Source organism: Tamandua tetradactyla, chromosome 22, assembly GCF_023851605.1.
Source record: "Tamandua tetradactyla isolate mTamTet1 chromosome 22, mTamTet1.pri, whole genome shotgun sequence".
Classification (NCBI taxonomy): Eukaryota; Metazoa; Chordata; class Mammalia; order Pilosa; family Myrmecophagidae; genus Tamandua; species Tamandua tetradactyla.
The window spans coordinates 10,422,111-10,483,058 of NC_135348.1; the positions used below are offsets into that span (position 1 = coordinate 10,422,111).

The following is a 60,948-nucleotide window of genomic DNA, read 5'->3' on the forward strand; positions in this document are numbered from 1 at the left end:
GAATGGATCTGGGGACCCACTGGACCCACTGTGAGATGAACCTGAACTAAAACTCCATTGATGACCTGATCATCACAAGACCTTACTCTGACTGGTGGACCACAGTGATGTTTTTGGTCTCCTGGAATTAACGTTTTCTCATATACATACACCCAAAATGTCTGACCATTTTCTTTTCCCAATGCACAGTCACCCAGTAAAAAGACTTTGAGAATCTTTGGGGAAAGCTGAAAGAAGAGCAACACTACAAACTTTTGTTAGTGTATTGCCATCCTTCATTTGAGAAGTTCTGAGCCAGTAAACTGTACTAATTTGCGGTCTTGAGGGAGGGGCATAATGCTCGGCTTCTGTGATTCAAATTACACTTTTTTTTAATCACTTGACCTAGAACTCTTCTTCTTATAAAGTTCAAGTAACAAATTAGTAGACTGTCTCTCTACTTCATTTCCAGGTACGTGAAGTTTCAAGTAGCCAATGCCATAGGTCTCTGTGAGTCAGATTATTCTGATTACTGCTTTGAGTCTGCTGTCCATTGTGGTAGCCGTGCCTACCTTGTCTTAAGTGCCATCACTTGGCTCATAACCAGCCTGGCATCTAAATATCCCCATTGTATTTAAGGATCCAAGTTCAATGTCAGCATTTCCCATGGTCATGTCTGAGCTAAAGAGAAGAATGATCACAGAGTTCTTCAGGGATGATTAACCTGTTCTCAAAAATGTATTCCTCACAATCTTGGTGAAATGTATGTACACTGGACACTCTTCGGGTAAGAGAGCCATTCTTATATGATAAATCCACTCACATACAAATCTCTCTAAGCCTTTGGATCCACTTATCTACATTATTCTAGGGTAGTTCTGGCATTTTAACTCCAGTTTAATGTAGGCCACCTTTTTTTTCATGCTGCTGCCAAATACCTGAACAATCTGTTCATTTCCTCTCTATCCCTTCAAGCTACATCATTAAATCTAGACTCTGTGCTTAGTGGGCCCATATAATAAACTCAGCTTCATCCTGCTTTATGTTCTCTCAACCATTATTCCAAATGCTTAATGTCCATTTCCCCACACATTCCCCTGATTTTTGTCTATATACATTGGGAAAATAATGCTGTTCTTTTGGAGTATAGCACAATTTCTCATGGGTGACACTTTTTTATTTCATCTTTTGAGGGCTTTTAGGAGTTCGATATGGGTATGGAAGAAAAAAGGGTGACAGGGCTGGGTCATGAGAGGAATTAGCAGTGTCTGGCAAGTCGACTACCTCAGAGTAGTCCATTATGGTTTCATCTGGTGAAACAATGTTTATCTCTTCAGATGGAATTTATGAGGGCTAGGTTTGCACAGGAGACAGTTACAAGTTTTTCATCAAGTGGAGGAAGGATGGCTGATTCTTCAAGACGTATTGGAGGTCATATTGCTTACTCATTATAACTTATTCTTCAAGACAGACCACTAAAGGTTTATCTGGCAAGGAAGGTTCAGCAAAATCCACAGTTTCAATGTCCCCACCATCATCATTATCAACCCATATGTCCCCATTCAACTTTCAGGATCCTGTTTATCATCAATCAATTCCCTCAGCACATTGGTTGGGAATTTAATTTATATTTTAATTCAACCACTCACTCAATAAGATTCTGAGTCTGATTTTCTGAAATCTCAAGTTTGTGGCTATAAGAAATAAGAGTTGTTTTCGTTTTTATTTCAGGGCACACATGCAAACTTCCATGTACTTCATTCAGTGTTTGAGATGAGAATCTGCAATGTTGAGCTCATCCCTATCTTTAACAAGTGTATCCCGCATATTTAAAAACAACAAAACAGAGTTATGCTTTTTAATTCCACAGCATTCTGTTAAGGGATCAAATAATCAAATACACTGTCACACAGAGCCTTGTCTCTTAGAAGTATTTAAAGACAGTATCCTGTGATGAAATTCTGAGTATCTCTATAGTCAATTCCTTCCACACACCATCAGTGCCATCTTTATCAATGGTAATGGAGTCATTGGTGCCTTTGAATCTAATCAGATCACAGACCCAAGTCCCGAAACCCTAGAACCAACTCAGAAATCTAATCCTTAAGATTCTGTTTCTTAGGAACCACTATTGTTACCAAACTATAGTTCTCCAGAGAAAAAGGATATCCATTTCTGTATCTATATGTAAATATTATGGTATTTATTATAGGAATTGGCTCATGCCACTGTGTGGATTGGCAAGTCCAAATTCTCTAGGGCAGGTCACAAATTGCAAACTCCAATGAAGGTTTTGATGAATTCCCCTGGGGAAATTAGTTGTTCTTTTATTCTGATTACTGAAATCATCAGTTTTCCCTTCAAGGCATTTAACTGACTGGATAAGACTTCCCTCATTTTAGTCTCCTTTGTTGATTGCAGCTGTAATCAGCCATAGATGAAATTAAATGAATAATGATTTAAATACATGAAATACCTTCCCAGTAACAATTAGACCAGTGTTTGCCTGACTGAGGAACTGAACCCCACAACCTAGCCAAGTTGACACATAAACTTAACCATCACAGAAGGATATGGGAGGATTAAGGGGTAAGATTTAGAATTAGAAAGGCTCTAGAAAAGAATATACCTTGTAAAGAAGGTATATAAGAGAATTCAAGCATTAACAGCACTATTTACCCACTAAAAATAAAAATACAACACTCGCACACACACAGTAAAACACACAGATACATACAATTACCAGATTACTGAGTTTACAGTTATCTTGGCATGAAAATAGCAATTTTCTCAGGCGATTATCCTATCCTCAAAGGTTTTGACATGGTTTTAGACATCAGCAATGCAAAAATCAATTATAAACTTATTTTTGTTCAGTGAGTCAGTGACTTATAGGAGATACCAAAGATTTGAGACAGGCCCTAGTTTTCTTTCTCTTGTTTATTTTATCTCATGTATGTGTATTGTTGTTCCAGTTGTTGGTTGTAATACTATAATTACCCAAAATGGAAGGATAGCTTTTCTTCTTTAGATATCAAGCCAAATTCTCTACCACAAAGGCTGCCACCCCTTCTGGATTCTGCATGTACATGCTGCTATAGTTTTTAAAATAGAATTTTTCTTGCCAGCATTTAAATATAAGATTTAACAACAACCACAAGAAACTGTCAGCACTGGAAACACATCTACCAGTGTGATGACAATAGATGGACACTAAACTGTAGAGTAGCTGCTGCCTTTGGTGAGATGTGTATACTCAGGTTGCCGGTCAATACCACTCTTTGTTTTCTTAATCAAGTCTGCTTCCTGTTACCCGTCTAGCTGCAGTAATTACTTGAACTTGTACTCCAGCGTTCTGACCTTGAGCAAGCCTGAGTAGCCAGCATAATAAGAAAGCCAAGAGAGAAAGTCAGTTCGGATGTAATCCTGCAAAGTGGAGAAAAGAAAGTTAAGATTCTGAATCTCCTTTGGAACTGTTCATAGAAGCCACTGTGTTAAATATTAGGGAGAGAGGTGATAGCTGAATTTGGGAGAAAAATTAGGGTTTGTGATATCACAACTGAGTCGCATTCATGCAGTGAAACAAATAATGTATTAAGAATCGACAAATTCCCTTAGGAAGTGCCATAGAGAAAGAAGAGAAGAGAGTCTGTGATTGACCTTTGGAAATCGTTATAACTAGATGTTGAGAGGGCAATGGGTCAAAGCAGGCAGAGAAAAATGATGATTTGATTTTCAAAAAAGAAGGAAAATGCATTAAAATTGTTTCTAGATACTGTTTGAGTTTGAGGGAAGCACTTTAATATACTTTAAATGATTTGCTATTTTTAAAAAAGTCAAACTGCCTTGTTAAATGTGTGATGGAAATAAACTGATTTCCTAAATGTGATGTTTTATAAACGTGAATTATTTCCTACTACAGGCTTTGAAACATATGTGCTGGTAGCTTAAGTACTAACTCGATAGAAATGTGGCTTATACAACTAATACTTTATCAGAAAAATTTTGGCATTTTCTTGGATTTCTAGGGAGGACCAGCACATAATTTTACAAGGTATCATAATATTTTCAATTGAATTATGCAATCAGAGAATGATAAATCTGGGAGAATTAGTCTAACCACATGTAAAAATAAAGTATTCATTTTACGTGTAATATTAATTCAATATGCATACTGAAAAAACACAAAATTTTGCATGCACTTTGAAATGCTTCTTTGGCCCTAACCCTAATCCTGATCACCTCCTCTTATCCAGAGGTAATGACTGTTCTCAGTTTGTTGTATATTTTTCTAGAACTTTTTTTTATCATTTACACATTTATAAATGTGATGTCAATATATATGCACTAAAACGGAACAATATTCAAAATATATTATTGAGTGAAAAAATAAAGTGCATACTATTGCATTCATTATATCATTTATATAAAAATGAATATATACATACAAAAGAACACTGCATATTTTCTACAAATCCCTTTTACTACTTCATCCTCTTTCTCATTTTCCCCCTTTTCCCCTCCTCCCTTTCTCTTCCTATTTTCTTCTCTTCTTTTTCCTCTTCCTCATGTCCACTTTTGTAGCGATAACCTGGAATCTGCATTGCAGGTTTAGATGTGTTTTCTGCATTCCTCACCCCAATTCTCAGTTGCTTAATAGATATCTTCATCCAATGCTCCACAGACATATTTACATGGAATTTCATAAAAGCTGAATTTATTATTTTCCCATATTTACCTTCTGCAACTCCCAGTTTCTCCATTTTGGTTAATAGTACAACAATCTACATGACCACTCCAAATGCCTAAACTCCTCAATTCTCAAATCCGGTCAGCTACTGTCTTATATCCCTAGCTCGCTTAACTTGACTACTTATTGAATCTGCTTCTTACTGTCTATTCCTATTGCCACATGCCGTATTTCAGACTTTTGCAATTTTCATTTGGGCTGTTTCAATAGCTTTGAACTATACTTTCTGCTTCTCTTCTAGTGGTTTCCAAACTTATTGGGCACAAGTATTACCTGGGGCAATGGTCAAACTACAGATGCCCTCTACATTTTTATTGCTAGGAAAAGTAAGGTTTGGGCAGGTAACTATCGTACTCAAAGGCACGGTATAGAGTTAATTCAAATGTTTTTCATTTTTCCAATTCAAAGTCTTTCCCCACCAATGCCACATCAGCACAATGGATTTATTAACTTAGCTTCCCATTCCATGGGGCACTGAATTTAGAATTATAGCTTTAAGTTTTTAAGCATTGCTCGCTTTGGGATTGCAAGAGTGTTAAATGAATTTGCAGACTGAGATTTCCAGGAATCTAAATGTCCAAATGCAATCTCTTCACTTACTATATGACTCACTGTTTTATTACATTTCTGTTATATAAATATCTTAACATTAAATCATGACAAGAATAACTTTATTTTATTTTAGCTAATCCATGAGGGAATTTATGATGAGGAATATGTCATTGCCAATATTGAAAGAAACTGATTATTGATGGGGGAAAATTCAGGGAAGATTACAAGGCTTGTAGGCTCTGTAAGGATTATGATGAAATGTGTGTGTTCAGAAGCAAGGAAGACATTTTCTAGTAGCTATACTTAGGTTAATAAAATAAATTCATTTCTCAGAGAAGACCACTTATTTAAAATGTTGTTATGCTTAGTCATAATTCTTATTTTTAAAAATTCCTCCTTTACAAATCCCTTCAGAGAGCATTAGGAATAAGGAATGTGATCTGATTACTTACGTTAATAAGGTTTTTTCCTTTATTCATCACCTTTTCCTTGTTTTTCCTTACACTTGCCTATTTAATCAAGTTATTTGACTGACACTATCACCTGCAGTTTAATGATACCTGAGGATCTTTAGAAATACATGGCCTTTGGTCTGATTAGACCCACTAAAGTTGACAATTAGGAGCCCAACACTGAGCAACTTGGGAGAAACATTGTGGGTTTAATTCCTCATGCATACTATCTTGGATTTTAAGTTTTGAGAGTTGATCATAATGTGTGGTTTTATGATCAGGAATATTAAATGGAAATCAAGGGAGGTTGAAACATGTGCTGCCGAGGACTTCCTTATTTTTAGGCCATGTTTTTAAGACAATGGCCCTAGAAGCAATAAAATAAAGTAAATTTGGATGCTTAAAAAGATGAGCTTTAGGTGTCTGGAATAAAATAATAATTTCCCTTTCCTCTTATCTATCCCAGGATACTGCTCCAGTCATTAATGCCACGCTTTTCAGTTATCAATATTTATTTCACTTTTGAAGCTGTGCATCAGAGTAAAATATGCTGTTATTTCTACCATCCTAGAAGAATGTTTTGGCTTCATTTTTACTCTTCAATTTCTGTCACATTGCCATTTCCCGTTACAGAAAAATTTTTGTAAGAGTTGCTTATCTTCTCCATCTCTACTTCTCCTTTTGTTTAAACCCACAATAATCCCCCTACCATTCCTCTGAAACAACTTTTGCCAAGGGTACCAATTCCCTTTTTATTATACTATCTAATGGTTAATTATTAGGCTTCATTCTACTCAGTGAGGTAGATTTCTCTCTCTCTTTCATCTATCTGTCTATTAGTCTATCAATCTATCCATCCATCTTCATTAATTTTCTAACAACAGCCCAACCTTCTGATTCTTTTCTTATTTTATACATCATTCTTTTATTTTTAGTCCTGTGTGTTCTTTGTCAATGTCCCTTAAATTTGAGCATTTACTTTCAGCCTCCTAAAATGCTCTTTAACAATCTGTTTTTCGGATGGTCTTATTTCTAGATTTCAACGATAGAAATTTATTTCATTTTTACATCTTATTGTATGTATGTTGAGGGAAGTGGGTGGTAATAAAAACATATGCTTCATTTACCATCTTAAACTTTAAGTCAGTCTGGTTAATTTATACATGCAAAATTTGCTAACAGTTCTAATGATTTTGTTTCATGTTTTTTTCCTAACAGCGTGTGAAAGACATTTGGTGTGTGGCTTCATATGCTGCATTGGTTTGATAAATTCATTATCACAGATATTTCAATCTGAATGTCTTCAATTTTCTGTCATGTAGCAACCCATGGATTCACTGAAATATTTAACGTACTCCTTATGGTTTTTCTGTCTATTTAAATACGACTTCTAAGATTAAATGTCAGATCATGGCAACTTTGAAAATCACTTCCCTTCCCAAAGTCTTGGACTCCAATGTCATACTATTTAACTGTGACCTTTTGACCTTCACATTATTTTCCTCTGTTGCTATTCTCTTATATGTATCACACTTGTTTTTCAGCATCTTTAATACTTCCCATATGCTTATCCAGTTTCTTTAAACACAGTCCACGCCATTACTCTCCATGTAATAGCGCCGCTGCTTATATATGGTTTAGATCCCATTGGGATCCCACTTCAATATACTCAAATGCATGGTCAATCTAAGCTTCCCAACAATTTCCTTATTGTCTTCTTACCTGATAGTTCTTAAGTTATTTGTGATATGATCTGGAAGAACAGACAGAAATGACACTGAAGACTTTTTAACTGAGAAACATGCCTGTCACGTTCAGTTCAGAGGTGTCGACTAGTATTATGTATGACGTCTTCTATTACTAAGAGACATTCTTCAATTTGAGGTTTACTTTCAAATATTTTTGAAAATACCTCACATCCCTCCTCTTTGAACTCTTACAATGAATAAAAATGTTTACATGTTTTAGCCTAATATTGCCCAGACGTATTTGATCAAGGAAGCCTTTTGTCATGAAACTTCCTGCCCATCTAGTGATTTACAGATCATATTTTTAGAAATACGTGAACTCAAAGTTTTTTCCAGTCACTTCACTGAAAGCTAGTTTTATCCTGGAATGAAGACACGCTACATGAAGTTATTTAATCATGCTATAGTTTAGAATTTAGTAAAATACGTCATTACTCTGATGTAGGTGAGGTGTTTAGAAAAGTTAATAATCTACAATAGTCAATGCACCACACAGTACGTACCTAAATTTATCACCAAGATAAAAATCTTTCTAGGCAGGCCCCAAAGCAAATAGATAGCTGGCAATGTTAAAATTACATCTATAATTAGAAGTACCTCAGAATGAATATGAGAACCTCATTGAGAAACTACCAGCTGCTAATGTTTAGATTATCACATATGAAGAGAAGAGCCATAAACAATAAATGCTTGCTAATCTGCCAATTCATTCATTCTTTCATTCATTCTCTTATTCGTCATTCTTAAACCTCTGTTAAGAGAGCTCTTATCATTGGAGCTTCCATTTAGAGAAGTAAAGAGAGGGAATGTTTTGCTTCAAAAATAAAAGCAGGAAATGGACATTTGCTTATGCTTACAAACTTTCTCAAGAGAAGGAAAAAAGCTGGGAAAGCATGTCAGTATAATTTTTATAATTGAAATTGTGGTAACTATGGTGAGTTTGCACAGTGCCATTTAGTATTTGGTAAATATAAAGCTGCTGTACTAACTTTGTGGTTTTAGAGAATTATTTTCAAAGAAAAATACTATGCTTTTGCTAAAAGTATTAAAATATTTGCTGAAAATATGTTAGCTAATGCATCGAATATATTTTTATTGAGTATGTACTATAAAACTTTGTTCTAACAATATAATACTGTGTGGAGGAAGACAGACCATATACCAAACTTGGGGGAAATGAGTCCTAAACAAATAAAATTGTAAATATAATATAATGTCATGTTTAAATAGGAAAGTTAAGTAAGGCATAGGATAGAGTGTCATAGAGCAACTATTTTATGTATTGTGGTCAAGAAGACTTTTCTAAAAGGGTGACATTTGGATGGGAACCTGACTCAAGTGAGAGACAGAACCATTTATATGTCTAGAGAAGCTGGTCCCAGGCAGAAGAGAATGTAGAGAACCGAAGCAGAAGCCTGCCCTACATGCTCAAGAAGCAGGTCAGAGCTTGAGGAGGAGAGAATAGAACCTGACTTCAAGGAATTAGAAGGGTTTGAACTCTTTTAAGGACTTCAGTTTTGGTTCAAGTGAGGTGATAGACATCTGCAGCTTTGACTAGAGAAATAATAAAATGTCATGATCTGGCATCCATCGGGGCGGGGGTGGTGGGTGCATGGTCTGGGAATCGAACCTGGGTCTCCTGCATGGAAGGCGGGCATTCTAACCACTGAACCGCCCATGCACGCCAATATCCATCTTTAAAGGGCCCCAGGCTGCAGTGTGGAGAATCAATAGAGGGAGACATTCGTAGAATCAGGAAAGGAGACGGTTAGAAAGTGATTGCCGTAATCCAAGTAATAGACAGGTGTTGGCTCAATTATGGTGGAGGAGGTTAGAAGTAAAGGATTTGGCATATGTCTTGAAGGTAACATTAAGAGGATTGTGCATGGGTTTGAGGTGTAGAGGGGTAAGAGAAAGAGAAAGATAAAGGTATTTTTAAGGTTTTTGAAATGAGCAACAGAGTAAATGATGCCACATTTGAGTTAAGGAATGCCAGAGGTAAGGCTAGTTTTTAAGAAATCGAGAGTACAGTTTTGGCCATAAGATTACAATCTGACATTCAAGTGGAGATTGTTTTATAAACGCTTATGGAGAAACCTTCAAACACATACAGCCCATCCACAGTATATAATATAATCAGTGGCTCACAACATCATCACATAGTTGTGTATTCATCATGATGATCATTTTTAGAACATTTGCATCACTCCAAAAAAAGAAATAAAAAGAAAAAAGCTCATAAATTCCTATATCCCATACCCCTCCCTCTCATTGATCACTAGTATTTCAATCGACCCAATATATATATATATATTTTGTTTTTGTCAGGTGGAGATTTGAACTGTCTGCTGGATATATGAATCTAGAGTTCAGGGGAAAGCCAGTATTGGAAATATTGTGGCAATCACCATTACATAGATGTTCGCATAAATAGTGGGGTGGAACATAAGCCCTACAGGGTCTTCTGTTTTGTTTTCACTATTTGCCAGGATAAAAAGGAGACAATTCCATAAAAATGAAAGTCAATAATCTGAAAATGGTTGTAATCAATTATTACAATTATAATGCTTTTATTACAATATTTTAGCCAAAAGGCATTTTTCACACATATTATCACATTTTATGCCTTTCCTTTAATACCTTACCATGCTTGAGATATATTATCATTCATATTTCACAGATGTATAAACTAACACCCAAGTTCAAACGGCAGAGGCATTCATTTTACACTGAACTTTGTGTTTCAATTTAAGAGATTTTACCATCATATACCCTCATGGTAATTATTAAATTATCGTTCTTTCCTTACCTCCCTCTTCCTTCCTTCCTTCCTGCTTTCCTTCATTCCTTCCTCCCTCCCCTCATTCCTTCTTCCCTGATTTTGTTGTGAATTGATTAATTGATCAGTTCTTTCATCCAATAATTATCAATGAATGAACTGACTACCTTTATTTACACTGAGGTTCATTGTCCCCAATTATTAACTCCAGTGGTGAAGACATTAAGACAAAGTCATTTTTTTTAGGTGTTGGCTGAAAAATCTGAGTGTTGTAGTTGTTTTAGTGTCTTACTATTGCATGTGCATGTGCTTTTAGACCCAAATCCTCTGTTACCAATTAGTGGTTTAGAATTTCAAACAAAATATGCTTAAAATTAAAATAACACAATGTGGGTAATTAAATAGATTAGTTGAGTTGTTTATCTACCATTTACGATAGCATTTACAATAGCAAATCTACCATCTGTAATAAATTTGGACGTCTTATCTAACAATACATATTATTAAATTATATTGGACATAAGTAAAGAAGAGATTTTTTTCCTTGATGAGAAGGTAATGCTTGAAATTACTTCTGATTTACTAGTAGATAGCTTTTTAAATAATATTTTGACCTAAAAATCAAAATACATTTGAAAAGTAAGAGGAAATAATGTTTGGTCCTCTTGGAAAACATTACATGTTATGAGTTATTTAAGATATATGAGTTATAAATTGCAAAATCGCAAAGCTAGTCTAGTATAGAGACAACTTTTGAAAATTAAATAATTTTAAATTTATAATAATAATTTGTGATTTGAATAGCATGAATGTCAAAAACTGAGGCTAAAGAATAGGGCATGTGTGAAAGTAAATCTTGTGTCAAAGTTGCAATGGCATAATGTGACAAATAAAAGTAAGATGTACTGCCAAACTGTTAAACCAAAGATATGATTGGTGTATAATCATCGTTACTGAAGAAAGAACAAAAAAGCTCTTATTACATTAACAACTTAATAGGAACTCAAGATAAAGAAATCACACTAACTTATGTTTTCTACAGTACCCCAAACATTTTAATTTGTCTTCTCTTTGGATTGCAACATTTTCAGTTTTGATAGCTATCTCTAAGTTAGTTTGTATTGCAAAAAACAGAGATTTGTGAAAGATTTTTATGTATTTTCCAAACATTTTAATTGCCAGTATTATCAGCCCACCTATCAAACAGATAACCTATTGAGCATGACTAAACATCAATTATACTGAAAGCTTTTAAATTTATTCAAGAAAAATGTGGAAATTTTGCTCATTTACACCTGGCTGAATTTTCGATTTATTGCCTAATATATTGTAAAATTGTGAAATCATATAGCTTGTCAGTAAGAGTGCTTTTATCTCTTAACCAAACCTAGACCTTTATGCTTGGCAAGTACATTTTATTTTAACTTCCAAGTTCAATCGTGGTAAATAAGTATTCCTAACCTGTCACTCCCAGCATAGTAATGTGGGCACTGCTTATCTATTTGCTGATAAGGATTGAATAAAATAAAATAAAATAAAATAAAATTCTCATACCAGTGAGAAACCTTAACATACCTTGTCCGTCTAAGGCAAAAATTGGTGCTAGGTATCGAAGTTTGATATTTGTGACACAAATAAAAATTCTCATATAGGCAGGACAAAAAAGGACTTACAGACTTTCTACAAGTATACTTTATTGCAAAAATAAAATAAGGAAAATGGTTATTTCTCTTTGGAGCACTCCTGTTTATTTACATGTTTACTATGAAAATATTTTTTCAAAAATAGACCTTTTCAACCTAATGGCATTCATTTGTATATGAATATACCACAGTTTCTATTTCACAACTTACAAATAGCCAATCTACAGAAAAAGTTATTAGATTACACACAATTTACTATTTCCTGCCTATATAAAAAATGGTGGGAAACAGAGTTTTAAGAAAGAAAAAGGATTAAGGCTCAGTAAATTCACACACACACACTTACACATGCACACACAGAGACTGCATACAAAATTACTTACACACCACTATTTGAAACAAATGTTCCATGTCTAGGCTGCATGTATATTGGACTTGGTTGTCAGCCTTACCCCAAAATTAGAGTTGTCACATTCACTCTACTCAAATGTGGTAAAGAAGTTCATGTAAATTTTTGTCTCTTGTTGAGGCAAAAAAGAAACATAAAACCTAAATAGTGATTTAGTTATGCCTAGGTTTGGATGTTTAAACTGAGACAGAGAATTCAAATGCTGTGTGCGTTCTCTGAGTGCAGGGGGATTTTTAAAAGCCCCATTTGAAAGTAAGACAGAATGGTGCGATAAATGAAATCAAGTCTTTTCTTACTTCCTGTTCTAAGATCTGTTTTCATCTATATAACTTGGGATTGCATACCGTAATTAGCAGTGGAGATTGTAGGCCTACTGTTGCCTTCAATGGGTGGAATTTGGTGGAAATGGTCCACCCCAGCAAGAGAATATTTTACCATTGGGGATTTTTAGAATTGCTGCCATATGGTGACACTATAAAGCAAAATGAAATTTAATTTGGCTGATTATTACTTTAAAATCCTGAACAGATTATGCACTCCCCTTATTACCTGCACCAAAGTCTCATCCATGATATATGAACTAATTATTATTGCTGTTGTTATTAAATGATGATGATGATGCAATTAGTAGTAATCATTGTAGGAAAGAGAGTAGCAGTAGAAGTAATAGCAGCAATAGCAGTGGTTGATATTTGTGTGTGGGGGGATGAAACAAAGAAATAATCAGTTAACTTTAACAACTAGTATTAAAGTTTGTAATCTTCTCTTTCCACTTCTTTTGAAATGAAGGAAGCCTTTGTTATTTGGGTAGCTTTAACAACAGGTTTCTAAGGATATTTATAGGTGCAACTGATAAGGGAGTAACTGATATGTGGGCTGATAAAACATAAAATGAGTTTTCTTTGAAAAAAAGAAAATACCATATTTACAAATCGAAATGCAAAGGAGGTGAGAGCAAGAGCCTGCTAGAACTGCATTTTAAAGAGTTATGGAAGGGGTTGTTTGGAGGGAATGAAGATATTTTTAAAGAACTTATGTCATGTAATCTCCCTTTGGTCATGTTCGAGGAACTTTAATAAAGATTTGAATTACTTTTTACCTTAGTTTCATTGCAAGGGTTTTTGTTTGTTTGTTTTTGTTTTTAATGTAACTGTGATGCTGAGACTGGTTTCCAGGCAAGAATAAGCTGAGTTTATATGGTGTTTTAGTTTGCTAGGCTGCTGAAAGCAGACACCATGCAATGGGTTGGCTTAACAATGGGAATTTATTAAATCCCAGTTTTAAAGCTGAGAAAAATGTCCTAACTGAGGCATCATCAAGGCGATGTTTTCTTCTCGATGACAGGTTACTGGTGATCCTTGACTCTTCTCCCACATGGCAAGGCACATGGCAGTGTCTGCTGGTTTCTCCCTCTCCTCTGGGTTTTGTTGTTTTCAGCTTCTGCCTTCCATGGCTTTCTCTTTCTCTCTATTTTCATTCTGTTTCTAAGACTCCAGTATGAGGATTAAGCCCCATCCTGAATGAGGTGGGTCACACCTTACCTGGGTGAGAAGTAGCCTCCTCAAAGGTCCTACTTATAATGGGTCCACAAATCACAGAAATGGATTCAGTATGAGAACATGCCTTTCTGGGGCACACACAGCTTCAAACTACCACACACGTTTTATGCATTACATATATATGATCTAGTTTCTTAGCATGTTCAAGCATATATCAAGAAATGACTTGGCTTAAACAATGGGAATTTATTACTCACAGTTTTGAGGTCAGGAAAATGTCCAAATGAGGCAGCATCAAGGCAATGCTTTCTCCCCAAGGCTTGTGGCATTTTAGGGCTGCCTGCCAGTGATCCCTGGTCCTTGGGTCCTGTGTCACTTGGCAATGCACAGAGCAACCTCTCCTGGCTCCTCCATTCTCTTCTGGGTTCCACTGAATTCTCCTTGCTCCTGTGACTTTCTCTCTCTCTGTTTGAATTTCATTCATCTGCTAAAGGCCTCCATATGAGATTGACACCTACCTGTCCTGACTGAGGTGGGCCACGACTTAACTGCAGAAATCTCATCAAAAGGTTCTACTTACAATGGGTCCATACCCACAGGAATGGGTGTGATTTAAGAACATGTTTTACTGGGGTACATAGAGTTTTCAACCATTGCAATGTATACGATACTATGCATTTTATAATTATTTTAATATTTATATTAATAAAATATACTAATAACATTTACTAGTTTCCTGTAGCTGCTGGAACAAATTGCCACAGATTTGGTGGCTTAAAACAATACAGATGTATTATATTATAGAAATGGAGGTCAAAAGGCTGAAACGGGTTTTATTATCTAAAATCAAGATGTAGGCAGAACTGTGTTCCTTCTGTAGGCTATAAGGAAAATCCATTTCACTGACTTTTTTTTAGCTGCCTGTCTACCTTGTCTTGTGACTGTCTGCATTCTTTGGCTTGTGGCCCATTCCTACAGCTTCAAAGAGCATGATTTCAAACTATTTTCTTAGGCATATTTCCCCTCCTTGACTTTGACTCTCTTGCCTCCCCTTTATAAAGACCGTTGTAATTAAACTAGATCTAACTGGTTAATCCAAGGTAAATCTCCCTGTGTCAATATCCTTAACTTAATCACATTTACTTAATATTATATTTATCTGTTTTATTGCTACCATCAGCTCTTTTAAGATGCCAATTCCATATACTATACTTGAATTTGTGTATGTGTTAAGTATTGTGTATTTTAAGTATATTCTTTGGAGTTACAAAATCAGCTTTTTCACCCAGGATATGTTTCTCCTATTATTTCTTTGCCTCTGCCTTCTATCCCCTCTATTTTTTTAATCTCCTTGAATTTTCATCAAGTTTAGATGGATCAGTTGTATCTGACATGCAAGCTTCATGTAGTGCTTTAATTCATTTAATGCCAGTTCATATAATATATAGTTCTTAAATAATTTCTTGAGTTTGTCTGTAGGCTGGATATCTTCCATCTACCTTCTAAGATCCATTTCCCACTTTACTCCATCTTCACTTTATTTGCGGAGGCTGAATTGCAGGAACTATATCCCTTATTTTCTCGTTGGCTTTGAAAGCAGATCTGAGGAAGAGAACTGCGTAGCTCAGGGCATATGTTGCTCTATCTCCATCTTTTCATGCTCACCCGAATTGGCTGTGTCCATCTAAAGAGTCTCATCTCATCCACTATGCAGTTTTCTCCCTTCAGGTTCAAGAAGTTGCCACCTCCATGTATCTCTTCAAGTTTAGTAGGGGAGTGATGGCTGATTGTAAGCCCCAGACTACTGGTCTTTCCTTTGGAGTTCCTCTATATGCATATTGTTTAAAATAACCCTTTGGAATATACACCCTCCTTGAATCATATTTAAGCACTATCTGTTTCTGCTTGGAACTTTTCATACTTTCTGTGCTGGTTTGAATCTGTTTTGTATGTCAGAAAAGCCTATGTTCTTTTAATCCAATCTTCTGGGGGCAAACCTATTATGGGTGGGAACTTTTGATTAGGTTGTTTCCATGGAGATGTGACCCAGAACATTCAAGGTGGATCTTAATCCTTTACTAGAGTCCTTTAAAAGAGCTCAAGGATAGGGAGAGTTTAGAAAAATGCCCGTGGAGAAGTTAAGAGAGAAAGAAATGCCCAGACACATTTTGGAGAAAGCCATTGAAACCAGAACCTTCTCCGTGTGACAGAGGAATTCTGGATGCCAGAAGCCTTTTCTCCAAGAAGGTATACTTCTCTTGATGCCTTAATTCAGACATTTTCATGGACTTAGAACTGTAAATTTGTAACCTAATAAATCCCCATTGAGAAGGTCAACCCATTTCTGGTATATTGCACTCTGGCTGCTTTAGCAAACCAAACCAGTTTCTAATTTGTTAGTATCAATTTTTGCAGTATCCAATTTGCTGATAATTGCTTATTCAACAGATTCAATCCATCAGTTTTCTATATCTTGTGAATGCTTAATCTTTCTTAAACATTAGATTTTTAAATCTCTACAATTGACCTCTTAAATAGGCAGATTTATTTTAAAAATAAAATTTCTTTTTTGCCATAGACATTGTTTGGACATCAGAAGAAATTATTCTTGAGAAGCAAAGTGTCTTTTCACATATCCAATGATTTTTTGTGTGTGTTCTTGTGTTCACAGTGAGAATTGTATGCTACAGTGTATGGCACCAAAACACTTTCCAAAGGTGTTGCCAGGATGTTTGTCCCCTCCAATTGTTCGATTGATCATATAGTTCCCCTATAAGAATCAAGTTGAAAGAACATGTTTTCTGAGGGTACATAGCTCTAAACTACCACAGATTACATAATTCTATCTAATCTTTGGCCTTAGGATTCTTCTGGACCCAATTGTGGAATATTTGTTAATTTCAACCTTTATGTTTAGTTGCTTATTATTAATCCCTAGTTTTATTGCATCATGTTCAGAAAATGTGATATTAATAATTTCTTTTGAAATGTGTCCAAGTGTAGCTGTTACATTGAATAAACAGATGTTCTATTTGATGTAAATAGAAATTTTAATTTTTATCTTCTGCTATCTGCTCAAACATCTACTTTTTCTTTTCCCTTGGATTAAATATATGATAAATTCCATGAAATTTCTGCTCATTTCCAGGAAATAAAATTTTCTATTGTCTTTGGTCTTCTCCTAACCTCAGTTCAGAAATTAAAATACCTAGCTCCTTGTAAGAGCCCAAATTCCAAACTGATTTAAAGATAAAGGTTTTCCCCTACCTGTCCATGTTATATATATATTATTTCCTTATCATTGAGCACAATCAAAATTATTGGAACAACTTAATGCATATGGTATGCTATTCAGAATTATAGGACTCTACTTATCATATCATCATCAACAATTATTTAAGCACTTCTAAATACATTCCAAGACTCCATTATGTCTTATGCCCAAACTCTTTAAATTATTTTCTTTGCTCATTGGAGATAAGAACTCTTGAAAAAACCAGGCAATATAAGTTATTCTTAAAACTATTTATCCCTTGGAATTACTGAAAAAATTAATTAAGAATATTATATATAGTCATGTGCGATTTATTATTTGCCTAGTGAATCCCTGGCTTTTTTTTTACACTTTGGCTCAGACTTCTTACATTTCACCACTGTCCTGATACCCTCCTTAATTTTTTGTTTTTATCTCTTCACATCTCTGTCTGGTCCTAGTTTCTCTTTGCTCCGTTATTTCACTCTTGAAAAAATTTAAAAGTAAATAGATAGAGGAAATGGTATAAAGATACTAATCATTACTAAGCTCCCTTTCCATTGGGGTTCATTGCACATATTTAAAACATATACCTAAATAAGACCTTATAAACAGTCCAGAGGGAAATATTTCTATAAAGAAGATTCAGAGAACTCACATAAAACTTGCACTACTACAGAATCACTTCTGACTTTATAGAGTGTGATTCTATTTACTTCACACAAGACTTCAAAACTGTTTTTATGTGGTTTGCCTATTGAGAGCCATGCAATATTTAATCAGCTTCTGTTTTCTGATCTTTTCCCTTCCTTTTTCCTGCAGCATCCCAGAGGTATGCGTGGCATGCTCCCATATCCTGTTATAGACATTAATATATTCACCCTTTTGCAAGCTGTCCTTTATGAATATTTCCACACCCAGTATTTCAGAGTTCTCTATTATGAAGTAACCTTGGCTACTGTAAATTTACGTTAGTTCAAATCGTATTTCTTTTCCAGACAAAGTGCGTGCATCTTATCTTCATCTTTCAAGGAAGTTGTCATATAACACGAATGGAAGCTGGCAACTTTATGTGAAACACATGGTGAGCTCTTAACATACACAAACTAATGACTGGAATGCAAAGCCATTCAAATAAGGGGGGAAATATGGTCTAGTGACTGGAGGAAACAAAACCAAGTAAGTCAGTGGGAACAAAGATACATGGGTTGAAGTCAAAAGGAGAGTTCTTCAAAACTTCAATAGATATCTGGTAAAGAATAATTCCTCTTTCCTTTCACCATTAACATAGCAAAAGTAAGAGCCTCTGAAAGCTGAAACCAAGAAATTTGAAAGTGAAAAGTGGACTGCAGGGTAAAAAGGTTGTACAAGGCCTTTAAAGATACTAAAACTTTTAAATAAAATATAAAGAGAACATACAAAAGGTACCACCCTTTTTACTTTTTCTCCTCAGAACAATAAGGCAGGAGAGATTAATGGTATAAAGGTAAATTTTGGAACCGATTATGATCATTGGAGATAAAATCATAATCTGTTGGAACTAAAGGAATTTAGAGATTATTTCAGTCAAAATTTCTACTTTTACAAAAGAGAATTTTGAGATACTTATTGTTGGCTTGTCTTAAAAATGCATTTGCCTTATAAAAACTCTTAATTCTAGGGGCAGGCCATGGTGGCTCAGCAGGCAAGAATGCTTGCCTGCCATGCCAGAAGACCCCGGTTCGATTCCCGGTGCCTGCCCATGTTAAAAAATAAATAAATAAATAAATAATAAAAAAAAATAAATAAAACTCTTAATTCTACTTATTTGCTCTCAATGTTTATTTATCCTCTGATACAAAAGTTTGACATATATTTTTTTTTCTAGAACATTTTAATTGTGACAACATAATAAAGGTCCCATAGAAAGCAAGGATTATTTTTTCAAAAAATCTTCTCCCCCAAATCTCTCAAAGTAAAATTTCCCAAATTGAGGAAAATTTAAAAATTTAGAAAAAACCTGTCATGGTTAGGGACACGTGTCAATTTGGCCAAGTTGTGGAAGCGGTTTATCTGATTGGGCAAGTACTGGCTTGTCTGTTGGCAATGAGGACATTTCATAGGATTAGGTCATGATCACGTCAGCTGCATCCACAGTTAATTCCATTTGTAATCAGCCAAAGGGGAGTGTCTTCTACAATTAGTGATGCTAAATCTAATCACGGGAAGCCTTTTAAGGAGGACTCAGAGGAGACAGGTCCCATTCCTGCTTCGGCTGGTGAGCTTCTCCTGTGGAGTTCATCCAGACCATCCATCGGAGTTGTCGGCTTTACAGTCTGCCCTGTGGATTTTGGACTCTGCGTTCCCATGGTCACGTGAGACACTTTTATAAATTTTATATTTGCAAGTGTTCCCTGTTGATTCTGTTTCTCTAGAGAACCCTAACTAATACAATATCTAATTATCCACTTTAATAAAGCTATAAATCTGTTTTTTTTACAGATGGTTTTATTCTGAAATAATTTTAAAACATATACTTTTCTGGTTCAAAATATAAAATTTTGAAAGGATAAAATATTTCTTTATTCAGACTTGTAATTTACTCTGCATTTAATATTATGAGCATTTTTCTATCCCTTTATTCAGTATATTTCAATAACTTCACAAACATTTTATTACGTGGATATATCATCATATATGTGCACATATGTGTTTCTTTCTATATAAATCGCTCTAACTACCAACATAATTTTGGTAATTTGATACAATTAATATAAATAATTGTTGTTGAACATTTTTAGAACATTTCATTCCTAAATTTTTAAAAAATTATTTCCTTTGGAGAAATTCCTAGAAGTGCCAAAAATACACCAATATTTTAAAAGCTAAATTGTTTTCCATAATCCTTTCACCAATATATACTGTCCCTGTATTTAATGAGAAATTTTGTTTACTTCAATTTCATATCTATAAACTATCTTATTTGACAATATCTAGTCAGAAAAGTCACTGATTAATTTAAAAATCCATTTAAAAGTGCATACATATGTATCATATAAATCTCATTTAAACCTTGTAATGTGTAGGTGCACATGAATTTGCTTATCTTTTGATTTGGAGCTGAGGATTTTCTTTGTGTTACTGGTTTGCTGTCACCTTACTTGCATAAATCTCACCCACCATGCATCATTGCGATTTTCAGTTTTTGCTTTTTTTTTAGAGTAAAACAAGAATAAAGGACACTTATGAAGCAATCTGAGTCCAAAATCCTTTGACCTCTAAAGAAAATTTTTACTCCCCTCTTTTATGTTTCATCCAAGTCTAATTTGACATTAGATATTGTTGGCAGTTTGCCTTCAATTTTTTCAAAGCCTAATACTTCACTTTTAGAGAATAACTTCTCTTCTTTTTTAACTTTAGTTCATTGGTTTGTGTATTTTTTTTTAGCTAAATTAGTTATATAACAATAAAAAGAGGAATTGGAAATAAAATTTTTTAGGAAAAAAAGAAGGAAAAAGACTGTCAGAGAAAAAAGACTCATTGACATTATTTCACTTTTTTTGTTCCTACATTCTTTTTAAGGTCATATTGATCCCATTTTAAAGACATAAAATCTTAAATTATGACAGTTCAAGTAACCTCACAAAATAAAGTATCTTAGAAAGTGTTTGAATTGAGATCAAGGTTAGATCTGTTTTATTCCAGATTATAACAAATGTGCATATGCTTTTCAATGATGCCACCGGGCTCATATATTTAAATCATTATCCATAGATTTTTGACACCATAAACTTTTCTTAGGTGCTTCAGACAACATCTATAGTCACACAGCATAGAAACCATCTGAAGTACACAATCACTGGTTCACAGTATCCTCATGCAATTGTACGTACAGTCCCATGATCAGATTTAGAGCATTTCCATTACTCCATAAATAAATAAAAATAAGAAAGAAAACCCTAAAAAACCTCCCATACTTCCTTTCCCCTCATATTATTGACCGATAATATTGGAGTGATACATTTGATATTGTTGATAAAAGAATATTAAAATGTTACTGTTAACTGTAGTCCATTGTTTGCAATAGGCACATTTTCCCCCATTTACCCCTCTATTATTAACTCCTTATAATAGTGTCATATATCTTCTCTAGTTCATAAAAGAACTTATAAATATTTGTACAGTTAATCACAGTCATAGTCCACCACAAGATTCACTGTTAGACATTCCCATGTTTTAACCTCCAACTTTCCTTCTAGTGCCACACATGACTCTAATCTTCCCCTTTCCACCACACTCACACACCATTCAGCACTGTTGATTATTCTCACTATAATGTGCTACCATCACCTCTGTCCATTTACAAACGTTTAAGTTCCCCCTGTTAAATATTCTATACATATTAAGCAGCCACTCCCAATCTTTAGCCTTATTTGTATTCTAATAAACTATATTCTATATACGTCTATAAGCTTACATATAATAATTATTTCATATCTGTGAGATCATAAAATATTTGTCTTGGGCGGGCCACGGTGGCTCAGCAGGCAAGAATGCTCGCCTGCCATGCCCGAGGACCCGGATTTGATTCCCGGTGCCTGCCCATGTAAAAAAATAAATAAATAAAAAATATTTGTCTTTTTGTGTCTGACATTTCACTTTTTTTGTGTCTGGCATTTTTTTTGTGTCTGACATTCATAAATATATATACCACATTTTCTTTATCCATGTATCTATGGACGGACACTTGGTTGTTTCCATCTTTTGGCAGTTGTGACTAATGCTGCTGTGAACATGTATGCAATTGGTTGTTTGCATCCCTGCTTTTGGATCTTCTTGGCATTTTCCTTGTAGTAGGATTGTCAACTTGTAAGGCAACTCTATACTTAACTTCTTGAGGAACCACCAAAGCATTCTCCACAGCAAAATGAACTATTTTACATTCCCACCAGCAGTGAATAAGTTTTTCAATTTCTCCATATTCTCTCCAACATTTGTAGTTTCTTGTTTGTTTAATAGCAGTCATCCTTATAAGTGTGAAATATCTTTATGTATGCTGGATATCAAACCCTTATCAGATACACGGTTTCCAACCATTTTTTCCCATTGTGTCAGATGCCTTTTCACCTTTTTGGCAAAGTCCTATGAAGCACAGAAGTATTAGATATTAGGGGTTCCCAGTTATCTATTTTTTTTTTCATTGCTTGTGCTTTGGCCGTAAAATTTAAAGTCTGCTGCCTACCACTAGATCTTGAAGATGTACCCTACATTTTCTTCAAGTAGTTTTATGGTACTGGTTCTTATATTTAAGTCTTTGATCTACTTTAAGTTTTTGAATAGCATGTGAGATAGGGGTCTGTTCTTTCCCAGTTGAATGTGGTTGTCAGTCTTATTAAAAATCAATTGACCAGTAGGTGGCCACAGTGGCTCAGCAGGCAGAGTTCTTGCTTGCCATGCTGGAGACCCGGGTTAGATTTCCAGTGCCTGCCCATGCAAAAAAAAAAAAAAGAAAAAAAAAATCAATTGACCATAGATCTTAGGGTCTATTTCTGAGCTCTCAATTCAATTCCATTGTTCATTATGTCTATCTTTATGCCAGTACCATGCTGTATCGACCACTGTGGTTTTATAATATGCTTTGACATCAGGAAGCACTTCTCCATTGCTGCAAAGTTGTCTGTTTGGAATTTTGACAGGTATTGCATTGAATCTGTAGATTAATTTGGGTAGAATTGATATTATAATAACATTTGGTCTTCCAATCCATGAACATGGTATGTCTTTCCACTTATTCAGGTGACTTCTTTAAGCAATGTTTTGTAGTTTTATGTGTACAAGTCCTTTACATCATCGGTTAGGTTTATTCCTAGATATTTGATTGTTTTAGGTGTTATTGTAAATGAAAATGTTTCTTGGTTACTTTCTTGGATAGCTCATTATTAGTGCATAGAATTTCCATTGTTTTTTTTCATGTCTATCTTATATCCCATGACTTTGCTGAATTCGTTTATTACTTCAAGTGGCTTTCCTGAATTTTTTAAATATAGGATCATGCCTTCAGCAAATGGCAACAGTTTTACTTCTTCCTCTCCAATCTGAATGCCTTTCATTTCTTTTTCTTGCCTATTTCTCTAGCTAGGACTTTTAGCACAATGTTGAATAACAGTGGTGACAATGAGCATCTTTATCGTGTACCCAATCTTGGAGGGAAAGCTTTAAGTCTCTCACCATTGAGTATGATGTTAGTTGTGAGTTTTTCATATATGTCCATTATCATGTTGAGGAAGTTTCCTTTGACTTCTACCTTTTGAAATGTTTTTATCATGAAAGGACACTGAATTTTGTCAAATGCTTTTTCTGCATCAGTTGAGATGATCTTGTAGCTTTTTTCCTTTTAATTTGTTACTAAGGTGTATTACATTAATTGCTTTTCTTTTATTGAACCACCCTTGCATACCTGGAATAAAACCCACTTAGTCATGTGTATAATTTTTGTAATATGCTGTTGGATTTTATTCGCAAGTATTTTGGTGAGGATTTTGCATCTATGTTCATAACAGAGATTGGTCTAAAACTTTCTTTTCTTATATCTTTATCCAGCTTTGGGATTAGGGTAATATTGGCTTCATAGAATGAGTTAGGATGTGTTCTCTCTTTTTCAATATTTTGGAAGATTTTGAGCAGGAATGGTATTAATTCTTCTTCAAATGCTCGATAAAACTTGCTTGTGAAACTGGCAAGTCCTGGACATTTCTTTATTGGTAGGTTTTTGAGGACTGACTTGATCTATTCCCTTGTGATTGGTTTGCTGAGGTCTTCTATTTCTTCCTGAGTCAGTGTAATTTGTTTGTGTGTTTGTAGGAAGCTGTCCATTTCATCTTAGTTGTCTAGCTTGTAGGCATACATTTGTTCATAGTAATTCCTCATGATCTTTTTATTTCTTTAGGATCTTAATAATGATCCCTTCCTCTTTCTGATTTCATTTATTTGCAGCTTCTCTCTTTTGTTTTTGTCAGTCTTAAGGTTGGTCAATTTTATTGATCTTCTCAAAGAACCAGTTTTTGGTTTTATTGAGTCTCCCTATTGTTTTTTCATTCTTCATTTCATTAATTTCTGCTCTAATCTTTGTATTTCTTTCCTTCTACTTGCTTTGGGATTAGTTTGCTGTTCTTTCTCCAGTTTCTCTAGTTGTTCAGTTAGGTCATTAATTTTAGTTCTTTCCTCCTTTTTTAATGTATGCATTTAGGGCTATGCACTTCCCACGCCACACTGTCTTCACTGCATCCTAAAAGTTTTGACACCGTGTGTCCTTGTTTTCATTCATCTCAAGATATTTACTGATGTCTTTTGCAATTTCTTCTCTGATGCACTGATTGTTTAAGAACATGTTGCTTAACCTCCATGTATATGTGCGTTTTCTGGTTCTCCATTTGTTATTGATTTCCAGCTTCATTCCCTTATAATCAGAGAAAGTAGTTTATATAATTTCAGTCCTTCAAGATTCATTAAAACCTGTTTTGTGTCCCAGCGTATGATCCATCCTTGAGAATATTCCTTGATTACGTAAGAAGAATGTGTAGCTTGCTATTTTGGGATTCTATATATTTCTACTAGGTCTGGTTCATTTATCACGTTGTTTAGGTTCTCTGTTGCTTTATTGATTCTCTCTTTAGTTGTTCTGTCTGTTGATGAGAGTGGTGTGATGAAGTCTCCCATTATTATGGTAAAGTAGTTTATTTCTCCTTTCAATGTTGCTAGTGTTTGTTTCATGTGCTCTGGGGAACTTTTATTAGGAGATGAGATACTTATGATTGCTATTTCTTCTTATTGAATTTTCACTTTCATACATATATGTAGTGTCCTTCTTTATCGCGTAACATTTTTGCATTTAAAATCTATGTTGTCTGATATTAATACAGCTACCCCAGCCTTCTTTTTGTTACTACTTGTGTGGAATGTCTTTTTTCACATTCAATTTATTTGCATCTTTGGGTCTAAAATGAGTCTCTTGTAAACAGCATATAGACGAATAATATTTTTTAATCCATTCTGCCAGTCTGTGTTTTTTGATTGTGGAGTATAATCTATTAACAATCAAATATGTTACTATAAAGACAGTTCTTGATTCAACCATCTTATCCTTTTTTGTGTGTGTGTGAGATCTATTTTCTCACTTTCTCTCTTTCTTTTTTTTTTCTCATGGGCAGGCACTGGGAACTGAGCCCAGGTCTTTTTGCATGGCTGGCGAGCATTCTACCACTGAAACAACCATGCACCCTCTCACTCTCTCTTTTAATCCTTTAATTTACCCTTTCTCTTTAATCTCTTCCAGACACAAACCTGTCATTTCTTTTCATCTGGCAGGACACCCTTTAGCAGTTTTTATAGGACTGGTCTCTAATTAACAGACACTATTAGCTTCGTTTATCTATGAATATTTTAAACTCTCCCTCATTTTTGAATGACAGTCTTGCTATATAGAGAGAATTCTTGGCTGGAAATTTTTCTCTTTGTACCTTAAATATGTTGTACCATTGCCCCCTCACCTCCATAGTGTCTGATGAGAAATTAGCACTTAGTGTTATTTGGCTTCCCTTGTATATGGTGAATCACTTTTTCTTTGTTGCTTTCAGAATTTTCTCCTTCTCTTTGGCATTTGACAGCCTGATTACTATGTGTTTTGGAATGGGTGTTTTAGTATTTATTCTGTTTGGAGTAAGTTGGGCTTCTTGGATTTGCATATTTATGTCTTTTATAAGAGTTGGGAAATTTTCAGCCATCATTTCTTCCAATATTCTTCCTGACTCTTTTCCTTTCCTTCTTCTTCTGGGATACCCATGATACATATATTTGTATGCTCTGTATTGTCAATAATTTCCTGAGATGCTGCTCAATTTTTTCATTTTTTTCTCCATCTGTTCTTTTGTCTGTTCAAATTCAGTTGATCTGTCTTCTAGCTCGCAGATATATTCTTCTGCCTCTTCAAACTCACTATTCTGTGTCTCCAATATGTTTTTTATTTCATCTACAGTGTCTTCTATTTCCATAAGTGTGTTATTTTTCTATGTACTTTTTTCAAATTCTTATTTATGCTCTTCTAGTATCTTTTTAATATCCTTTATCTCTTTATATATTTTCTTTATTTCTTTGGGTTTACTGAGGTTTGCAATCCTTGATTGTTCCAGATTCTGTATCTCCTCTGATTTTTTTTTTCCTTTTTCTTCAAATGGGCCATTTCTTCTTGAGTTTTAGTATGAGTTGTGATTTCTGCTGTTATCCAGTCATCTGATTATCTTGACAGATCTATTCTGAAAGTCAATTTATCTCTCTTGTCTAGGGTTTAATTTTTGCCTGTGTTTATAGTAGGACACTGCTTTGACATTTGATCCTCCAAATTTCTCAGCCAAAACAGGGATGAGTACTGATGCACAGGGTATTGACCAACTCTTATGGGCCTGGGATAGGGTATGGAGAGGCTCTGAAATGCCCTGCTGTTCCCCTGCACTTTCTGGCCCACCCAGGATATAACACTACTCACTGACTTCCATGTCCTCAGAAGCTGTTTACCTGTGGAAGCCCCAGCAGCATCTGACTGGGTGGGACTGAAATTGCAGGTTTCCTGTGCCCTCATTTTGCCAGCCCAAATCTGTCTCAGTGTGGGACTATGTCCCCTACTTTACTGTGGCACTGTATTCCCCCAGCTGCTCCAGTCCACAACCATCTTCCCAGGCAAGGATTGAGCTTCCAGCTGCTGTTTCCCTCAAGTGTGAGTGATGGACACCAGGACCCAGGGCTAGAAACACAGTCTCTGCCTATATTTCCTCAAATTAGTCAACCTTCCCTGACCTAGACCTTACTATGTCCTCCCCTGTCCCTCACGTCCCCAAAGAGCTGATATGGAGAGTTTCTACTTGGCTACTAGCTGCTTTTAGGGAAGATTTTGGACTTTCCTCCATTTGGGAAGTTCTTCCTTGGTGTCCTTTTATATTCCACCCTCCTTAATGGATTAAATCCTGCCATGGGTCCCTGCGCACCTGGGTCTCTGTGTCTCGATGTAGGTGAGAATCTGTCTCACTGTTGTGAAAGATTTTATAGTCTTTATCTCCAGTGAATGGTTGAAAGAATCTTGACTACTGCCTCTGGAACCAAGCAGTGTGGGACCAAGTGAGGGGAGGAACAAGGACTGGCCTGTCCAGAATAGAAATTTCTTACCTGATATTTCCCTCTTTCTTTGGTTCAACTTTTGTTGGATCCTTCTTCAGTGTATACCTTCTTTCAGAGTTCTGAACAAGTGAGAAATGTCCTTATTTTTTGTTCATTGAATGTCTGGGGAAAGGTTTTCAGTAGCTGTTTATGTTGTCTTGTTGATGAAATCACTGTTGAATGGTCTTTTTAAATAAATAAAGAGTATGAAGGTTCTTTGCTTATTCATGAATATGCTTTTTAGAAAATTATTTTGGAAATAATTTCAAATTTGCATAATGTTGCAAAATAAGAATTGTATAAGGAACAACTATGTAGACTTTATACCAATTCACCTGTTAATTTTTTACCCCAATTGAATGTATCATTTGCATTCTCTCTCTGTCAATAGATGCATGTGATACATGATAAAGTTTTTGAACTATTTGAGGGTGAGTTACTTATCTTATGGCCTTGAATACTAAATACTTCTGTGTGCATTTTCTAAGAATAGGGATATACTCCTAAATAAGCTCAATACAATAAACCATAAATTTACATTGACAAAATACTTCTAAGTAAGCTACTGCCTATATACCAATTTTGTTTGTTGATTTATAATGTGTTTTACATCATTTTTCTCTTTATAGTATGTGATCCAGTCTATTGTCAGTAGAGTCAGAGGCCACTAGTCAACTGTTTGGCTCTTCAGTCTCCTTTAATTTGGAATGTTTCCACTGCCTTCCTCTTTCATGACTTTGAAATTTTTGAGGAATATACCTCCCCCAACCTTTTGTTGTTAAATAAATAAAATATTCATTATTTTGTGTTTTCTGATGTGTTATTATGATTACATCGGGCTAATTCATGCAAAATTGTATCCTCAGAGCATCAAATCACAACGGTAGTTACTTTGGTTACCTGGCTTAGTCGTTTTCTGACTTCTCCACTATCTAATTCCTGCCTCTCTCACAAACAAACACTCAAGGAATAAGCAGACTTTGGATCACACACCTCTAGTCCATGCAAATATTTTGCTCCCTGGATCCAGTCTTTACCCTAATGGTTGTAAAATGATGATTTACCAACGTCAACACCTCCTCCAAAATTACCGTTCACTCCTTGGCATTCCATTGTAAGCAAGAGATCGCCCATGTCTATGTCTATATCCCTATCCCTAACTATCTCTATCTCTATCTATCTATCTATTTATCTATCTATCTATCTATCTATCTATCTATCTATCTATCTATCTATCTATCTATCTATCATCATCATCATCATCATCATCATCTATGTATTCATCCATTTGTTATGGGCATGGACTTATAAATTCTTAATTTTAGTTCTATAATTTATTAATTTTCTTAACTCATTTCATTTTCAAATTGTCCCAGAGTCAGCCAATTGTATCATCCTGAAAGCTGGTTCTTGTGTCCTTGTGAAATGCATATCGCAATGTGTGTGTGCATATGTATGTGTGCCTATTTTTTTATATGCTATATGACAGGGGTCACATTTCATTCTTTTTGCATGTGAGTATCCCTTTATTGTAGCACGATTTGTTGAATTTTTGTATGTTTTTTTAAAAATTTGTGTGTTTTACTTGTTTGTTTGGTTGTTTGGGAAGTGCATAGGCCAGGAATTGAACCCAGGTCTCCCTCATGGCAGGCCAGAATTCTACCACTGAACTACCCTCATACCCCCTGTGTACCTATTTTTAAAATCACTTTCTATTTTGTGGAAAACTGATGTCCCAAGCTCATTTTGAACCTACCGTGTCCTTTCCCTGGCATCAACCATTTCCCTGAAAAACCATAGTTCCTTTTTGTGGAAAACAAGATTAGAGACCAAGACTTGAACATTAGGTGTCCTCAGTACACTCAGATCTCTTTGAATCTTGGTCTTTCAGGAAATAGAACTGAAAAACATATCTATGAATATGCACACATAAAACATATACATACACATATACACATGTACATAAATCTGCATATTCACATGCATATAAATATTTTATAAATCATGATTTCATGCCAATGCTTCAATTACAACTATTCCCACACCATCCTTTCTTGCCTTCTCTAATTCCATATTTATATGTCACTTCAAAAACTGCTTCTATTAATGAATTATTTTGTGTGTTTTTTGAAAAATTTAAAAGAAACATCAATCATTTATGAGTTATTATATTATAGCATATAGCATGTTCTGTAGACAAAAAGTTCTATGTATAACAGGGAGATGGAAAGCTAATGAAAGAGGAAAATTTTAAAAATTATAAAATTTATAAAACAAAGCCGCAGTTAAATATATATACACACACAAGCGCACACACACACACATACATAGATATGAATCAAATATCTCTTTTAGTGATATTAACTAAGTTACCTGGATATTTCCAAAACCTGGCTATCTGTGGCAAGACATCAGGTAAAATAATTCAGTGAAGCTTTGGTTCCCTCACCAGATAAATATCTCAATCTTTTTCTTCATAGAGTCATTTTTGTCCCCTCTGATGATAGACAGTTGATGTTTTGAGACTTAAAATGAATTTTGTTGTGAGAGAGCAAGACTGGTTTTGATGCACTCTCGGAATTGTTAAGATCCTGAATTGATGTAAGGATAATTGGTACTAAGCTTTACCATAATAGTAGGAAAAAAGAAGTAATAATACATTGTTGATATTAGGAAATAGAAAGTATTTTATATTAAAAGGCTATGCCATATTCATTGTAATGCACATGTACTATTCAACATACAGTAATTCAAATTTATAAAAGCCATATAGCGTGGATTGCATATGCATTTATTCTCCATACAATTATTTATATTTACTTTTTCTAGTTTTCTAAGATAATGGGGGGTCAATAAGTGGTAAACAATTTTAATTTTAAATTAATTTTCTAGTCTCCTTTGAGTTGAGATGGCACATTCTGTTGCATTTATATACCAAACAAATCCCTCAGAAAAGCCTTTAAAATAAAGTACAGTAGGATCAGAGACTTGATTAAAGTTAGTACTATAAAATGAAAAAAACCTTTTACCATGATCATTGTGCAAAGAAGGCATAAAATTCTCCAGCAGAGATGGTTGAAAACAATGAAGGGTATTTGTATGTTAAAGATGAAGTGAGACAGAAGGGACTTCATCTTACTTTGTATGCTTGTGCTTAAGAAGAGGATTAGACATCTATATTGTGTACATGATAGCAATGGAGTACATTGTTGCTCTTATGGAATGGTTTTGAGCTAAAATAAGCTTGAACTTGATGAATTATAGGATAATATGTGGTCAAATTGTTTGCAATCTTAATTTACTCACATGGAATAAGAGTATAACATCTCTCTACACCTTAAGTATTCAAACTACTTATTATTCAGAAGTTTTAAACATAAATTTCATTGATCATTTAGAATATATCCTTTTAAAAGTTTTCACCAGTGATAGATACTGACCATATCTTTCTTGAACCTGAAGTTCTGATAATTTTTTCCTTTACTAGTACTACAACTCTGCACTTTTTTTTTGCAAAGGGGCACTTTGACCTGAATTGTTTTACAAGGTCAGTTCCTCACTTATTTTTGTGCGGTCTCTATCACTTTTTCCACCTGTAGCTTCTGTGTTAAATTTAAGTACCTGGACAAAAGGAAGAAAACTAAAACCAGGGCATCTAAGCATTCTAGTGCAAGAAATTCCCATAACCTGAGAAAGAGCATATTGGGCAAAATGGTTAGACAGCAAAAGAGAAATTTCTGCCCTAGGAGGAGGCAACAGAACTCTGAGAGTGCTGCCACCACACTCCTAGTACTGGATCATTCCTTAGCAGAAATGATGATGATGATGACAATAATAATGATTTTAATACTAAAAACTAACTCTGTGGAGGAGATAGAGATGAGAGAATAGAGGGTTAGAAAGATTAAGCAAACCCAATATCTCACTTCTCTTGGTTTCTCTTTGAGGACACACTCTTCTATTCTTGCTTTCAGTTTCATTCAGAAGCTCAGCCTCCTCCACCAGTCCTTAATGCTGGAATCCCTCAAGACTTAATCCTAGTACCCCTTTTCTCACTCTTTCTCTAGATCAAGAGGACTTTTCATTATTGACTTGGGCTAATAGTTTCTAAAGTATGAAAGTATACTACAGATATGATTACAAGCTCCAAGTACAAATAGGTAATGGTCATTTTGGTAGACAGAACAATGAGTTACCCAACATGTATGTCCACATCTTAATTCCTGAAAACTGTGACATGATTCAGTTCAGGATCTTACAGAAGTTGTTCACTGAAGGATCTTGAAATGGGGATCCAGATCATCAATCTAGATCTTGAAGTTAGTCTAGATTATCTGGAAGTTCTGAGCTAATCTTGTGTCCTTCTAAAAGATAGCAAGAATGTCAACATCAGAAAAAGGAGATATGAGGACGGTATCAGAGGTTGGAGTAGTATGCCTTGAAGATGGACGAAAGGATGATGAGCCAAGTAATTCAGATGGCTTCTTGTATTAGTCAGTGTTCTCCAGACAAACGGAACTGTCAGAATATTTATATTTATGTTGGTATTGGTATACAAATATTAAGCGATTTATTATAGGCAGTTGTTCAAGTGGCCATGGGGATTGGCAAATTTAAATTCTTTAGGGCAAGCCACAAGCTGCAAACTTGATGAAGATAAGTTGAATTCCCAAGGAACACTTCTTTCAGACTTCTGAAATCCTCACTTCTGTTTGTTCAGACCACCAACTGATTGGATGTGAAGACTCCCATCATTGGGAGCTGAGGGCAGTCTTTTTTGGTAATTATAGATGAAGTCAACTGACTTTAGATGCAAATTCAACTGCAAAATACAAAATACAACACAAATGAATACATTTGTGTTGAGTCCCTATGATTTTTGTTATTTATTATAGCAGCAATAGGAAGTTAATAAACTCAAATGAGTGAAATGTATATTATTTTTCAGATACTTAATATTTAATATATTAAAAACAAAATTCATTATCTGCTTGAAATCTAATTCTTCTCAATTGTTTACTATGACAACCAATGGCACCACTATTAAATACATTGATCAACAGCTGGCATTTTGTGAAAAACAATCCTTAAGCTTAAGCTTTCTAAACTATTTTTGTGCTTCTCCTTGTGACATTGGTTGCTCTATATCCTCTCCTGATGTGTTCTTCAATTTTACTTTTCACTCTTAAGGAGGGTTTTGCTGAAGGGCAGTTTTTGGGTAATTTAGAAAAAGGTTACCAAAGGTAGTGATTAGTTTCAAACTAAAAGGTTTGTAATACACATCTATGCTATATTTCAAAATAAGTCAAGGAGAAATGAGATCTTGTAGAGATATTTGTTTGTAAGAGCATTAATTGTAACTGGATTGTGAATAGTAAACATATTCTCTTGTACATTTAAAAATAAGCTATTATTTTACTGGAAAAAGAATATAAGGAGGACTTTACAAAGAAGATACTGACAATTTGAGAATTAAAAAAAAATATTCAAGATGGGATTTAAATGGAAATGTCTTCTAAAAATAGTATTCCAGGAAAGTTTTAAAATTCATTTCATGTTTTCAGGCTATTAAAAAGAGTTAGGTATTTCTTTCAGGCAGGTGAGTTGTATTTCTACTGGACAAAAGGTAATATGACGTGGCCCATAGATTTCCTTCTAGCCCTCTGATTAGGTTCAACTTATTATATTATGATGATTAGAAACACTGCACTTTTGTGAATCAGCTTAACAACTAGAGCAGAATGAAGGGAATCTAAAGTTGAGTTCTATTCTGTGGATAATTTCCAAAGACTAATTTGAAAGTTATAATCTGTCATTTGTATCATTTGGCTCCTACAACTTCATGTGGAAGTTAATACCTCAGTGATGGAACAATACAGAACAAACCAGGTAGATAGCTTTTGCAGAAAGAAGATTTAAGGTTGCCATTGAAAGACCATATAGATTTGATTCATTAGCAAAATGGAAAATTATATATTATTCTGATTGAAGGAAAAAAAACTGTTTTTATTATTTCTTCATTCTCTTTTATTCTAGCATACTAAGAATACCTGGATACTTTTAAAACTAGATTTAAAATTTTTACAGTGGTATATATTGGAATGGATTTCTGTTTCCAAAAATGTTTATATTACTTTCACACAGTTTTTAACTTATATTGAAGATCTTTATGTTTAAATCATCCATTATTACTGAAAAATAGTTGCTTTGAAAACATGGCCTGGGACTTGACATTTTCTAAGCTAAATGTGAAATTTTCAGCAGGAGAAAACTATCCAAAATTTGATTAAATAGATAGTATATTAAATTTTAATTCTAAATTTCTTCACAGAATAACATAATGAAAATTACTGATGAAAATGAACAATAAATAAATATCAGTGCATAAAACTTGAGTTTTTTATAAGTAGAATGTTCTTTTTCCTAACATGTTTGCATTTACTGAAAGTGATATATATATATAGTTAAATATATATATCTATATATGTGAATTTGTATATACGATGTATAGATGTAGATTTTGCATTTACCAAAATTTTGCACATAATTAGGCAAATATGAATATATGTGTGTCTATTATTTTTAACATATGCATGATAATCAAATAACTATTTTTCAAATATACATTTTATAATGACATCTCATTAACCATAGTCAATGATTAGCATGTGTTGATCTGTTCTTTGAATACTAATTATTATAATTATCATCTTATAACACTAAACTTAACTCAATATTATTCTCCTTATGTGAAAATCCTACATTTATGATGTATACCAGTTCCTTGATGTCTCACAACTGTGAAGAATATCTTATTATGAGAAATCAGAAGTCAAAAATAAAATTAGAAGACAAGTTCATGCTGTTGCTGACAAATTTCTGTTCCTCAGATGGCCACTGCAATCAGAATCTATAAAATTCTTGTAATAACAAAGGTGCAGACATAGCAGAATTGGTAACTGTTCTGACACTTCTTCATTGTGAATGTTCTCCAGCTTACAGACCATTGGGCAATGACAGGTGTGCATACGCTATTGTTCTTTGTTATTCTATTTTGTCAAAGACATCAGGGAGTGCTTGTGGCTTGAGATGAGACTAATACTTCAATAAAAATAAGCCACATTATATAATGTTTTAATCCAGTAAGCTTCAGAGTATCAAGAGCTCATCTTTGAGCAGCGTTTCAACACTCACCATGAAGGAAATCCCTTCGTTAGCTTTGCATAGCTTTCCACTGAGACTGTTTCATTTTTAATTTAGAAAACAGTAATAAAAATGAGATGCACATTGATAGGTACCTACTTTATGTCAGACACTGGGCTAAATTGTTTCCTTTCATTATCTTGTTTAATTCTCAGAATAGACATGGGGGTGGGTATTAAAAACAAAATATGGCATGTGTTTTGCAGATGAAGAATGTGAAAAAAACTCACTCAGATTTGCCCAGCTTCTCAGTGTAGAGCTGCCCATCTGATCAAGTTCTGCACAATAGTTCAAACTTTTGGCCCCCTTATATCACATATACAAATGGAGAAACTGAAACTGAACCATTTCATTAAAATGCACAGTGTAATGAGCTATTAAATAGCAGAGTTGAGCTTCTAGTTTAGGCAGTCTTATTCCAGAGCCTATTGTATTAATTGCCACTCCATATTCCCTTTCCTTTAAGGTGTTCTACCTTAGAAAGGGAAGTTAGTGAAAAAACTGACCTGTGTTGGAGATTGATTCATGCCCCCTCACCAAAGGGGACATTCAAGTCTCAATTCTGGGTCCTGTGCAAGTGAACACATTTTAAATTAGGACCTTTGACAATGTTATTGATAAAATGTTTTCAAACTGAATGAGGGTGTCTTTAGCCGATATGGCTGAAGTCCTTAGAAAAAGAAAAAGAAACATGGCTCCTGGAACACAGCTCTACATTTTCAGACATAGAGAAAAAAAGTGACGGGACGTTAAAAGCTAGAAGTCAATGGAACCCAGAATAGAAAAGAGATGGGATATCAAAATGTGACAGAAAAGGCAAGGAACCCCAAGGATTGCCAGCAGCCAGTCTCAGAAAGCCACATTCTTCCTGAAAAAAGCATTGCCATGCTGACGCCTCAATTTTGGATTTCTATCATCTAACCCCTAAAACAAATGGTAGCCCATGACAAACTTTGGGATGCATTCTGTAACTATTTGTTGAAGAATGCTTTGGGATTATCGCTTTTTTCTTTCTTTACTTTATTATATATGTTATATGACTAAAAAGTTAAAAACAAACAAACCCTAAGCCAATACATTCTTATTGTTTAAGCCAAACCTTTGTATGGTATTTGTCTTAACACCCAGGAAACTAAGAAAACTTGTAATGCTAAGACAAATTTTATCTCCTGACTGGCCAATAAGTTTGTTCTGAATAAGAAAAGGTACAAATATTTTAACCTCTTCCCTAAGATACTGAAACAGGAGGACTTATTTGAAATATCTGTGGAAAATGCATGGAAGCACTGTTAATTTTCTGTTTAATTACCTATATTAACAATGTTAAGTGTACCTTTAACTTTAAGATGTATTGTAACAGCTTCAGAACTCTTTTTTTTCAGGCTTTGTATCCCCTATTTTTTTCCTGTTTTTCCTTATCGTTGCCTTTCACTGATCACTAGGATTTTAATCTACTAAATTTATTTTAACACTTGTTCCCCCTATTATTTGTTTATTATTAATCCATTTGTTTTACCCATCTGTTCATACTGTAGATAAAAGGAGCCCCAGACACAAGGTTTTCACAATCACATAGTCACATTGCGAAAGTTGTATCATTATACAATCATCTTCAGGAAACATGGCTACTGGAACACAGCTCTACATTTTCAGGCAGTTCCCTCTAGCCTCTCCAATATACCTTAACTAAGAAGGTGACAGTTATATAATGTGTAAGAATAACCTCCAGGATAACCTCTCAACTCTGAAATCTCTCAATCATTGACACTTTATTTTGTCTCATTTCTCTCTTCTCCCCTTTGGTCTAAAAGGTTTCCTTATTTCCTTGATACTGAGTCCCAGCTCATTCTAGGATTTCTGTCCCACATTGCCAGGAAGGTTTATACCCTGGGAGTCATGTCCCATGTAGAGAGGGGGAAGGCAGTGAATTTGTTTGTCGTGTTGACTGAGAGATAGAGGCCACATCTGAGCAACAAAAGAGATTCTCTGGGGGTGACTCTTAGGACAAATTTTAAGTAGGCTTAGTCTATCCCTTGCAGAGATAAGTTTCATATGAACAAACCCCAAGATTGAGGGTGTGGCCTATTGCTTTAGTTGTCCCCACTGCTTGTGAGAATATCAGGAATTCTCCGCATGGGGCAGTTGGATTTCCCCCCATTTTTCACCATTCCCCTAAGGGGACTTTGCAAATACTTTTTTATTCACTGTTCAAATCACTCTGGGATTTATCAGGGCATCACTCTGGACAAACCTACAAATTCTCATGCCCTACTCAAGGTTTCATGTACTTATGGTGTTCAATTAAACCGTCCACATAAGTTATATTAGGAAATGCACTAGTCGAATTATAAATTTTGTACTAAATCAACATTTTTTGCTTTACTTTTAGACATAAGTTAAAGTTTTAAAATATGAATTACCATTTAATTTCAACACTCTGCAATATTGATATTCCTTTGTTCTTCCTCATGCAAGACATTTTTTAATTTGTACATTTAGTCACTATCATTGTATGCTCTAAGCATTCCTAGGTTATACATCTCAGTCTTTATTGTCTATCTTTCCTTCTGATTTCATTTGTGCCCCCAGCCCTCCTGCCTCTATCATTCTCACATTCAGCTTCATTCAGTGTACTAACATTATTGAATTACAGTTAGGTAGTATTGTGCTATCCATTTCTGAATTTTTACCATCAGTCCTGTTGCACAATCTGTATCCCTTCACCTCCAATTACCCAATATTCACCCTATTTCTATCTCCTGATGGTTTCTGTTCTTAGCTGAAATTCTCCAAGTTCATTCACTAATGTCAGTTCATATCAGTGAGACCATGGATTATTTTAACTAGATAACTCTATGGAAGGATTCACTCTCATGAATTTTTTTTTTTAAGATTTAAAATCATAAAGTAACTATATCCTGACACAGGTATTTGCCAATGTATTACCAATATTATTTTGTTCTTTGGGTTTTCCCATGGAACTATATCTGAGAATGAACAAAGATCAAAATGTGATCTAAAGCATCTGTCCTAGAATGCGCCACTTAGAAAAATTTGTTGATCATGTAGCCATCGTTCCTAGCCAAGCAGCTTGGTATCTTTAGTCACCACTATAGACTGGTGTTTGGGATCTCAGAAATGCTGTATGAGCTGTGACGTGGAAGGAAGTACTGTGTTTGGAAGTGTGCATATTTTCCTGTAATTTTACCCTTCATCAGTATGAAAGAGACCCAAAGGTTTATTGAAGATACACCAACTTCTGATTGACATCTGGTCCAGTTATGTGGACAAAGTACATTATGGCTACAATTGAGTCATAATGTACTTTTCTCTCTCTCTCTCTCTTGCTTTCCCTTCTCCTTTTCTTATTTTTATTAAGTGCTCAAGTTGAAATACAACGTCAGCAATAATATAATGTCAGCAATATCCTTTTATATAAAATGTATCTTTTTGAAACATTTTATATAAAAGGATAATTTGGAGGTTGTTATATGTTCCAATGAAACAAATGTTTCATTATCAACTCTTTTTTAAAGAATTCAATTAAATATTTATTGAACGAATGCACAATAAACAAAAAAGAAGGTTGATATTAACCTGAAGATGCAATAAATAAGTTCAAATATTCAGTGGGCTGTCACGCAAAAAATAAAAGATGGGTTGGTCAGCATTTCTCCAAAAGGTAGAACTTGACTCAAAGATAAATATAAGTGACCAACAGGCTGCAGGATAGTTGTACAAAGTATATTAATTATCTTAATAGCTTTTTTACCAATACCATGCCCTCCTCACTTACTTTTCTCTTCTTCTGAAAGGAGATTTTATAACATTTCTCATGAATGCTTTATATAAGCTGTATTTTCATGGCAAGCCTTCCACTGCCAGTAATTGATGCACTTATACCATCAGAAAAAAAACTAAAGCTGAAAAATGATATATTAAATAAATGGTCTTTTATTCTTCAGCTACATCTTAATATTGTATATTAAAAATTCTCAGGAGATAGGGAGGAAAAGAGACCATATTCTCCAAAGATGATGAATCAGCATCCCCAGCAATTGTGATATCACCTAGTGGGGAGGTAGTATTCTACTAGCAGGTAACCCAGTAAACCTTACTATTAATCAACAGACAGACTGGAGTGTTTTGTGTTAGGGGAAATCATTTGAGAATCACAACTCTATAATTAATCAGTAGATTTGTAGTATGAGACACTAGGAAAAATAAACTGATCACACAATACTGATGGGCTCCAACCAAATTGTTAAAATATGAACTGCTTATAGCTATTAAGTTTAATGCTAATTACAAAAGATGTCTAATATGCTTTACATTATATATGCATTTTATGTATCACATGATCAGTAAGGAATGTTGAAGTGCTTAATCTGTCCAGGAAATCAAAAATTCAATTTTATATCTCCATATTTGTGAGATACACAGGATTCTGAAGGGGGGTCTTGAACTTAGACTGGCAAATCCGTTTTCAAGGAAAATCACAAAATCAATCTGGCTACCTGCTGTTCATTGGGTATTGGTGAAACTCAGGCAGGCTCTAATAGAAGAATAAGCCTGCTAAAGGAAACATCCAGGGCTCCTGCAGCTGGCTCTTCGGGCATAATGATTCTTGTTCTAAAATACCATTCGCAGCTTCTTCTACTGGACGTTGAATAAAGGCTGCAAAGTCATCGGAGATTATGAAGTATATGCTTAAGAAACCAGGACAAAGGTGCTTCTCTTCCTTGCATCTCTTAGTGCCTCCATGATTGCCTAGGTGGTCTCAGATCATTCGTGCATGTTGACGATTTTATACAGATCCCAGGGAAACCCCTCTGTTTGATGGTTTGTCCTACCAACCAAATTTTCCCCAGCTCAGAATTTGCAGATTTGTTAGCAGGTGGCAATATTTTCAAAAGGTATTATGTGCACTATATATGTCATTCTGGTGCAGATAGTTACAAAGCTAGAAGCTGACTGTGCATTGGGGTGTAGCAATTCCTCCAGGAGACTCAAGCTCCTGGTTCTCACATTGATCCAGCAACTTTTTGAAACTCTGGGAACTTTCCACAGTCACTCTGTGACATCTTCCCTGCACATCCCTTAGCCACATCTCATTTTGTCCCTGGGGAATTTACACTCCCCCCACCCGCCATGTCGCTCTATGACCTACAAACCATTAACTCTATTTTTTTTTGCTGTAAATATCTCCCTTGTGATGGGAAAGTTACTTCACTTTGTTATAATAAACATCGATTCTTTTCCATGGGCAGCAAACATTTCACTTTGTCATTTGTCAGCATCTTGATCAATTGACATGATAATAATTCTATCAGAGCTTAGGCAAAAAATGATTGAAAATAAAGTTCTGTAAGGCAAAGAATGCTGAAGCTAATAGAAAAGTATTAGAGGCAGCCTATTATTCCTCTTATAAACCTTCTTATTTTTGCTCGTATACTTCTTTTGCAGTTTTGTCAAATTTTTACTTAATTTATACCAACATTTTTAGGTAAATAAATGGTGTGATTTCTTCTCAGTTTTCTTTGTGTTGTTTTTCAATAGTGCTGAATACTGTTTCCAAAGGTTATCAGCATTTCTTCTTAAGAAAATGACAGGGCTTTAAAGGGATTTTTTAAACGGCATTGCTCTAATTTCACAGTTTTGATTCTAAATTATCAGTTTCACACTCAACTGTTGTATTAGCGTATTTGTGTATGCATTTTTACATATTTTATAAGCCTTACTACTGGATGTCTAAATCAATTCCATTGATGAATTAAATACATATTTGTTTTTGCAGTTTCTTATAATGAAGCCCACTAATAGAAACTCCTCAGAAGTTTGTATTTCTTAAAACTAGAGTTCTACAGATCTCCTATTTATACAAATTGTGTGACATATCATATAGCCTATTAAACAGGAATCATGACTTTATGGCACAAACCTATTTGACTCTAAGGGTATATTAATTACCCATAGGTATTTGAGTTGAATAAGTGAGAGTAGGTCTCCATTATTCCACTGACATTTTAATTTTGGATTGTTATAAATGATATGTACAGCAGAGTGTTTGTTGACTTACAGGACATATACATACTTATTTTGAAAGATTTTTAAGAGGAACTCAGTAGAAATGAAAAGTGAATCCTGCAACTAAAGACCACACACTGAAAACTAAGCTAATGGGCTTATTGAGCACGAAATTTTTATGTCTCCTAAGAATAGTTTATATTGCTAAACATTAAAAAAAGTGAAAAAAAATTACCAAAGCCTAAGGTATTTAAGCCTGATCTGCATTTTATTCTTATATTTAAGTTTATATGATGATAGATAAAACTAACACTTATCTCAAACGATGCCATCACCAACATTTTTATCACTTCACTTCATCATAATGAAATGATAAATGTATAAGTAATTATTTTGGAAAGTTTAAGAATTTGAGGCCATCACCAGGGAGATATTTACAGCAAAAAAATTAAGAGTTAATGATTTGTATGTCATAGAAACCAACAGGTTGGTTATCATGTGTAATTTTTCCTAGGCATTTATTGTGAAATCAGATTCCCAAGCTGAAAAGTTTCCATAGCAACATGAGGAATAAAAATAGAGCAGGTTTATGCTTCACTGGCCCTGAGTTCTTCATAAGTTCTTCTTGTTGTGCTTTGGGAGACCCACAGATGCTTTAGAAAAATAATTCCCATTTTCTTTAAACAGAATGGCTCCTTTGTGCTGATACAGATGACTCCACACACTATACATTGCACAAAATTTACCTTTTTCTATTTATGATTCTACTTGTCAATCTCTTATGAAAATTTCCTCCATAACTTGTCTTTTCACTAATCCACGTTTATCATCTCCTTCATTTTAGCTCAGTAAAATATCATATGATTATCTCCATAGATGCTGAAAAAGTCTTTGACAAGATTCAATGCACATTCATTTGGAAACTCTAAAGAAAATAAGAATGGAGGGACACTTTCTTAGCATGATAAAATATAAATTCCATTGTACTAAAGGCAATGGGAAAAAAACTATAAATATTTCCACTAAGATTAGGTACAAGGCAGGGATGTCTATTATTCCCACTACTATTTAGTATTGTGCTAGAAACACTAGCAGGACAATAATAGGCGGGAAATCAATTAGAGGCATAAGAACGAGCAAAGAAGGAGTAAAACTATCCTTAGTTTGCAGAGATATGATAACACAACCGGAAACTCACTGAAATAAACTCAAACAATTAATGAATTGATTGAAATTGCAGGATGTGAAATTAACATCAGAATACATTCAAAAGAAAGTCCAGAGTTAAACCCAAATACGTTTGGGAACTTAATATCTGGCCAATTAACATCTTAAATCACTGAGATAAAGATGCATTATCAACAATGAATGGTGCTGGGACAACCATGAAGCCATTTAGAAAAAGTGAAAATTAAATCTGTATCTCACAAAATATACCAGAATAAATCCTAAATGGGCTAGACAACTAAGTGTAAAAAATGAAACCCTGGATTTACTAGAAGAAAAATTGGTAAATTGTTCTTTAATTTCCATGCAGAAAAAGGCTTTGTAACTGTGATTGGAAATCCAGAGGCAAAGAAAAGATTGTTAACTTTCGTAAAATAAAATATTTTTGCATGATAAAAATATCACCAAAAAAATGACAGCTGACTAACTGGAAGAGAATATTTGCACCATGTAACACAAGCAAAGTCATAATCTCTTTAAAAGTAAAGGGAGGGGGGCAGACAATAGTGGCTCAGTGGCAGAGTACTCGCCTGCCATGCTGGAGACTCAGGTTCAATTCCCAGTGCCTGCCCATGTCAAAAAAAAAAAAAAAAAAAAAAAGTAGTGGGAGGGAGGATCAAAAACCTTACAGAAAAGTGAGAAAAAGACATGAATACATAATTCAAAAAAGAAAAAATAGTCTTCAAATCTATACAAAATGTTAAAAGTCACTCATAATTAGAAAAATGACAACTAAAACAATGCTGAGATACCATTTCTTATCTATCTGATGGGCAAAAACTAAATTATATAATCTATTATTTAAATACATATGTATAATTTTCAACTGTTACTTTTATACCTTGCAATTTCACTTTATTCAATAATTGTTCAAGTTAATTTCAGTTAGTTTGCACTTATACTATCATATATCTGCAAATGAATACAGCAATGAAGACAATCTTCTATATATATTGAAATGAGTATGGCTGCTTCCCCACAGCCTCACTAGGAGAAATATAAATATATATATATATATATATATATTCTGAAAGTATTTTATGTAAAACTAAGACAATTATATATATATATACATTTTTATACTTGTGAAATGTGCATTTTTTCAGCGAGGCTGTGAGGAAACAGGTTCTGTAATACACGCCAGTAGGAAAGCAAATTGACAGAAGCCATCCACGGTTGTTTGGAACTATGGATCCCAGAAAACCATGTTCATAAACTTACTCCACCCCTGTAGGTGTGAACCTATTGTAAGTAGGACTTTTTGATAAGGTTACTTCAATTAAGGTGTGGCCCATTCAATCAGGATGGGTCTTAATTCTATTACTGGAGTTCTCTATAAACGCAATGAAATTCAGACAGATTGAGAGAGAGCCACAGGAAGAAGGCAGCCAAAGGGGACTAGAACCCGGAAAAGAAAGGAGAGGCCACCATAAGCATTCTTAGATGACAGAGGAGCTAAGAACCGAGGATCACCTGACAGCCATCCCTAAAACACCAGTCTTTGGGAAGAAAGCATCACATTGATGATGCCTTAATTTGGACTTCTCTTAGCCACAAAACCATGAACTAATAAATTTCCATCATTTAAGACAACACATTGCTTGGTGTCTGCTGGAGCAGTCAAGGAAACTAAAACATCCATGTAAATACACTAATAGAAATATATTGAGTTTGACCATGTAAGCATTTCTGTTTTTGTATTTTCACTAGATTTTATGAAATAAGTGGTTATTCTGTTATTTATCTTAGATTCATTAGAACAGCTTGATTACTTCCATACATGGCACGTGTCCTAAATTATTTTTGGGTTTTCTCTGTTTATTGTTTCTTCTATCAGGATGTTAGTGCAAGAAAATTTCCAAAGGCTTTGAATATGGACAAAACCATCTTTTTTTTTTTTTTACATGGGCAGGCACCGGGAATCGAATCTGGGTCCTCTGGCATGGCAGGCGTGCATTCTTGCCTGCTGAGCCACTGTGGCCCACCTGACAAAACCGTTTTTAATGTATCCTGCTTTACTATATCAAATACACTTTTTTCTTTCTTTGATGCCATTTTAATTCTAGAGATACAGGGTAATTTGGACGTCTGGCCTAGGGAAAGTTATGAACAACCTTTATTAACTCGGCAAAATAAAGAGAGAACTACATTTATATGAAGGAGTGCACTTCATCTTTATTTTCCCTCAAAATTCAGACTCAGATAACATTGTCTATTAATAGTAATCTTATGCCAGAGACCTTGGTTTACATTTCCAGGTTATGAATTGGATTTATAGCATTTCTGACTACTTTTAATGTGCATTATATTTGCCAATGCTGCAATGCAGAAAAATCATTTATTTATGTTCTCAATAATCATTTCACTCTTTCAAGCAATTCCCCCAACCACGTATGTCCTAAAGTTCCTGTCTTACAGCCCAGCACCTAAGACATTTCTTTTCCATTTTGCTAAAGTGACCTCTATCTCTGCCTTAAAAGCATTTATCACTGCCTCAATTCTTCAGCTATTTCTCCCACACTTAGCTGTTGCTGGGTAACCACTGACTCACTTAGAAGTGGGAGGAGAAAAAGGATACCAAGTGTCTGTCACCCTAGCTGACTCCTTGCCATCCAAGATTTGGGAGAATTCAAACAGGACTTGTAGGAAGAGAACCGCACGTTGCATACCACATCAAAAGGTATACTTATCTTTTTTACATAATTCTAAGTGAATTACAGATTCCCTCGGCCTCTGCTTGCCAGATCTTGGAAATCAGTGGCTCTGTTTCCTTAGAACTTGGTAAACTCAATGTATACATATGATCCTGGAACCTCAAATCCAAGAAGAAAAGACCATCCTGCTAGATTTTCTGCTGATTACACTGCAAACTGCTTATCTGAGACATCTCTTCCAAATAACTACCAGATTTAGTGAAGATTTTTGACTCTCATCTAGAATACTTTGTAGTCTTTTACACTTGCTCAGCCTGACAAATGCTGACCAAAATAAAGCCAGATTTTTGCTTATCTCCTGTGAAGGTTTTTGTGCATTTCTGGACATCAGAGAAAATGGTATCAAAAGCACAGTTCCTAACATACAATTGTATACTCAATAAGTATTTATTGAAGTAATGGACAAATGATATCTCTGCTTTCCAAGTGCAATGAGTGTCACCACTACTATGAACTGGATTTCTTGTTGCAGTAGAAATAGATTCTCCCTAACTAATCTTTTGCTGCAATGGCTAGCTTTTGCTAGGTTATGTTTCAGGAATTCATCATCTCAAAATCTCAGCTGCATATAAAACCAAAGGTCTAATTCTTACGTTTGTTCTATTTTGGTTAAAGCTGCCTATTGTTTGTTCCTCTACTCTCTACTTTAGAATCCAGGCGAAATGAGTAGCCACTATCTAAGACACTGTTTTTCATGGCAGAACAAAAGGAGCACTGGCAGAACCACCTGATGGCTCATAAAACATCTCAGAAATAGCACACATCATTTCTACTGATATTTTTTGGCTAGAAAATACAACCTGTCCAAGCCAGGCATCCTGTGGTGATGCATCCAGCATGAGAGGGTATATTTTAACAATAACACAATCTACTACAGTTGCACTCTTAACAAAAATATTTGCTTTTCTCCCTTATGCACATAAAATATACTCACCTCCTTCTCAATGAACTTAACCTAAAATCCAGGTTCCAGGACATTCTGATTCTATGAAGATCCTCTTAATCTGAAGGCTTAGGAAAAAGAATGTTTTTTTCATGTCACCTCCTCGCTCTCACTACAAACAATGGTCAAACAGGGCCATACATCCAGAATAAACTTTTTCAGAATGGAAACAATAAGTCCCAGAGCCATCCCTAGTACATAGCAATTCTGTAATTCTATTGGAAAAATGTATGAGCTCCACACTTCGGGGTGTTAATGTTCTTTGAATTAGCCCCAATTCTGCTCCCTGGAAATAGCTCCCAAATATACAGCTTTCTATGACTCTTGATTCAACTTAGTGAAAGATATTATTCTCTTTAGCCACAAATGAAAAGGACTGTTTTGCTTTGCTAAAGCTACCAGAATGGAATGTTCAAGAAATAGGTTGGCTTTTACCATGGGGTTTTATTAACTTACAAATTTACATTTCTATGTCCCAGTTAAAACATCAACAGTACAATATTTTCTCTGAAGACAGACTGATGGCAGACAGGGTTCCTCTGTCAGATAGCAAGGCACATGACTGGTGTCTGCTGGTCCTTTGCTCCTGGGTTTCATTACTCTCAGCCTCTGATTCCAGTGGTTTCCTCTGTGAGTTTCTGTGGGTCTTCTCTTAGCTTTTCTGGGACTTTGTTCTATGAACTCTTAATTTCATCTCTTTTGAAGGACTCCAGTAAAAGGATTAAGAGTCACCTTGAAGAGGTGGGTCACATCTCAATTGACAGAACCTACCCAAAATGTCCCACCCACAACAGGTCTGCATCCATGGGAATGGACTAAAAGAGCATGGCCTTTTCTAGGGCATATAACAGCTTTAAACTACCACAAAGGCATTGAAGAATATGCTATCTTGAGAAGCTGCAAAGATGTTTAATATGTCTCCTGCCTATGGAAGTTTGGGCTGTTTAACTCTTAAACAGCCCAATTCAGGAGGTGTTTCTTTTGTTAGTGAATCTTCTTAAGAATTAGTTAACTTTTTATCTACATGATTCCTTCAGTTTCATGTGCCCTTAATTTTGCTCACAATCCTTTACTAGACAGGACTCAGTTACAGGTCTATTACTTTTTTCCAGACTTCATTTGGAGAATGGCAATCTGAGGTTATTCTCCCTGGAATATGTTGTCCAACAGAAGTGTTTACCAGATACCACTTAATTGATGCAGAGATTTTAACAAATGTCAAATGACCACAACTTTGGTTTAGTTCAATGCTTGTGTGAGTTTAATTGGTGTTTGAAGCTTAAACCCTTTCTCAGTTTTGGCTTTTAATAGATGGAAATAAGAAATCATTAACATTTAGCAATCCTGAAAATTTCATAATTTTTAATTGTCTCAAACCTTCTTTTTATTAGAGAAGTTGTAGGTTTAAAGAAAAGTCATGCACAAATACAGAGTTTCCATATCCTACCTTATTATTAACACTTTGTGTTAGTGTGGTACATTTGTTACAATTTGTGAAAGAACATTTTTATAATTGGACTACTACCTATTGTCCATTGTTTACAATAGGGTTCACGTTTGTATTGTACAGTGGTAGTTTAAAAAAATGGTTATTCGGGTAACATATAGAACTTAAAATTTCCTCTTTCAATCACATTCAAATATATAATTCGGTGCTGTTAATTATATTTACAATGTTATGCTACCAATATCATCATCCATGACCAAAACTTTACTGATCAACCCAAATAAAAATTCTGTATAATTTAATCATAAATTCCCCATTCCCTAGTCCCACTCTGTCCCCAGGTAACTCGTATTCTAGTTTCTGACTCTTTGAATTTGCTTATTCTAATTATTTCAGATCAGTGAGGCCATAAAATATTTGATTTTTGTGCTGGCTTATTTCAATCAACATGATGTCTTCAAGATTCATCCATGTTATCACATGTATCAGAGCTTCATTCCTTTATCTGGGGAATAATATTCTTCTGTATGGTATATACCACATTTTATTTATCCTGTTATTCATTTTTATTCCATTTACAAAAATGTCAGTATTTAATGAGCTCATTTTTTTCTTGAACTACAGACATTTTATTCTCATTCAGTTTTCCAACACTTTCTGTTAAAAGCACAGGCTTACATATACATTTTCTACCTTTCAGGTTATTGAGATTACTCCACATATTTTGTCACTGTCTAACATGAGGCCTTAGCCAACCAATCTCCAGTAATCGTTTCTGCATCACCCACTTCTTGAACCCAGTAGCACTATATTTTCTTTAGCTCTTTTGTTGCTACAGCACACTTATTTCCATTACCATATACTGTATCAGTCAGGAAACTAGAAGCTGCTATCTATATACATATATAATATGTATACTGTATAATATTAGAGTTTTACTTCAGCAAATAACTTATTATGTATTAACATTGAAGGATGAGAGATTATGGTCAAGAAATTGACCGCTAAAAATATTAATCTGCAGCCACAAAGCTGATGTTTCCCAAACATCTTTTGGAAGATGATGAAATCCTTATACGTTCTCACCAACTATTTCAGTCTCCAGTTATGAAAAAAGTGGTTTTCACCTACTTATTAAAAAGCTGCTCCACTGCTTCTGTTCTCTATCTTTATTGCTATTACTATCGCTATAGCTATCTATTTCTATCTTTATATCTACATCTACAGCTATCTATTTTTCTATCTATCTATCTATCTATCTATCTATCTTTGTATTTATCTATCATCTATCTAATCTATTTTTCAATAATCTATCTATACCTATTTATCTATCCAATCTATGTATCTACCTAGTCTACACATTACTACTTTTCTATTTTTCTGTCATCTATCCTTCATCTACAGATAACATCAGACCTCTGGTTCAGAGACACACTTTATTACGTGTAATAGCCTTCTATTTTCCTTGGTAATAAAAGTCAGTCACCAGCCTGTTGGCAAAGCTAATAGCAGAAGTTAATCCTGAATGATAAGATTATGTCTGATACAATTGTGTGTGTGTGTGTGTGTGTGATTTGACTTGGTTAATTTTTTTTATGGAGAATTTAGTAGTAATATAATTAGAAAAGAACTGTTTTAAAATAATGCATCATTACAGAATGGCATATGTGTGAAAAGAAAAGAAATGCTATAGTGTAAATCTAGTAGTTCTCAGTGCTGTTCTTTGCCATTTTAGTGATCCCTCTTCTGACCATGTCCAGTCACTCCACCATGCTCCTTCTCAGGACATCAGTGCATCACCATCTTCTCCTGCCTTCTCTTTCCCCACTCCATCTGACCCCTTCCCAGTTTTTCTTTGGTTTCACTTCACCACTTACGGGATAGCATCTTGGTTTTTTCCATTTCAAGGCAATGTTAGGCTTGATTTTACAATGACACTTAACTAGTAATTCAAGTTTCAGCAAGTACAAAATAACTAAAGGAAATTAACTTGATGGGCATCTGTGTTTTTTCTTTTGTTTTTCAAAACTGGTAGCAGAAAATTGTCTCATTGGAAATAAAAAAACATACTGAAAATTATCTAATTAAGTTAATGGTCAACTGTGTTACACTGGATCCACACCTGGCTTTCATACTTACTAACTCTGTGATCTGGGGAAATTATGCAACCTTTGGACCTCACTTTTATTTTTAATAAAAATAGAACAGCAATTACACCTATATCTTAGAATTTTTTAAGAGAAAATGAGATAATTCTCAAAAAACAAAAGGAGCTCAGAAGGTGACTGCACATTGTGAACAAACTTAAGTCTTTCTGAAGGATATATATTGGTTTACTCAGGGTTCAGTGTAGTCTTTTAAACCACAGAACTATTCGCTCCGGAAAAGACATCTCAACATGTCTGAAGAGAAATATGAACAATAGGAACATTACTGTCAAACGAGTGCATAATGAAATATTGAAGAAGTGAGATGCAATGTTCTGAAAATAGATTTAGAATGCCCAACAGCTGTAAGAGCATGGTACAATGCCCCTTGTGTTTCTTCCTGATACTTGTTGGTCATTCATAAGATAGGATCGAGCTTGTCCATAAAAACTACATGGGCTCAGGGCACTTCATTTTGGGAGCCTGGGTCCTTTGCAGACATGGACTACATAATGTGCAAGTCACTTACTCCTTTGACGTTGCAGATAAAGAATAGGTATGTAAAGGTTAAGGATAGGGTCGAGGTTATTTGTGATTCAGTTCATTGGATAATTTAACTTTTTCAGAGGGATTACAAAATAAATTCTATCATTTGCCCATGATAAAATGGTGAAACAGAATGATTACTTTTAACAATGTTTTGTTTCCTCCTTGAAATGAGCCTTGATGCTTGCAATGCCATTAACGTATCCTTAAATATCCTTTGGATTGAATGAACTCAATTTACAGGTCTTTTGTTTTTACTGAAATCATTCTCCTTCAGCTGTCCCTCTTGTCTCATCCTTAGTAATCCAGCAGTCATTTATGACTTTCTCAGCCTTACTTTGCTCTTCCTTGTGGAATTCCAAAATAACATGTCACAGTATCCCCAGAACTTTCAATCTTTGGCCAGAAAGCTGCTTTTCCTTTTGTTCCAACAATATGAGAAATATTTATTTCAAGATCCAGTTGAAACTCTTGTTTTAAAAACCCTTAAGAACAGTTCATCTCTGTTCAGAATGTGTTTATTGAATTATTTTCCAATCAATTGCTGGGTTTGGGCAGCTGTCCTGGTTTGCTAGCTGCCAGAATGCAAAATACCAGAAACAGAATGGTTTTTAATAAGGGGAATTTAATAAGTTGCTAGTTTATAGTTCGAAGGCCGAGAAAATGTCCCAATTAAAACAAGTCTTATAGAAATGTCCAATCTAAGGCATCCAGGGAAAGATACCTTGGTTCAAGAAGGCTGATGAAGTTCATGGTTTCTCTCTCCAAGTGAGAAGGCACATGGTGAACACCGTCAGGGTTCCTCTCTCAGCTGGAAAAGCACATGGCGAGCACGGTGTCATCTGCTAGCTTCCTCTCTTGGCTTCCTGTGTTATGAAGCTCTCCGGGAGGAATTTTTCTTCTTCATCTCTAAAGGTCGCTGTTTTATGGACTCTCTGCTTCGTGGTGCTGCAGCATTCTCTGCTCTCTCAGAATCCTCCATTCCCCAAAATGTTTCCTCTTTTATAGGACTCCAGAAACTTGTCAAGACCCACCCGAATGGGTGGAGACGTGTTGTCACCTAATCCGTTTTAACAACCACTCTCAATTACTTCACATCTCCAGGCAGATGATCTGATTACAGTCTCAAGCATACAATGCTGAATAGGGATTAGAAGAAACAGCTGCCTCTACAAAACAGGATTAGGATTAAAACATGGCTTTTCTAGGGGACATACAACCAGCACAGTGACCTTTGCTTCCATCCTACTTTTCAAGATGGCAAAGGCCATAGCAAGGAGCCTCCTCTCACTTATCTAATGTGTCAAGTTTCAGCCTCGTCAAATTCAATCATACTAAAACATGTTCTATCTTTTTCTGATTAGTTTATTTTTATTCAAATGGCATTGCAGTCAAATCCCTTATATTAAGGTCAATATCTTCAGCACGGGAAAGATGATGGAGTGAGGGGAAAGAAGTGGGAAATAAAGTGGAAATATAATTATAGATATATACCTTGAAGAGAAGAAAAGAGAGGTAGAGATAAGGTAGATTATCCTTAACACCTTCCTCCCAAGTGGCCTTAGAAACAAATGAATCAAATTAATGCCAAGAATAGCTACCACAAAAAAAATTGGGAATAGAAACTGAAACTCAGAATTATTTTCAAACTAATATTAATAATTGCATCACAAAGCCACAGTGAAGTGGAAAATAAAACCCAGAATTATTTTTATTAGTGAGTAGTAGTAAGAAGATAACGAAATATAATTCCAATTAATAAATCTAGAAAGAGTTACGGAAATAGAAAATCATTTATTGGCAAATGTCATAGTCACAATTGTTACAGACGAGACCCATCAATGGAGGCCAAAATTAGAAAGTGTGATGAGAAGCAGGATATTTGCATACTATCTAAGTATCTCCACTCAAGATACTTTGTAATTACAAAGAGAAAAAGTGTACTCCTGCAGAAGAAAAACTTGGCAGATATCACCTTAATTAAGTATTCACAGTTATATTACCACTTGAAAAAGACAAACATCAGATACTTCCAGATTACGATGCACTGAGAAAGGCCAAGGAACACTTCTGGGGTGTTCTTGCCAAAAATGCATAACTTGAATTTAAACATGAGGAAATATCAGACAAACTCAAGGGAAGGAGCAATATTCAAAATAACCGGTAATATGCTGCAAAAGTGTCAGTGACATGAAAGACCAAAAAAGGCTGAGGAGCTCTCAGAGATTTTTGTAGATAGGAAGGATCCCTGATAATTAAAGGCATTGTTTGACCCTGGATTGAACCCTGAACCAGAAATAAGGATACAAGTGGGACAAAATAGGTGAAAGATACATGGAAACTTTGTGTCATAGTTTTACACCTTCGTGTAAGTTTAAAATGATTTCAAAATAAAGTTAAAAAATGAATAATGGAGAGGCAACATTTATAAACCCACATGAACTCGAGTTAAGAACTTGAAGGTTTAAAATAAATTCAGCTTCTCCAAATAAAACTTTCAGAAACGACGCCTTCTTTCTTACTTTTTTACTTACAGAGTAAATAGATGCCCAGTTAGCAAAGAATGAGTTCTTTTGGTGTGTATTTAACTGAAGAAGATTACATGGTTTATGAAGTGTTTGTGGAGCTATATTTGCCTTGGATGATACTTGGTAAGCCTTCTGTGTTTATTTTGAGGTTATTTTATTTTCTTCCTTTAACACCAAATTAGAAATTAAACAGTTTATTTTCATTCCAGAAGAAAAGAAAATATTGAATGCCTTATAATTACAGCAAACCAATGGGAGGGGAGCAATTTACCTGTTACTTTACCCTAATCTTTTTCAATATAAAAAACACACCAACATGAACACACACATACCCCAAACATACAGTTCTTTTGTCTTTAAACTATGTTATGAAAACTGTGAGACTAGGGTTTTCTCACTCAGACTAACTGAAAATGAAGATAAGGAAGTATTTCTTCTCACAAACACCATAAACAGCTTTTAAATTGCGAATTTCTGCCAGAACTTGAAATTTAAATTGCTAAAAACCCTACAGTGTAGTTGCAGCATAATTTAGTTCTTTATAAGGAATCTGTTTCCAGGAAAACTGCCTGGGGGAATTTCATAAGAACCCCAACCCCTTTCTCTCTCTTTCTCTCTTCACTCTGTTAACAATTTTGGAATTTTGGAAGAGAGTCAAACTTTACAAGAGTAAGCACTAATGCTCTGTGACGTTTGTTATCTGAAGTTGCACAATGAAGATGGCCACACATTCTTTAACACTCTTCCCATAACGAAATGGAGCCTAAACCCCACGCTGCGAACGTGGAGAAGCGCTGAGAGCATGTGGGGAGAGATAGAGGACCAGCTCTGACCAACCTTCAAACTCTACCCAAGTGTCTCACTCGTGAGGACAGCCTTTCTGAACTCTCCAGATTAGTCCCACTGCCAGCCGAATACCCAGTACTAAATCCCTGGAACAGAAGAAACACCCAGCTGAGACATACCCAGATTCCTGACCCACACAGACCTTGCGCATGGTGAAAAGCTGAGTGCTTTAATCCATTAATTTCAAGGTAGTTTGTTGCACAGCATTAGATAACTAGAACATGTGAATGTGGGGAATGCTGTTTGGGGGGCGTGACAGAGAATGCCAACTGTCTATCCCATTCTCACCTCATCCTAAACACCTGAGCTTCAAATGCACTGAGTTTATTTAGAGTGGCAAAATGCCTAGTTTAAGGACTGTAGTTCCAAGGTCTTCTTGCCCCTGTGATCAAGTGACTAAGATTCGTGCAAAGATATAAGTGGAAATATTCCTTGTGCATTCTGGGAACATTGAAAGGAGGTACAACATTTTTTCCCTTCTTTTTGCTCTGGATAAGAATGCAGATACAATTCTTTGTACTGTAGTGCCGTCATGGACCATGAACAATAGAACTTTACCCTGCAAGTACTGGAACTTAGTGCTCTAAGAATCTTGAGTACTTATGACTTCAATAAGTTATTGAACTTATTTTTCATGAATGAAAACCAAGTTACATTGTACTAGCAACTGTTACTTTACATTTTTTGATATATACAGGTGAACCTAACTAATGCAGAGGGTAATTAAAGAAAGGAAGCTAACAGGGAGGGAAATTAATTCATTTCAAAATTTTTTAACAAGGTAGATTTATCACTGTGGCTAGGCCTTGAGATTCTAATACATAATCTTCATACAAAGAAATGTCATTTGGCGATCTCCATCACTAGACAAGATCCAGAGATGAGTAACAGATCCCAGTATATGTTCGCCAATTCTTAGCCATTTAACTTAATTCACTCTGGATGTATTTTCTATTTCTTAGTAATTTAAATATTTCATTATTTTAGAAACATGGAGAATAATATAGTAAACAATATTACAAATAACCCAAAGAAGAAAATAAAAGTTGCATCAGAATTTTGTGTTTACCATTGCTATTTACGTAATTATAACTTTACTCCATATGCATTATTCCTACACAGCATTCCTGGTTCCTAATGTAGTTTTGGTTGTTATAATTGTAGAATTCATAAAAATATTGTCATGCCTTATGTATGTATCTGCAACTGTATTTTCTTTAGCATCACATTTTGGAGCTTAATTCATAGATATATGTAGTTATTTATTTCAACTTCTTCATATTTCATTATATAAAACACATTGAAATATATTATTCCATTCTATCATTGATGAATATGTATATCATTTATAGATTTGCTGCTATTTCAAACAATGGAAATACTCATGTATTAATGTCCTTCTGCACAGTATTTTCATTTACTACAAAGTCAATCCTATTACTCCCTCTAACTCAAAAATTCCTATTCATTTGTTATAGAATTCTCTGGAGCTTGGAGGCAGGTTCAGAAGATAATGCCAACTTGTGGGGAAGGTAGTTTCAGGATTTCAGTCTTTAAAAGCTGTACTTGGCAGCAATGGAAAATCTAGTTCAGAACATAACCAAGAAAAATTGACACCTGGAATAAAAATCTTAAACCTAGATAGGTGTCAAAAATTAAAACTTTCCTTTTATCTCATCTTAAATTGTCTAATCACTCAAAATCTAAGACTAAGGAAAATATGAGTAATATGGGTTACCATAATGATTGTGATTTTTTTGTTCAGAAAATCATGTCTTCCAATTGCTCAATACTGTGAGATAAATTAAGTTATCCCAAGACCTATTTTCTAAAATGATATGTGTCCTTTTGAGCATTATAAGTCAGTATTTTTGAGATTCCATCGATTAGGGAATTTCAATGTAAGCTTTGGAAAGCTTTGAAGACAGAAAAATAACATTATATCTTTTCAATATTACCAGACTGAAAACGTAGATGTTCCAAAGGTTTGGAATGCTGATAAGGGTAACTATGCTGTAACCATATTTTTAATTTAGCTGTTAAACTCCCTTTACTTCTGTTGCCTATGCAGAACTTGCCTTTCCACAGTTACTTGCTTTAGGAAATATAATTGTTTTGTGTCTGTGTATGCTAAACTCAGTTCTTAAATCAAACATGTGCTCCTCTGTGGCAAGTTTACCTGAATGATGCATAACATGTGCTGTACCTACAGGATATACATTGTCCAGTAAATTTAGCCCATGGGAAGGTGTCATGGTCAGGTTCATATGTCAACTTGGCCAAGTGGTGGTTGGGCAAGTGCTGGCTTGTCTGTTGTGATGAGGACATTTCATAGAATTAAATCATGATCACGTCAGCTGCATCCACAGCTGATTACATTTGTAATCAGCCAAAGGAGCATGCCTTCTGCAAAGAGTGATGCTTAATCTAATCACTTAAAGCCTTATAAGGAGGATTCAGAAGAGACAGGCTCTTCCTGTTTTGACTGGCGAGCCTCTCCTGTGGAGTTTGTCCAGACCCTCCATTGGAATCGTTGGCTTCACAGCCTACTCTGCAGATTTTGGACTCTGCGTTCCTATGGTCACGTGAGACACTTTTATAAATTTTTTATTTGCGAGTGTTCCCTGTTGATTCTGTTTCTCTAAAGAACCCTAACTAATACAGAAGGAAATCTACAGGTTCATAAAAATGCAGAGATTATGGGGTGTGTTATTCTTAGTCTCTCCTTATGATTCTACAACATTTACTGAATCTAAGATCTTAATTCACTTTGAATTCAAATACCTGAAGGCACACCCAAAGGTATCTATGCCCTCTGACACAAAAGGTAAAAGAAGCCTTGGAGAAAAGAACTGGGTAGGCTAAATTCTGCCTGCTTACCTTTGAAGATACAGAAGAAAGAAGCAAGCTTTAAGGTTCCTAGTCACTTGATCTTTGTTTTGTAACTTTAGATTTCTTGAGATTTTCTGAATATTGCAATTGTACCATCTTTTTATTTATTTCTTAAGTTTGGTGCAGGCTGTGGAGCAGGTGGTAAATAGAGAAGAGAATTTATTCATATCTGATTCATAACTCCCTCAGCCACACTAACTCAGTCAGTTAGTTAACTGGTTCAGTTTTCCTATACAATGTCCTTAACTTCTTTCTAAACTCAATAAATTTCTTGATTTTTAGCTGATATATTAAAGTCTTAAGGTAAACGAATATGCCATGTAAGAAAAATTTCCTGCATATTCATGCAGTCTTTTCACTTTCTTATTTATAAAAGGTGGTTTGGCCTATAAATAGAAACAAACCAAATTGCCTTAGCCAAAAAATCCAGTACAAATAGCCAAAGAAAAAGACAAAGTGACCCAGCCAGTGCACTCACACTCTCTTGACATGTATACTGATAGGGGAGCCACCAAAAAAGGGGAACACTTTAAATGCAATCAGGATTCTCAACATATTTTGTCCTGCACTGTTTTCTCACTTTGGTTCCTGTGTATTCTTAATTTTTTAAAACTTTTTTATTGTACAGTATAACATATATACAAAGCAAAGAAATAAAAAAGCAATAGTTTTCAAAGCACTCTTCAGTGAGTAGTTTCACTCTGGTTCCTGTATATTTTTACCATCCAGAAAGAGCTTATCGATCTTTTGTTAAGTAAAACACAAGTATTGAGCATGAGTTTTCAAATGATAGTTCCCTTTTGTGTGAAATCATAGTGATGAGAATCAATCAGGTAAATGTGTTTTGTAAAATTGTCTTTAGAAAACTCAAGAGTTAATTTCAGGACAGAGGGATGTTATATGTCCTGATGCTTTTGATTTAAAGGAAAGATGAACAAATAGGAAATGTGAATGAAGTCAACACACTCAAGGAGAAGGCCTCCGAGATGGCTGGTTTTGTGATTGTGCACGAGATACCCCTTTACAAGACTACATGTCTTTGTATTTCACTAAACTTCCTATGGTGCTATTGCTCCTACATTACAATGGTTCATTGATATTGAGTCAAGTCAATGGAATTTGAGTCATGGGATAGACTCAGTCCAACCTGTACTGACTCATATTTAACTTGCAATATCAAAGACACTAAATTAATGCTAAAGCGTAATACCCGATTTCTGATTATGGAATAAATATTTGTAAGAAGCATGAGTCAATGCCTGGCAAATTATAAGCTCTATGTTAAGTGTTTATAAGTAAAATTAAAAAAATAAGATCCTGAGATGAAGCAGTTAGCTCCATATGATAGCTAGAAGTTGTTAATGACAGAAGACTTTTTCTTTCAGCTAATATATGTTCAAATGATTAAAATAGTGCTTGACCTTTAAGGCATACTCAGATAATGTAATATAATCTGGTAAGCAGATTCTCCACCTCTTTTCTGGGTTACCTGTTATTGCTGTTTTTGCTTCTGTGGTTGTTTTTGCTGTTCTGAGTTAGGTCAACTAATAACAAAGCCCTGTAAAGGAGGCTTTTCCAGGGATCTTAGAATTCTGTCAAATGGAGACAATGATCTAAGGATAGAAACTTTTGTAGAGCACCAGTGTCCGTCTACCCCTACCTTCACTGACATTCACAGCTACTGTGGTTGAGGCTGGTATTTTTCAAAGCTAGCAAGTGGCTGTGGAATGGGGAATGGGAAGAGCCCATGTTAAAAAGGCACATACTGAGGTTCAGCTGTTTTTTAGAATAAATACTCTTCTGATTTTTACAAGACTTTGGTTAATTTCCAGAGTTCTGAAAAAGTTTATTTTGACATTCTTTGCCAGCATTTTCCTTGCTTCTATGGAGAAGCAAATTATGGAGGACCTCACGTCTCACTCCCATATTTTGTTTGTGTTTTCCTATTAGTCGTTCTTCTCTAATTTACTTTCCACTGCCCTGTGATAATTGCTTTATCCGTTCTATTGTCCTGGTTTTTAGGTTGTAATTGGTAGAAGGGACATGATAGAATTTGCATGCTTTTTCTTAACTTCTGTTGGAAACTTTGTAGCATGTTCTCATTCAAATTACCTAAGACCATTCTATAACAGCTTTACTTTACCCACCACTGAATTATAAATAATACAAACTGAAAATTTTATTGATGTTTCATAGGCCATAAAACACTGAAGATTATGGCAAATACTCTTAAACATTTAATGCAATTACATAGAAAGAAAATTGTCTTTTTATTGTATTGAATATTTTATACAATATCTTCTTTAAAAGTTTAATAAGAAAATGTTTTTACTTCAGAAAAATTTAGTTATTAACAAATACGTATGCTTAATAAAATGAAAATTTTCATATATGTATAAAATGTCCACAGTAAACATTGCTTTTGGGACACTTTTTATCATTCCATCTCTTGCTATTTTTAAGCAAAAGGGTTTCAGAAAATTAAGAGTTGTCAAATGGTTTAGGGTTAAACAGTCTGTGTTTACAAATTCAGAGAACTTGCTAAAAATATCGACTCTTATTTTATTGCATTGTCTAGATCTAGATTAAAATAGTGCTTGACCTTTAAGGCATACTCAGATAATTTAATATAATCTAGATTACATTAGATTATATTGCAATATAATAGATCTAGAGTGAAACTTGCCCTAGAATGAATATCAGGATATTACATTTTAATAATGTATCCTGGCTGACTCAGATGTGGGTGTTTTAAGGATCACATTTTGAGAAACATTGGCATAGGTGATAGGGTAATTCTAGTACACTCCATATGTTATGTTATGATAGATTATGAAACATGCATATATTATTTAATATGAATGTGAAAAATCTACATTTACTGACAGAAATGAAATAATTAATTAATGAATTCCTGAAGATTATATTTTAGCCATAATTTCTCTTTTTTTAAACTTTTTTATTGTATAGTATAATGTATACACAAAGCAAAGAAATAGAAAAGCAATAGTTTTCAGAGCACTCTTCAACAAATAGTTATAGGACAGATCCCAGAGTTTAGCCATAATTACACATCCATCATTTCTATACGTTTTTGTAACTACAGTTTGGGTGGAAAGAACAGATTTTCTATTTAAAAGCTCTGCTTCTGAAATACAAAAAGCCTAAACATAAAATAAAATAATGGTGAGGCTATCAGAGACCATATATCTTATAAGTCTATGCTCAGAGTAACCAATTTATTTATATTTTATTAAATTAAAACAATTTCTCCAATTTTCAAAGACATAGAATACCACACTTAGTTCAAATACTCTGTTGATCAACAAGACATTAACCATTCATATCAATAATATTCTGGGAATATTATTTTCATCCACAGGAGAAATTGTTTATTCTAGAGAGTGGAAAATTGGAGTTTATTAAGGGTTAGTATTTCCATATTATTATTCAGCCCACTTCTTTCCTTGCATTACAGATTATAATTTTCTTCACCGGACTAACAAGGATTATATTCATGCTGCTTTGGCTATTATTCAAATTAAAATACTTTAAACATGGTAAAATGAGGAACTCTCTGTCTTTATATAAAAAATTGAAATTTATATACTGAAACATATATAAAGCTTACTTTGCCTAAGATTGTGATGCAAAATTAAAATCATGATCAGGAATGCACACAAAAATTTTAAATGTACTTTATAGTATTTTGGCCTGAATTATCAGAAATTATATCGTTTCCTTATTATATCCTTCAAGTGTAGACAAAAGCTTAATCTTACATTTGTAACCATGGTGAAATCTTTAAAATAATATCTGTGGAATGTTTTTTGAAAATTATTTTATCTTTTTGTTCCATTTTAGAACCTGAATGCTTCAGTTGTCATCTCTTAGCAGTTAAGGGACTAAATTAAAGGTATTTTAGGTGAAAGAAGGGATAGTTCTTCTTTGATTGGATGGAGATCAAAGGAAGAGAGCTGTATTTTATTCTCTGTGGTTTTCCTTAGGCTTTGGGAGCCAACAGATATCAAAGAAAAATTATCCAGATCCAAACTAAGAAGAAAAAGAACATGTTTAATCACCATAAAATGGTTTCAAATCCATCTTTGAGGGAGGAGAAAAACAAATTGAAATGTCTGTTAGAAATTGTGTGTGCAAACCAAAATGGCTCTAGGGGAAACAGAATGTCTTAATTGTACAGAATTGGTTGAGATTATTGGCACAATGTTTGCTGACAGTACCTGAGGTAAAATCATAATATTTTCTGTACTAGTCAAGGGAACAATTGTGCCAAAGTTAAAGAGTGTCTAACCTCAAGGGACTCACAAAGTAGTAGCTGAATGAAGACAAGCACAATTGACTCCAATTTTAGACTCTTCTTCTCTGCCTTGAAGGATGCTCTTTTTCAACTCAGAGAGAATCAATTGAGGAATACTTATCCTTACAGATCTGAGACTCTTCTTGGCCTCTGCCAGCCTGGGGTTGAACACTGCTCCTCATAACCAGTCATACTCATTTTTAGTAGCCCAAGGACAGTCATCTCGTCAAGGACTGGAGCAGGATGACTGAGGAAAGTTATTGACTGCTCCTCAAATGCTGTCTACCATACTGGAGTTCTTACAGCAGGTCAGGTAGATAGAAAAATATCCATTCATAATTGAAGATAGCAAGATCTGAGTTGGGATTAACAGTCCTTTACAGGTCTTGCCCATTTACACTGTTGAATTATTTTCATTTTAAATACAAATATTATTGATCCGGTTTTCTAATTAGGTGGACACTATCTATGAGAATGAGTCCAAGTAACAGGTAATCAGGTATCAGTTAGAGATACTCTCTATCCCAGCTGTTAATGGGATATAATATCATAGTCAGCAGTGATATTCAAAACATTCAACAAAATGGCAAGATATAAGCACTGAATAATCAGAATGGAGTGTAGCCAAAAACAGTTGTCACTGTCCGCAAACCACAGACAGTACCATGTGACTATCATTCCTGCCTGGTTTCCCAAGATGCTTATGAACTCCCAAAGACTCATATTTCAATAGTCAGCTGTAGCTCCAATTTTCTATTTCTGCACAATTAATATTCTCAGTACTATCTTATGTCTTTTCATTTATTTCTACTAAAGCTGTATTAATCAGCTAACTGAAGCAGAAAATGAACTTACTCAAAGGAT

General features: G+C 34.7%; 1 pseudogene; it reads right to left on the minus strand.

The window, feature by feature from the left end:
• Positions 1 to 38,832: 38,832 nt before the first annotated feature.
• On the minus strand, positions 38,833 to 39,559 carry LOC143665972 (COP9 signalosome complex subunit 8 pseudogene; annotated as a pseudogene).
• Between the last annotated feature and the right edge of the window lie 21,389 nt (positions 39,560 to 60,948).